Source organism: Arachis hypogaea, chromosome 17 (genome assembly GCF_003086295.3).
Source record: "Arachis hypogaea cultivar Tifrunner chromosome 17, arahy.Tifrunner.gnm2.J5K5, whole genome shotgun sequence".
Classification (NCBI taxonomy): Eukaryota; Viridiplantae; Streptophyta; class Magnoliopsida; order Fabales; family Fabaceae; genus Arachis; species Arachis hypogaea.
Window position 1 is genome coordinate 102,902,647 of NC_092052.1, and position 72,089 is coordinate 102,974,735.

Here is a 72,089-nt window from a genome sequence, read left to right on the forward strand (position 1 = left end):
TTGATAAGAATTAGCTTAGGGAACTAACACACGACAATGACAGAGAAGGGAGCTAGCGACGATGACGAAAGTTCGGCAGTGCAGAAACAACCCCTCCTTCCTTTGCTCGTTGCATTATCTCTCTCTCTCTCTCTCCCTCTCTCCCTCCCTCGTTCGTATCTCCCCTTTCCTTCGTCTCTCTCCTTCCTTCTTTAGCTCGACGATGGTGGGGACAACAATGGCTTTTTCTATCGTCTCCTTTTCTTTTCTCTTTTACCATGAGCTTAATCTCCTCTCTCCCCGTCTTTGCTTCTCTCTCAACCGAACTTACTCTCTCTCTCTCTCTCTCTCATGATTGTGACGACGATCATGATTGTGACGGCGGCAGGCCAGCAGCACCACGCCTCCCCGCCGTCGCTCCCCTCTTCTGTCTTTCCTTTCTTCTTCTTCTTCATAATTACCTTAACAATAATAAGAAACAGCATCATATTTAACCAAAACACACTAATACCACAAAATGACGTTGTTTCATCTCTGATGAGTTCTCACTTAATGCCACACGTGCAAAATCGTTAATGGAATATGTTAAATATTTGACGGAAGGACAAACGAGATTAATGTTAAATCTTTTAAGGACTAATTTGATTAAAAAAATTATTTGGAGACGAAAATGACGATCGCCAATCTTTCCAAGACCAAATTGACCATTAACATGTGAATTATCACTTGAAAAAAAAAATCTAAAGATAAAATTTTGTTCTGAATTTTTTTTTTATACTTTTTAAATATTTATTCAAATGATTTTATATCAAATGGATGTTTGTTGAATACAAAAGTGTTTTTGTCATTTACAGAAAATATAATAATTATTAATTATTTTTATCGTATTTTTAAATTATTTAAAAGTTATTTTGTTGATAATATTTTTTAAGGATTATTTTAGTAGCGATTAAATTTTTTGGTTAACAAATTGATGGTTAACTCTTATTTCTTAATAATATATAATAACACCTCTCTGTGTACATGCGTATTATAGAGGCAATTATATACGAAGGGATTTGGAGAATTATGTGCGATGTTGAAGTTGATGTCTTGCTTGATGCTTAGAGCTAATGAGTTTTAAAATATATAATTAACGTCCTTTCAAAAGAATTTGGTTGTTTGTTTGAGTTTGTAAGGCCAAAATATATATCAATTATTGAGTTAGCCTTTAATTAAAGAGTTTTATTTTTTATTTTTTTATTCTCTTAGTTGTTCACACATCAATACAATGAGTTGTTTATATTAATACTTGTCTTAAGCTAAACTAGTTTGGATGGTCTATACAATAAGAAATATTTGAAGTTGAACAACATAATATCCTAAATTTAGATTTAAAAAAAAAATTTATATCCTAAACTCTTCAAACTGTGATGTTAATAGTTTGATAAACTAAAAGAGATTAAGAGATGGAGAAAAATAAGTTATTCTCATTATTGAAGAGAATGAAAAATCTCCTTAAAAAATATTCGTTGAGTTATTACATTTTATATACTATGTACTTCTTATGTACTTCCACTAAAAAAATTATAACAAATAACTCTACATCTAAATTGATAAAAAAAATCTAGGTAACACCCTTCTGCAAGCTAGAAATGTATAAATCTAACAATCCTAACTTGGAAACATTAGTAAGAAAAGGACCCGGTGGCAGAGTTTTGGTAAGAAAATTGGCACTTTGAAACGAACTGGCATCAAATGAATGAAACCAGATAAATGCTTTTTACAAACAATGTGACAGTCCACTTCAATGTATTTGGTTCTTTCATGAAAGATGGGATTGTTGGCAATGTGAATGGCTAACTGGTTGTCACAGAATAAAGTGATAGACTTTTGACGCGGCAAACCAATAAAATCCATTAAGAAAGATAACCAACTAGTTTCACAAGTGGCAATAACAAGAAACCTATATTCAGCTTCTGCAAAGGACTTGGCAACTGTGGTTTGCTTCTTACTCTTCCAGCTAATGAGAGAATTCCTAAGCATGAAGCAATAACCGGAAACGGAACGACGAGTATCGGCACAGGTAGCCCAGTCAGCATCGGCAAATCCGGTGAGATGCAGATTAGAAGTAGAGGAGAAGAATAGACCAGTTGCAGGTCTGTCCTTTAAATATGCAAAAAGCAGCCTGTAGGTGAGAAGTGGTTGCATAGTCCAAAAACTGACTCAAACATCCCACAGCGTAAGAGATATCGGGTCTAGTATTTGTGAGGTAAAGAAGGCGGCCGATGAGCTGGTAAGTAGTGTTGTCCGTTAAAATGGTACCGGATTCTTTCGAGAGTTTTTTACTATAATCAAAAGGAGTGGAAAGAGACTTGCAATCTAGATAACCAAAATCCTTGAGAAGGTCCATGACGTACTTCCGCTGATAAATGTGAATTTCAGAGTTAGAGCGTGCTACCTCCATTCCCCAAAAGTACTTGAGATCACCAAGATCCTTTATTTTGAATTTGTCATCCAAAATTTATTTGATGGTATTGATTTTGCCAATGTCATTCCCGGTTAAAACTAAGTCATCAACCTATACTAGAATGACAGTGAAGCTTTCGGATTGTTTCTTGATGAAGAGTGAATGATCATAAAAAAAACTGCTTATAACTAGCATCCACAAGAGCTGAGTGAGTTTAATGTTCCATTACCTGTTTGCTTGCTTAAGCCCATATAGAGACTTTTGTAATTTACAAACCAAACTTGGTTGTGACACAGCTAAACCGGGTGGTATTTTCATATAAACTTCCTTGTTTAAATCTCCGTGAAAGAAAGCAGTATTGACGTCCAGTTGTTTCAAATGCCATTTCTTTGCCACTGCTAATGCTAACATTACTCGTAGGGTAGTCATTTTGACAACTGGACTAAAAGTATCGCCATAATCTACTCCTTATACTTGAGTGAATCATTTTGCAACTAGCCTCGCTTTGTGCCTCTCTATGGTGCCATCGGAATTGAATTTTACCCGAAAAATTATTTGCAACCCACAGCCTTCTTGCCTTTTGAGAGTTCAGTAAGACACCAAGTTCTGTTCTGATCTAGAGCTGTCGATTCATCTTATATTGCCTTTTTCCAACATTCATATGCAGTCGCTTCCTCATAAGTGCTAGGTTCTGGATTTGAGGTGATGGCTAGAGAAAGTGACTTATATTTTGGGGTTAGTTTATCATATAACAAAGTGTTGTGAGATAGGATATAAAGAGTTAGAGTTGGCAAAATTGCTAGAGTGAGCTGTGTGGGTTATCATACAATGATAGTCCTTCAAATAAGCAGGCGGTTTCTTGACTCTTTTAGATTTTCTAGTGATGCAGTCATGTGTGATGTCATAGTTTTGTGATGCAGGTGCAATGTTGGTGTGTGGTGTAGTAATGGGTGCAATGGTGTGTGAGAAAATTGGTGAATGCATTGAACTTGACAAATGTTCATTTGAATCTATGTGGTAGGTGTGGGTGATTGTAAATGATGTGTCAATGGTGTATCCTATTAAAAAAGATTAATGCATTGTGGAGTACGAGTGGGTACCGTATGAATGTCAATGCTAGTGGAATGTAAAAATGAAAAATAAGTTTCATAGAAAGTTATATTTCTAGATATAAAAATTTTCTTTGATTTTAAATTAATAAGTCGAAAACCCTTTGTTCCTAATTTAAACCGAGAAAATCTGTTTTCCTGGCTCTTGGGTCTAATTTTGTTCTTGAAATTGTTAATGTGGAGGCATATACAAGAGAACCAAACACTCTTAAATATGAAAGGTCAGGTAAATTACCATACAAAAGCTTATAAGGACTAGCATTATCCAGTTTAGTGTTGGGCAGCCTATTAATTAGGTGAATAGCATGAGCAACTGCGTATTGGCAAAAATAATGTGAAATTCCTGATTGAAATAACAGTGCTCTAGCAATACCTAAAATGTGCTAGTGCTTTCGCTCTACAATTCTATTTTACTCTGGTGTTTCTACACAAGAGATTTGGTGTAAAATGCTAATTGATGCAAAAAAGAATTTTAGAATGAATTATGTCCCATTGTCAGTCCTTATACACTTAACTTGTTTTTCAAATTGTACTCTGACAAAATTCACAAAATTAATAACCAATTGTGATGTCTCAGATTTGGTTTTTATAAAAAAAAAAATCCAAGTGAATCTATTCTTGCCATCCACCACAATAAAAAATACCTATGTCCTTCATTGGAAGGGACAGAAATAGGACTCCATATATCCATATAAACTAAATCAAAACAGTCTTTTATTTCAGTGGTACTAAGATCAAAAGATAATTTCTTTTGTTTTGTAAAATAACATGAGTCACAAGAAAATTTTGAAGCAATACAATCTATAAAAGGATAATACTTCTTCAGTAAAATCAATTTATGCATGGGTATGTGTCTTAATCTAAGATGCCAAATGTTGTTATGCTCACTGTGTGAAGGTATTGTGGGATGAGTAGTAGTCGTAGTTGCCGCCAATAAAACTTGCTTTGTTGGAGGAGGGGGAAAGTGAGAGAATTCTAGTTCTCTAGTCATTGTATATAACTTTTTTATACACTCAGCAATGTCAATCATTTTTTATGTGGATCGATCTTGTATCTCACAACACTTATCATTGATTAACAGTTGACAATATAAGTTTGAGGTTAATTTTGACATAGAGATCAGTTTAAAATCAAAAGAAGGAATGCATAAAATAGTTTTGAGAAAAAAATTTGTAGAGAATGTGATCGTACCAATGATGATGCTAATAGTTTTGGTCCCATTTGGCAATATTACATTGATTGGAGCAATATTTTGAAAGTTTGCAAAAATTTTTAAGTCAAAAGTCACATGATCTGTTGCACCGGAGTCAATGACCCATAGTACAAATTTTGGAGTGATAATACTCATAATTCTCGCATTAATGCAATGATTTTACCTGGAATGGAGGTCTGAATGGAATTGGTCAAAAATTGATTTACATTATGAGATTGTTGCTGCACACTTTTGTCTTTGATCAACTCTAACAGGCAAATCTTTGCTCTGGAGTGAATTCAGATCTTGATATTTCAGTGTTCTCTTGAAGACAATTGAATTGAAATTTTTTGTCACCGAGTATATCATCATGCCCCTCAGTGATCACGTGATTCATGGTGGTGTCATGTTGCTACTGTTGATAGAAATGGGAGGAGTACCCATACTTCTTATAGCACACATCTTCTGTGTGGCCTTACTTGTTACAATGAGAGCATGCCAATGTAGCTCCAAGACTTCTACCACTTAAATTTTCTCTAAGGAGAACAAAATCGGGGTTTGATTGATATTGAATCGGACTTGTGGTGTTCTTTAAAATTTGATATTGGAGATTTGTGAGTTGATGGAGGAGATTGCCATTGCTATTGTTGTCAAAATCATCACTCGAGGATCTGTTTATCATGTTCGCCATTTTGAGAAATCAATGAATCACACAGTAATAAGGATTCAGATCTTCTTCCTTTTAACTCGTTGATCGAAACAGCTATGTTCACCAAGAAAGAGTGTTGCGAAATAGCCTCTTATCAAACTGTATTGGCAACAATTGGATCTCAATTTACAACTTTTTCAATTTGATTCATAATTTTATTACTTTTCATGCTTATCGCACCATGAAAAAAATTTCCTGTTCTAAATCGTTTAAGTTGTGATGTTGATGGTTTGATAAACTAAAAAGAATTAAGAGAAAGAAAAAAATAAATTATTCATATTGTTGAAAAAGAATGAAAAATTTTCTTAAAAAATATCTGTTAAATTATTACACTTTATATACTATATATTTTTTATGTACTTTTATTAAAAAATTATAATAAATAACCCTACATCTAATATTAATAAACAAATAATCTAGATAACAGATCTAAACGTTGTCAATAAACATAAGTAGATTTTTACTTTTGTTCCTATATATATATATATATATATATATATATATGGACGTGATGGGCTTTAACAGAAATGAACAAAAATGATTTAAAATTTCTCAAAAAATACAAAATATACGTGTCTATCAGTCTACTTCTAAAATAATTAATTATAGTATTTTTTTCCCTGTCAGTCATAGTCGTTGTCTTACACAACTTGATATTAAATAAGCTTAAGCGAATAAGGGCCATAAAGAAAATAAATAAATAAAACCCGGAGAAATCTGTTTTGAAAAAGCTTAGACTTTAGACCAACAAATCAATAGTATAAGGATAAATAGATATAAATAGCAAAAACAATTGAATTGAAATTTCTTTTGATTTTAGAATTTCTAGTTCAACTTAATATTAAATAATTTTAAAAAACATAAGAAGCACAACAGCAATTCTACCCTTATGTGTATATATATATATATAGTGGCGGAGCTTGAAACAAAATTTTGAGGGGCTAAATAGAAAATAATTGTTAAGGTGCTTTTGATATGGACTCCATTAGAAATAAGTTTGTCTAACCTCATCTCTCTGATTTGGGTGATATTACCAAATTTAAAGCCGTTTTCCAGGGTCTCGTTTCAAAGAATTAAGGTCAAACTTATCGGATGCAACTCTTTAAACTTTTGAATGTTATATCTCGCTTTTTTTGTGATTCATTAAAGTAGAAGAACTATCTACAGATGTTGATATTGTAAAGTTATATGTTCTCCTTCTTGAATATTAGCCTTCCTCTTAAAAAATACATCAATTCTTTGATTTTTTACGATTATTTTATATAAAAATTTGAATATATATCCTATAAAATATGTAGAAAAGAAGTTAGAAACACAAATATTAAAATTTATAATATTTATTGATTTTTTATTAATTTATATAAATACAATAATATCAATACTTATTGAATATTCTAATTTTTTTTATCATATAAAAAATAAATTAAATAAATAGTCAAATATAAAATAATATTAAATTACATAAATAAAAAATACCTAATTTTTATATTTGAACTCGAAGGTAGAGGAAGTGTTGTTTATTGAATAGAGAGTTGTGAAATACAAATACACTCGGTTAAGTCCAAATCCAACATGTTTTAAATGTTTAAAACTAAAAACTATTGTGCAATAAAAGCAAGAGATGAAGATTAAACTTTGGTATTTTAAGTCATAGTAAAGTATTTGAGCCAATTGAACTATTTTTTATTTTTTGAAGAAGTACTACTAATTTTTTTAACAAAAATTTAGAGGGATCATGACCCTTCCTTGTCTCAACTAAGTTCCACCACTGTACATATACATATAACCAAAAAAAAACATAAAAATATATATATATAGGCGCCTAGACGGAGTCACATATAACAAAAGAGGACAAATGGACAATGACCCCACCCAAATTTTAAATTTTTTTATAAATTGTATACAAATTTTATTTTAGTCTCTTTAAAAAATTTATTTTATTTTATTTTTATTACAAGATTAATTTTTGACTCTTCCTCAACTTCAACTTAATATATATATATATATATATATATATATATATATATATATATATATATATATAATTCACTAAAAGCAAGAGAACTTAAAAATCAATATATATAATTCACTAAAAGCAAGAAAACTTAAAAATCAGAATTAGTAAACTATAGAAATAAAAGATTTATCTATTTTGTATTTTAAAGACACATTAAATTTATAAATTAAAATTTTTTATTAAAAATATAAAAAATTTTAATTTTTAATATATTTATTTTATATTTATTAAATAAAAATAATTAAAATTTTTACTAATAATAAATTTATTATATGTTCTTAGAACACATATTAACTAAATTCTAAAAATAAAAAACAAGTTAATACTTAAAATAGTATTAAAATATTAAATGTCAATTTAGTTTTTAGAAAATTAGGATTTTTTTTGTCTTTATTTTTATATATTTTGTTTCTAAAAGAGAAATTAATAAAAATAAAAAATCTGTTTTCCATTTTCATTTATTATTTATTATTTTTACAAAAAAAAAAAGAAAATAAAACACGAATAAACGCATTATAAACTTAAATTTTTCTCTAAATTAAATCAGATCTTTAATAAATTAGATGACACGGAGAGATATCATTATTTTCCAACACATCATTATTGTCTAAATATGAAAAAAAAATCTACTAATTGTTGTATGTTTTTATAGATCAAACTCACATGTTTAATTTTAAAATTAAATTAACAAATGATAAATGTTCGAATAATATTTTAATTTAAAAAATATTATGTGTACACAAAAAATCAACTATTAAATAAATTATTATATATTTATGTATAATTATATTTATTATTTAATTTATTTTTAATGTATATTTTAATATACAGGATTGTTACACGTCCAAGTATTTTTTCATCCAAATTTATTTAAATAGGTCCAACACCAACAAAAATCACTCTCATTAAAAGAGTATCATTACACGCGCTTTTTCTTCTTCTCCTCCTCCGCACTTCTTCTTCTTCTTTGAAATACACGTATACGTCATTTTCTTCTTCTTTCAAATTCACGCATACCACCCCCTCCTCCTCCTCCTCTTTCTTCTTCGCCCACACAGATTCTTCTCCTCCTCCTCCTCCTCCTCTTCTTTTTCTCCTCTTTTCTTATCGTCATCACCAACAACACTAACATTTTACTAATGGATTATTTTTTCAATCGAATTGAATGAAATGCAATTGCTAAATTGAATTGAATTGGATGGACGCTGGTGTTTTGAATTGAATTGATAATCTCTAAATTGTAGACACAAGGGTTTTGAATTTGATTTTATATAATGAATAATGTTCCGTTCATTTAGTACTATACAATTGTTTCACCTTAATAACATGTTCAGTTTATTATGCAGAAAATTGTTTTGAATTTGATTTTATATAATGGATAATGTTCCGTTCATTTAGTATTATACAATTATTTCACTTTAATAACATGTTCGGTTCATTATGAATTGAATTGAATGGACGCATGTATCCTAAATTGAATTAAATTGAATTGAATTGATCTCTAAATTGTAGATACATGTGTTTTGAATTTGATTTTATATAATGGATAATGTTCCGTTCGTTTAGTACTATACAATTATTTTACCTTAATAACGTGTTCGATTCGTTATGCAGAAAGCTGTTTTGAATTTGATTTTATATAATGGATAATGTTTCGTTCATTTAGTACTATACAATTCTTTCTTTCGTTCATTTAGTATTATACAATTGTTTCACCTTAATAACGTGTTCAGTTTATTATGCAGAGAGTTGTTTTGAATTTAATTTTATATAATGGATAAGGTTTCATTCATTTAGTACAATACAATTATTTCATCTTAATAATATGTTCGGTTCATTATGAATTGAATTGAATTGAATGGACACAGTTGTTTTGAATTGAATTGATAATCTCTAAGAGGATGAGAAGAAATAGGAGGAGAAGAAGGAAAGAAAAAAAATATGCGTATGTAAAATTGGATGAAGAAGAAAGAAGGAGGAGAAGAAGGGAAGAAGAATAACATGCGCAAATTTAGAAGAAAAAGAAATACGAGGAGAAGGAGAAGGAGAAGGAGAAGAAGAAGGAGAAGGAGAAAGAGACGGAAAAGGAGAAGTAAAAGGAGAAGAAACACGTGATTTGAAAAATTGTTATAATAACTTGGATAAACTTACATAAAAATTTTACTTGAATGTAAAAATTTATTCTTTAATATATACTTTATACGAATAATTAATTTGGTTGTTAATTTTCTTTTACATACGCAACATAATTATTTTTATTACAAATAATAATTGAAAATATTAATTAATTTTCCCGATTATCATTCTAAGACTTCAATGAAAACAAATTAAATATATATTGTTTTTAAGTTAATTTTATGATATTTTTTATTTGGTGTTTAATTTTTATTTAAATTACTTTTTATAATAATTTTAAAATATTTAAAATTTTTTAACTTTTATATTTTTAAATTTAAAATTTTTTTTGGGTGACTAAATTTAAAATTAATTATTTAATTTATTTTAATAATTAGACAACATTTTTTTAGTATAATAGCAAACACCTTGTTTTTAACACATTAAAGAAAAAGAAAGAGTTCAAAATTTTATTCATTAGCTAGGAATAATTAGTGAGTATTGACCATTATTTCATTTTGACTATTAAGGGTATATTTGGCAAACATATTAAAAAAAAAGAAGTGCGTTTGAATCTCTTAAATGCTTCATTTGTATGTTTGGCAATTTTTTATCGTCTGAACGCAGAAGTAAATTTACTCTTCAACTCACGATTACTAGAAGCTACAAATTTTTGCTTTTTCGTTCACTTTTTTATGTTAAACGGAAAAAAAAATTCTATATACCAACTTTGTCCTTATTATTCGTATATTTATTATTTGTTTTATAATGTTTTTGCTCTAATACTCTCTTACCTATATTATTATTTTTTATAAAATTCTTGTTATTTTTTTATTTATATGAATTTTTTAACTGTTATTGTTATTTTTTTATAGAATATTTTTTTATTTTATATTATAATTCTATTAATTCTATTAGAATAAAAAATATTAAAAGTACCAAAAAAATTAAAATTTATTTAGATATCTAAAATAAAATTATAAGATAACATAAATTTATTTCTTTTTTTATAATTTTTATTCAAAAGCAATTTTAAATAATGTAATTTAAATAATATTTAATTTATTATAATTTATTTTAAATAAAAATTACTAAATATAAATTACGCTAATTCCAATTTATTTTTAATTAAAATCAATTTTGCAAACTTAATTTTATACAAACCCCATTTACAAACAATAATCTAAACAGATAGGTATTAATAACGAGGTAAAGACTAAAGAGAGGGTAGAATATGGGAATGTGAACGCGGTAAAAGAAGTCAAACAGTGGTACGTAAGCTGCGCTGGAATGCGAGATGGTGGCAACGTCATGAGCTGGGGCGAGTAAGAGTAGCTACAGTTTAACTCTGCTCAGCACACTGTGTTTTTATAAATGCGGGTTTTTGACTCGCACGCTCTCTCACTCTCTTCCAAGTCCCACCCTTCCCGCAACAGCAAACGGTTTTTCTTTTCTTTTTCTTCTTTCTCTCTCTTCACACACACACACACAACCACCATTCCCCACTACTGCGCAAACACACAAACATCTCATTCCCTGCTCCAACCAATGGACCATCATCATCGTCTAGGGTTTCTCACCTCCTCCATACTCTCTCTCTTACAGGCAATGCCTCTCTCTTCTTCCACTTTTTACTCTTTCCTGTTTAGTTTCTGATTTCACCTTCATTCTTTCCGATTCCGCTCTTCTTTTGTGGAGCCGTGTTTCTAATTCAAAATCTATACTCGCTTTCGCCTCCTCTGCTCATCATTCTTCCTCAGATTCGGACGATACTTCTCAATTTTCTTTTTTTCTGTGAGAAAATGGATCCAGAGATGAACCACTGCTTCTTTTTTCTTCTTTTTTTTTTTTGTAATTATTATTGTTTGAATAAAAAGGATTATGGAAAGTTGCATTTGGTTTCGTTGTCAACGGAGGAAGTAAATGAGCCTGTGGTGGTGGACAACTGTGGAATTTCAATTTGAATTGGCGGAGTGTGAAACGGAGGAGAACATTCCGATGATTTCGGAATGCTTCAAGATTTCGGGAACGAATATGAAGCTTCCATAAGTAGAATAAATTATACTGAGGCGATGCTGTATCATAAGAAGTTTAATCCATTTTTTTCAGCAGTTTATGGTGTTCATTATGGCTGCGCAAACGTTATGAGCTTGCAAATTGTACGGACATTATGAATTTGCAACCTGTTATACGCTCAGAACACTACTGACGCAGAAAGAGGAAAATAAAAATTAAAAAAGAAAAGAAGAATGAAACAAAAAAAGAAAAGAAGAAGATAGATATTTTTTCTGGAAATTTGAATAAGCACTCTCATCACAAAAGTGGAGGTTATTTAGTATCTTTACAACTTCGATCCATCCTTTATGGATTAGACCTTTTTTCTTTTTTAACCTCCCTATTGAAGAAACAGGGGTGAGAGAGATTTTCGGCAGAGTATAATTTGTTCTATTTCATGAGCTCGGGCGGTGTTTCCTTGCTTGAATTGGATTTGATTGAATGCAACGGCATTGTGCACCTTACTTGGTCAGATTGCTAATTTCTCTCATTCATCTTTTGCAGGTTTATGTAATTTTATTTTTAGTAGCAGCAGACAATTTTTCGGCATCTGATGCTGCAGCAACTGGGTAAGCCACCTTCATACCTATACACAAGTACAGGCGTGGGTTTTTGTACCTGACAATGATTGGTTCATGAACAGCTGTGTTCCAGTTCTGGAATTTCCATTATGAATTTGAATGTGTGGAGGACAGAATTTGAATGTCCGTAATGATACAATATATTCAGTTCCATTTTCTTTTCTACAGGGAAAAACATGCCGAGAATCATTGTGCAATGTATGACATTTGTGGAAAGCGCATTGATGGTAAAGTGGTGAACTGTCCCTATGGTTCCCCAGCTGTGAAGGTATATATATTTATTTATTTCTACCTTTCTGTTTTCAAAATCAGAAGTTAAAAAACATAAACCTGTTTGGTCACACATTATATAATTATGAAGATTATTTCAGTTTGAACTTGAAAGCCTTAAAGTGTGGCTTGATCCTATGAATTATTGTATCTTTCAGCCAGATGATTTGCTTTCATCGAAGATCCAAAGTTTGTGTCCAACAATTACCGGGAATGTTTGTTGTACAGAGGCTCAGTTTGACACATTAAAGACTCAAGTCCAACAGGTAATCCTTTTAGCTAGATTTTAATTGTTGATGCATACTCATCATATACATACTATTTGAATTGATCAAACAAATGGGTTTCATCTTTCTTATTTTGTTGAAAGCAATTTTATGGATATATTATGGATTCCATACTAATACACTGGTTAGTGATAGTAATGCCTGTCCAGGTCATGGTGCTACATCTTTCTAGTTTATCTTTCTCATCAATCAATATTACTAGCATTTTAAATCCCAATGCTTATGCTTTCAATACTCTGGCAGGCTATTCCTTTTCTTGTCGGTTGTCCAGCATGCTTAAGAAACTTTTTGAATCTTTTCTGTGAGTTGACATGCTCTCCAAATCAGAGTTTATTTATCAATGTGACATCAATCGACAAGGTAAGGCTCTGTACATTCTTCTTTCCAATGCTAACTACTCTGAACAGAGATGTCACCAGTATTTGTGGTCGTATGCTTTTATGTTACCATTATCAGTAAATCAGATGCAAATCACAAATTGCTATGGCAATATTTTTAGAATGCAATTATTACTGAAGACTCCAATTGTTACAATTTTCAGGTAGGTGGTAATTTCACGGTGAGTGGGATTGACTATTACATTACTGATGCTTTTGGTGAAGGTTTATACGATTCCTGCAAGGATGTAAAATTTGGCACGACGAATTCTCGAGCTATGCAGTTCATTGGCGCTGGTGCTCAAAACTTCAAAGGTAATCTGAACTTTGAATCCTATAAATTGTGAGTGGGGCCATGGGTGTTTCTCTAATCGTATAAAATTATTCTTTTATTGTATGAAATTGTGATGCTTACATTGAGATTGCCTTTTGCAGAATGGTTTTCTTTTCTTGGTAGAAAAGCTGCCCTTTATAGTCTTGGTTCACCATATGCAATTACATTCCAGCCAAACCCAATCAAGTCATCTGGCATGAAGCCTATGAATGTTTCAACTTATTCATGTGGTGATATTTCTCTTGGATGTTCTTGTGGTGATTGTCCTTCATCATCAGTATGCTCTGATTCAGTTTCAACTACCACCCATAAGAGAGATTCCTGCACTGTGAAAGTCGGGTCTTTAGTGGTAAGGGAGCATATTATCAAGATTTTGATATTTCCCAACACATATGTATCTTGTTTGTACAAATAAAACATGGTTTAAGTTTAAATCTAATCAATGTCCTTCACTAATATGCTTTTACTGTTTGATATCTGTAGGTGAAATGTGTTGATTTGATTTTAGCAGTCCTATACATCATATTGATGGCTGTGTTCTTGGGTTGGGGATTTTATCATCGTATAAGGGAGAGAAAGCTGTCATATAGAACAAAACCAGAGTCTAATGTCATTAGTGGCAGTGTGGTGCACTCTCATAATAGGGAGAAGGATGAGAATCTCCCCATGCGGCAGGTTATAATATGTCATTTTTTTTTCATTATATGAAAGCTTGAGAACTGTTTTATCTTTATTTTAAAATTTTTAAACAAGGTTTTACTTCACTTTCTTCCTTGTGAATGCTTGTCATAAATCTGACTCTGTTTTGACTTTTTACTGATGATGATGAATAAGATGATTGAAGGGGCTCCAGAAAACAGAAGTGGAGTTCAGCTCTCCACTGTGCAAGGATACATGTCAAAGTTTTACAGGTCACTGCCCTTGCTATGGTTATGTGATATGTGAACTTATATATGGACAATATCTAACCTCTTTTTGCAAACATGATCAGGAAATACGGATTGTATGTAGCTAGAAATCCAATTACAGTCTTGTTATCATCTCTGGCTATAGTTCTTCTTCTCTGTCTGGGGCTAATCCGATTCAGGGTTGAGACACGGCCTCAGAAGGTAACTATCCCATGGTTGTTTCTCTGTTGTTTTAAATGCTCTGCTTCATTCTATTCTTTTTTCTGAAGAAGCTTGTATCCATCTCTGACAAAAGTTGTTTCGTTCTTTGTAGTTCAGCCATTCAATGTATTTGATTTCTCTACCAATAAATATATTTCTTATTTCAATTCCGAGAGCTTTTAAGTATTTGGCTTTAACTCTCCTCTCACTTGTCTTGTAATAGTATTAAAATACAATGAAAGATTGGCAATTTTGACTTCTAATGTACTGAAAAATGAATTGAATAGGGAATGAGGAAGTAGCTTTTTTGTTCTGTTATCGTGGCTTTCTGAACTTCCTCTATCGTCTTCTTTATATAATTCTTTGAATCAGCATTAATTTTTGAATATAACTACCTACATTTCAGCTTTGGGTAGGACCTGGCAGTAAAGCAGCACAAGAGAAACAGTTTTTTGACAGCCATCTTGCTCCATTTTACAGAATTGAACAGGTTCTTATGTTGGCTCCTTTTTCTTTTTTCTTGTTAGTCCCCAGAATAGATCAGCTTGTCAAGTTCATTATTGATGCATCATGCAAAATTCTGCCTTTAATGTTCTCCTAACTATTTTATTTATCAACTTTCTTTCACTTTCTTCCCTTTTCTCGTGGAAATTTATTCATATTTTTTTTTCATTGACTTCCAACACTTGCATTTAGGGAAGATTACTTCAGGACTTTTTGAAAAGCTACCATTCTTAAATAAAGCCTTAGACATTATACATTATGTGGCAGATGGCATAAAGGAGCACTCTTATCATTTCTCCTCTAATAGCTTAATTGATGTCAATATTGACTGGATTTGATTTTTCCCTTTTATTTAGATGAATGACACTTTTATTTTTCAGCTCATACTGGCAACAGTACCAGATAAAGTGAATACTACATCACCAAGAATTGTGTCCGAGGAAAACATTAAATTTCTCTTTGAAATACAAAAGAAAGTAAGTGTTCCATTTAGCAGTACTACATAAATATTCTGTTCATATTTTAGGATTGTGAAGGCATTCCTTTAATGCTGTCAGGTTGATGCAATTCGTGCTAATTATTCTGGCTTGATGGTATCTCTTCAAGACATCTGTATGAAGCCACTAGACAAAGATTGTGCCACTCAGAGTGTCCTGCAGGTATAGTTATTGATATTCAGCTAGCTACCTTTAATATTTCATCATCACATTCTAATAAATTTGCATGATTTGAACATCTTTTGATTAATGTTTTTTTCTTCCTGGTTGTAGTACTTCAAAATGGACCAAAAAAATTTCGATGATTATGGCGGAGTTGACCATCTCAATTACTGTTTTGAGGTACCAAATTTTATCTTTGCATCTTGAAGTTGATTATACTAGTAGATGTTAATTTTGGATATTTGCAAGTTTGCATATGAAACAATAACAAAGATCTCCTGCCAGAATATGGCTTATATTCAACTATAATAAATTCCTTTATGTGAGATTTTTACTTTTGTATAATTGCAGGATGCAACTGACCTGATTATTTTCTAATGTTTCTTTCAGCATTATTCCTCAGCAGACAAATGTATGAGTGCATTTAAAGGTCCTCTTGATCCAAGCACCGTCTTAGGGGGTTACTCTGGGAATGATTACTCTGAGGTACTTTCTCTACTCTTCTACTTTTTAATAAGTTGAATTTTGTGGAGCATATGATAACTATATTATGATCTATCAAGACAGGCATCTGCGTTTATCATAACTTATCCTGTGAATAATGCTGTTGATGGAGAAGGTAATCAAACCGCCAAGGCAATTGCATGGGAGAAGACTTTTATTCAGTTGGTGAAGGTAATATCCTGTACTTATTTTTTTCTCCCTTCCTTTTGCTCATCGGTATTTTCATCATCCCTTTATAAGAACCACAAGTCCCCACATATCCTTATCCTGCATTGGCCAATTCTGTTCCGCAGAAAGGAACCTTATCAAGAGTGCTCCATTGTCATTCATCCCTAGGAAGTACTTATGTTGTGTTCGATTCTCATTGAGTCTTAACATTCACATTTAGCTTATTTTAGCCATCCAATAACTAGTCCTTCTGGCCTATCTAACAGAGATTGAATACATTTTCTAGTAGGTTACTTGGTCGTCTTGTGATGTGAAAGAGTCATGGACTCATGGAACTATTGCCATTCCCATCATTTCTCTTTTTTTTGATTTCCCATTTTTACTATGTCCTTTGATATAGGATGAGCTATTACCGATGGTGCAATCAAGGAATTTGACACTTGCTTTTTCGTCTGAAAGCTCCATCGAGGAAGAGTTAAAAAGAGAAAGTACTGCTGATGCTATTACTATAGTGGTATCACCCTCTTTCTGATTCACGCTGTTTGCTTGTCCTGAATAATATTTAAGAACAATTTTTAATCTGAGGCATGATTATGGGAACTATGTGAATTGAGTTATATGCCTTGTATTTCTAAAATCGTTTTTATTTGTTGATACCAGTTGTTTAATCCCTCATTTTATTGCAGGTTAGTTATCTCGTGATGTTTGCATATATATCTCTTACTCTAGGAGATACACCACATCCTTCTTCTTTCTATATTTCATCGAAGGTGCAGTCAAACAGCTGTGCCAAACCATCTTTCTTTTTATTCTCTTTTTTCTTTATCTTGGTTCCTCCATGTTGCTCCACTTTATTAATGTACATGATGACAACAGGGTGCATCAAACACTTCTCTCACCAAGTAGGAGATTTTTAAGGTACTTAAATATATAATTCTGTAATTCTGGATTACAGGTATTGCTTGGTCTTTCAGGAGTACTGCTTGTTATGCTTTCTGTCCTTGGATCAGTTGGATTTTTCAGTGCCCTTGGTGTTAAATCAACACTGATCATCATGGAAGTTATCCCATTTCTTGTTCTAGCTGTAAGTCATTGTTTGCCTGATCTTTCTGAAATCTTGGTTACAATTTAAAATCAGAAAAAATGTGCAAGCTAATAGTTAGAAAGAAAAGCTGAGAACTAAATGAAATTTGGATAAAAAACTGAAGTTACTATAAAATACCATTTTCCTTTTTTATTTAAAAAAAAAAAAAGTGTTTAATGCCATTTGTATACAATATCGTTTCTGAGCTTTTGAGACAAACTAAGCATATTGAGTGCTACAAAGAATTATCTTTGGTAGTCTAAAGCATCCCATTCTTAATATAGGATTGTTCCGTTCAAGCCAGATGAACATCAATGGTGATTAGGTCCATAGAGATAAAGTGTGCCTACCTGTCCCAACTTCTAATTAGTTGCAAGTTTGTTTAATCAAAGTTTCTGTAGAAATGGATAATAAAATATCTACAATTGTATAGTAGTAGAACATCATAGTCAAATTCAGCCATTGTATTGCCAATAACCAACTCTTTTTTATTTTTCAATCTTTTTTGGTTAGGTTGGTGTGGATAACATGTGTATACTAGTTCACTCAGTGAAAAGGCAAAAACTTGAGCTACCTTTAGAAGAACGAATGAGCAAGGCTCTTGTGGAAGTTGGACCATCAATAACATTGGCTAGTTTATCAGAGGTTTTAGCATTTGCAGTTGGATGCATTATTTCGATGCCTGCATGCCGCGTGTTCTCCATGTTTGCAGGTAAGTAATTCCTTTTGGAATTTTATGACTTTGCTAGTCTCAGTTTCTTTTCCTGTTGTGTAAAATTCTAATCCTTAAATTTCCTTCATGATTTCTTTCACAGCATTGGCTGTTCTTTTGGATTTTCTCCTCCAAGTTACAGCTTTTGTTGCTCTGATAGTTCTAGACTCCCTGCGAACAGAGGATATGAGAGTCGACTGTTTTCCATGCATAAAAGTCCATTCATCACATGCTGACCCTGATAAAAGTATGAACAAAATATTACTTCATGGAACTACAATATCTTGCTATATCTTGTCTCAATTTGATTATGAGCTTTCCCCAATTCCTCTATAACTAGAATGAGACCCGCGTTACGTGCGGAGAGGTAAATTAATTATACTATATAGTATATTCTAATATTATTTAGAGAGTGATTAGATAATATGCATATTAATGTTAAATTTGAAGTGTTTTATATTAAAAATATTTTATAAAATATTTATTTGATAATTTGCATATAATTCCATATAATTATTCAATTAAAATATAATACAAATTGGATTATAGATTATTTTTTTTAGGAATTTGAATTCATTTATTTTAAAAAATATATAATTTTTTTTATATTAGTGCTGTACAAACCTACATATTTATTGTTTTCATTGTTTGTAAATAATTAAAGGAAAAATTTAGAAAAAAATAAATTCGAATAAAAATACCAAAAATATAGTATAAAATTATGAATTAATTTTATAATCATGATATAGTTGAATATACCTAGTAAGGAGATGTTGTGCCAAATTTGAACTTACTTGAAAGAGTTTTTGACAATTTGTATGAGAGATTAACAAATAAAGTAATAGTAATAAGAGTTGTATGTAACATGATTAGTAAATAGACCAAATTGTGTAGTAGTAAGAGTCTTATATAACATGTATAAGTAAATCCAATAGTGTGGGATTTCAATATTTGTAACTGAAATTTTATAATTATGATTATTATGACATTTTATTTGTATATATTTATTGTATTTAATTAATAATTTATGTATCAATTGAATAATAATAATAATAGGTAAGTTTTTTTTTAATTTTTTTTTTCTAAAATGATTAGTTGATTAGTTGATTCTCATATGTTGCTATGTATTTAGAAGTGCTGATGTGGCATCATTAGAAAAAATTAATATGGCTAAAACTCATTGCATAAAAAATTAGTATCAACTTTTATAAATTATAGATAGATAGATAGATAAGTTGTATATTTGGAGGACCAAAATGGTCATTTATTGAAGTTTGTTTTTTCTTAACTTGTCAGGAATCGGAAGGAGAAAGCGTGGTTTATTGGCACGTTATATGAAGGTAAAACAACATCTGTATTACCAATTCAATAACTTATTACTGGTACTTCTAAAATATATGACCAAATTACTAAGAATTTAGGGCAATGTTACCTTTGTATGTGCTGCTTTAATGTTGTCATAAATTTAATTTTTCTACGATCTTCTACTAATGGAGGCTATGACTTTGTGTCAAGCCTGGTCAGCAGGCATTTATCCCCAATATTTAGGTTACAATTCATGGTTCTGTCAACCTTTTGAGTTTCTTTTTTTCATTTTTGTATGGATTTTAAATTAATTAACATTGTCTTTTTCTCCAACAATTTTTTACTTCAGTATATAGTGTTGCTTACTACCTTGTTCTTATCCCATTGATTGTTCCTTACCTTTTTTCAGGAGGTTCATGCTCCCATTCTGAGCATATGGGGAGTAAAAATTGTTGTCATTGCTATATTTGTAGCATTTGCATTTGCTAGCATTGTAAGTCTTCATTTTTCTTTGCACTCTTGTAGTTGTTGTGACATTAATCAAATCATACATGTAATTCTATTTCACTATACCCCATTCCTATCTTAATTTGTCTTCATCTGAACCTTATAGGCACTGAGTACTAGAATTGAACCTGGTCTGGAGCAGCAGATTGTTCTTCCACGAGACTCGTATCTTCAGGTTTAATACTTTTGTTTGCTCCCTACTACATTCATGTTTCTTTTTCATGTGTAATTTGTTATCTTCAAGCTCGTATATGTCTTCCTGCAGGGATATTTCACTAATGTGTCAGAATATCTCAGAATTGGACCACCTTTGTATTTCGTTGTGAAGAATTATAACTACAGGTACTAAATGTTTGGTTCATCTCATCCTCTATTATGCTTAATGTGATAAATTTTTCGGACTCTGTTAAAGTTAAAGTGATGCATTCCAGTGTTACTGGTTACTGCTGTGTTTTTGTAATATTTCCTTCTTGAATAATATTTATTGTAACTTGTGGTTCACAAAGTTTATCCACTTACGCTAAAAGGTAGCATTGATCATAAGTTGTTTCACCCAACCAAAGCTTTATGAAGTTAATTGTTAATTCTTCACTGAGTCTTCTTCAGTTATGATATATTAGTATTTCAGCAGGGTAAGTTTCAAAGTATTCATGATTCATATGTTTCTGACTAGGACATACTTAATCTTGCCTTAGTACTATAATAGTCAAGAATGATTAATTCTAATGTTATTTCCTCACTTCAGCTCAGAATCAACACAAACAAATCAGCTTTGCTCCATTAGCCAATGCAATTCAGACTCTCTTTTAAATGAGGTAAGTCATTAGCTGTTAACTGACTTTACTTGATTCTATATGATGTAGCCATACCTCATTTTGGTTTTTCCTGGGACATTCAATGTTACAAATTCTTGTTTATTTTATTTTTACTATTATTATTGATGGGCCATTGGGTTTTCTTTTTATAGTTGTTTTGTTTGCACTCTGCCAGCAGTCCAAGATTATCTATCAACTTGGACACTTATTATGGGTGCTGTCTTTTACCATGTAGATTTCTAGGGCAGCCCTTGTGCCGGAGACTAGTTATATTGCCAAGCCAGCTGCCTCTTGGCTTGATGATTATCTTGTGTGGGTGTCTCCAGAAGCATTTGGGTGCTGCAGGAAGTTCACAAACGGGAGTTATTGTCCTCCTGATGATCAGGTCTGGTGTACATGATATTTTTTGAACTTTTCTCGGATCCCAATTTTGTCATAAAGACGTGCTTATTACATTCTGTTAGGGGACTCTCGATCATAGTTTTTACAGTAATTTCACTATACAGAAATTTTCATGACCTGGGGAAATGTATTCGTTGTAGCCAGAAGATTAATGAACATTGCTAGGATTTTACTCAATATAGTAGACCTAAACTTTCATTTTGATTACTTTATTTCTTCTATTTTTAGTGTGTTAAATAGGAATATTTTAGCAGAATAATTGTTTAGTAGCCAAAAAAAAAAAATTTGGATCACTACCTGGAAGATGAGATTTTGCTTTAATTGAGAGGGAAAAGGTGTTGATGAAGGATAAGATTTCAATGTAGTACTCCAAGTTTATCATGATTTTGCTTTAACTGACTAAGGTTTTTCCTTATTAATCCAGCCTCCTTGCTGCTCTGCTGGTGAAGGATCTTGTGTTTCAAATGGAGCATGCAAAGATTGCACAACGGTCTGCTATTTTATTTTATTTTTTGTTTTATTTATTTTGGATATTTTGTAAAGTAAACTATGATGATTTCTTGTTTTGTTCTGAGGCCTTAATCAAACAATATTTGGATTGCGCAGTGTTTTCGTCATGCAGATTTGCGGAATGATCGTCCCTCTACAACACAATTTAAGGATAAACTTCCATGGTTTCTTAGTTCTCTGCCTTCTGCTGATTGTGCAAAAGGTGGTCATGGGGCTTACACCAGCAGTGTAGATCTGAAAGGTTCCGGTCGAATTCATTCTTTCAAGTCCTTTTTTTCTTGTTTAATTCAACATAGGGATGGGTTGGGGTATCCTGGAAGCCTAACCAGTTTAAGTTCCTGTGTGAGTACTATCTGACTTTGGGATGAACTATTTGGGTTGCGTTTTCAGGCTATGACAGTGGTATTATCCAGGCATCATCATTCCGTACTTATCATACTCCACTCAACAAGCAGGTAGGATTTCTTATTGTTTGTTCTATGATTACTGTAGCATCAAACAGTCCAAAGTTTAACAGTAAAAATTTTTTAGATTGACTATGTTAATTCCATGAGGGCTGCTCGAGAGTTTGCTTCAAGAGTTTCTGATTCTTTAAAGGTGATGTTTCATTCATTTCTACTTGGTGAATCATGTTAATTTTTGTCCTTTTAGATATATAATGTTGAAATAACATCAGCATGTAACACTGTATCTGGAAATCCAGACATACTCTTTTGTTGTGCTACATTTACTATGTCCAAGCTGAAATTCCTTTTCTGATACAGATTGAGATCTTCCCATATTCGGTGTTTTATATGTTTTTCGAGCAATACCTTAATATATGGAGGACTGCACTGGTCAATCTTGCAATAGCTATTGGTTAGTATTTTGAGAAACCCCTATGCATTTTCTCATGCCATCATAAGCCTTTTCTGGTCAGAATTCTGTGCAAGTAAAGTGTTCTTTTCAAGAAAATATATGGATGTTCATATGGAAGAGACTGAAGGGGATTGATCCTTACGGAAATAATCTTCAATTTATTTATTAAGCATGTGTGTTGATTTTGAGCTTGTAAGATATTAACAAAATCTTATAATGGATGTAACAGGTGCAGTATTTATTGTGTGCTTGGTTATCACATGCAGGTGGGCATCAACTTATTTTGGGAATGATTTTCAAGCTATAATTTTTATTTCTCTTCCAATTTCCACAATTTTGTTAAAGCATTTGATGAATCAATTGTCTTGGTCTAATAATCTTTTTGATTTAAAACTCTGTAGTTTATGGAGCTCAGCAATCATTTTGTTGGTGTTGGTGATGATTGTTGTAGATCTCATGGTATTTTTTTTCTTAAGCTGTACTTGATTTTTCACTTCCCGTTTATTGAACCAAGTCATACAGCACCTAGTTGATATTTTTGAATTCTGCATCACCTAGTTAATTTGTTTAAAATTATGCTTTGTAGGGTGTGATGGCCATTCTGAATATCCAGTTGAATGCTGTTTCAGTGGTCAACCTTGTTATGTCAGTGGGCATTGCGGTCGAGTTTTGTGTACATATGACTCATTCTTTTGCTGTTAGTATCACTCTGCTTTCCAGTATTTTTCAATTTGAATAATCCATATGCATAATTGTATCATTTTGAAATTCTTTCATGTAAGAGCTATCAAAGTTATTAACTCTTTAATACTTGATATTTTCTCACAAAATGGTTTTTGTCAGTTGCTCATAATTTTTCTCTACAAACTGGTTTCTGTCAGTTGCTCATGACCAGTTTTACTGCAGGTAACTAGTGGAGACAAAGATCAACGTGTTAAGGAGGCTTTGGGTACAATGGGGGCTTCAGTTTTCAGGTGATTTGTCCTGGCAGCAATTTAATTTTTAGTTTGAATCAATCAGCATCTGCATCCAACCTAGTGAGGCGGTCCCAAATTTTTACCCCGCATTTTTACCCCGCTCTGCCTAACGGTGGATTGGCAGGTTAACGGGCTAATCCTGCCAATTCTCTCTTTTTTTTTTTTGAAAAAGTTATTAAATTATTAAATATTAAAAAATATATATAATTTTACCAAAGTTTCAATAAACTTATAATTTCTAAAGACATAAAAAAATTATAATGTCTAAATTCACAAACACTAAAGTTTTTATAATTTTAAATATCTAATAAACAAAATCATCAACCAAGTTTATTTGAAACAAAATACTAAAACTAACATTGTTCAAAGCAAAACAAACATTGTCCAAAACATATAATTAAACATTGTTCAAGTTTCTAATCAATCAAACATAGTCCAAATTATAACTTAAAGTAAAATGAACAAACATTCCAAATACAAGCACAAAAGTAACATTCTAAATTTAATTATGATCTTTAAAGCCAAAAGCCCGCCCCGCCCCGCCAAAACCCGTGGATTAGGCAGTGTGGGTTAGGCGGGCTTTTTTTATTATAATGGTCTCAAATTTATAGCACGGCCCGCCTTTTTTGGCGAGTTATGCAAGCTTGCTCAGCGGGTTTCGGCCCGTTTGCTACCCCTAAACCCAAGAACCATCTTATTTTCTTTAATTTATGATATCATTTCTGAAATAGATTTACTTATACGCTGATTGCAGTGGCATTACACTAACAAAGCTTGTTGGAGTTATTGTTCTTTGCTTCTCAAGGACAGAAGTTTTTGTGGTATTATGAGTTCATCTTTAGTTTATCCTCTTAATTATGGACAGAAGTATGTGTGTATATATATTTCTATACTAACTTTTGCATTTTGCAGGTATATTACTTTCAGATGTACTTGTCATTAGTACTTCTTGGTTTCTTGCATGGACTTGTTTTCTTGCCGGTCAGTGTTGTTTTTGTTTTTGCTTTTGTTTTTCATGAAAATACATTGAATGAAAGGGTAGAGCGCCAGGAATACTACAACATACTAAGGATGATCACGTTCGAACTTTCAACTGTCTTCGATACTGAACATATTTTGTTTTTATTGTTTTTGGCTGCAGGTTGTATTAAGCATCTTTGGTCCTCCTTCAAGATGTATTGACCAAGGGGAGAATCATTCATCAACTTCTTCATAGAACATACAGTTGTGATTGGATTATGCGTCGTCGGCAACTAGTTAAGAAGCATCTGTGAAGTACAGAATGTTAATAGGCGAAAAGGCAGATAGGAAAATACACCAATTTTGACTTGGCCGCCACTGAACTAGTGTATATGATGACTCATTGGTACCCAGTTAAGCACCTCTTGTATGTAAGGTTACTGTGAAAGTAATGAAAAGAAAAAACATTAAAATGATATAAGGTTCATAGAAGAAAATGAAGTTTTTTAGTAACTATATCTGATGAAATTACTAGATTCTGAAGACGAAGTGTGTTTATCCGTAGCGTGCAATAGCTGACTGAAATCGTGTTAGAACTAGGATTAGGACAAAGGAGGAGCTCAAACCAATGTAGCTACCTAAGTAACATTTAAGAAAAGTTTCATTTTTTTTCTGATTGTATGTAATGATAACCAACTGTATGTGCACACTAATACCTAATAAGTGACGTTGGCAATCACTTTTTTTCGTCGATACTAAATTACAATGGGTCCTTTATTTTTAAAATGCTGAGTGTTGGTCCTGAGAATGCGTTCAGGTGGTGTAAGCTCTTGACAAGTTGAGTAGTTGACATAAAGAAATGAGGCAAAATCCAGAGTCATTTGCACCCTTTAGAAATGGAAAAACGCACACGGGAGTCTATGACGCAAGAACAAATAGAACATATGAGATGACTTAATCGTTAATATATAGTTATATAATGACAACACTCTACATCCTGACAAGTGACAACGCTGGCTGGTAGGGTTCTCAGCAACCATGAATGTGCAAGTGATGTATGCAATTTGCATACGTTCATAAAAATTTTAATTCAATAGCGATTTTTCTTACTTTTATGACGCATTATGGCATTAAAGTTAATGAATATATTGAAATGCTTAGCTAAAGTCGTTCTGGCATTACGAATTTACGACTACAAGGAGCAAAGACCCAAGAGTAGAAATATATTTATAATATATAAAAAAATATTAAGTGAATAAATTATTTTTTAATTAAGTCTAACTAAGTCTTTATTTTTTTTCTTATATCTCTTTTTTTCTTCCTTTTTCTTCAACTAAAATTTTTAAATATTAATACTTAAATTATTAGATTAATTTAGTTAAACTTAATTATTAAAATAATTTGGTCGTACAATATCACTATAAAAAAATTGAGAAAAGGACAAATAGGTCCTTAATCTTTTGGTATGCGGATATTTAAATCCCTAACGATTTGAAAATATATTTAAATCCCAAACCTTCTCAAAATTTGGACACATCGATCCTTCTGTTTACTTGGGTTTGGCAGACCCAACGAAAAAATCAAACATAACTTTTGTTCTACTGACTTAGCCGATATATGAATGCACACGTGGGAAAATTTTTAAAATAGGACAAATTAGACCCAGTGATCGATATGTCCACTGGTCACCTTGTGCTGTTCGTTGCTTGAATCTTATTCTAAAAGATATAAGCAGCATACCAGTATATTTCTAACTTTGCAACACGTACTTCGAAGATTACAGTGTTTGTGTATAATTATACGGTGTTTTTGTCTTGGCTAAGACAAAGAACTACTCGAAAGGAGATTGTTTGTCCATGTGCAACTCATTTTGCCACTGTTTTCATCACATTGAAGAGTATCTTTGAGCGCAAGGCGGATTTATAAGCATTGGTTGTTAATACACACTTTACCGGACACAAATTAGGAACGAGTACTAATGATAGAGCTACGAGTGCAATTATCCTAGACAACAAATTTTGGGATGATTGTTTTACTGTATGCAAACTTGTGAGTTCAGTGATTAAATTGATGAGGTTGGTAGATGCTGATGATAAATCATCATTGGGATATGTCTATGAAGGTATGTTGAGGTCAGAAAATGGAATCAAAGAAATGTTCAAGCATAGTAAGACTGCACATCAACCTTACACAAAGATTATCAACTCAAGATGGGACAAACATTTGAAAAAAAAATCTTCATGCAGCGGCTTATTTCTTGAATCCTGCTTGCTTTTTTGATGAAAATTATAAAAAAGTACCTGACGTCATATGAGGTTTACTTAATCTTGTTACATTGCATTGCAAGGTTAATAATTTAGATTCAGTTGAGGCAATGAAAGAAATACACTTATATAGAGATCAAAAGGAAAGCTTTGATAGGCCTGAAACTTTTTGAGCTGCAAAAAATTTCAACCTGGTAAGAATATCTATTTGACAATAACTTATTTAGTTATTTTATGTTTTCATTTCCTTAATTTGATAACTAATACTCGAGCTATGAGATTGTAACTTGTAGATGAATGGTGGAGGTTGTTTAGTGGTTCTGCTCCATGTTTACAAAATATGGCAGTTCGCATTCTTAACCAAGCATCTGCTTTTTCGGGGTGTGAAAGGAATTGGAGTCTTGTTTTTTTTATTAAATTCATACAAAAAGAAGGAATAGATTGGAGCATGATAGGCTAAGTGATATTGAGTATGTTACATATAATTTACGTCTTAAATCCAAGTAATATATGTCATCCTTTCATTTCATATAATTAGATTTTGTGGAGTTAATATACTAGGCTTATCATATATTGTATTTAATTTGTTAGGACGGAAAGATAAAAAAGAAAGCAAAAGGTTCAATATGATCCAATTGATATTGACAGTATTGATTTGGTTGACTTTTGGGTGACAAAAGAGGTTGTTAAAAAAGAGTCTAATCTTTTAAGTAATATTGAAGACTTACTTTGTGAGTATTATAGTTTATTGTCTGATCATTTATTACAATAGTTTTAATATTTAATTTATTGATAACGTGTTATATATTTTGTTAAATGAGATTGATGCTGATTTAGATTAAAGTAGTGGTGGTGGTGGTAGTAGTAGTATATTTTATGCTGCACAACTTCATTTTTTTGGTCCAAGTAGTGGAAATGAAGGTGATGATATCAATAAAGCAAATCTGCAGCAAGTTATGGCGGATTTTGATGATTGATGAAAAACTTGGATGAGTTAGATGTTGACATTTTATGTTTGATTGATTGTTTTTGTTATTTGACTTTTGAGTTTGTATTTGAATGAGATCATAACATTCTGGTTTATGTAGTACTTTTCATTTGGATGATATTTTAAAGTTTATATTAGACTATAATTATGTTTTAATGTGTTTATTTATATTTTATTTATTATTTAATTATAAAACAATTTTTTTGGTTTAACTACGGTCAAATCGATTAAACCTATAAACTAATGAACCAGTAGTTAGAATAGTTCGATGATTGATTCGATTTTCAGAACCTTAGTCTAGATTTTAAGAAAGTCAAGAATTTAAATGTATTTTTAAATTATGAAGAATATAAATGTATGCGGATCAAAAGTTTAAGGAGCTATTTATTTTTTTTTTTTAAAGTTAAAATAGTACTTACTATATTTTTAAAAGTTAAAATAGTACTTTTTTTTATTAAGTTAAAATAGTACTTACTATATTAAAAGCTCAACGTGATGTAGCTGGGCCAAGGGATGACGAGTTAGCTATTGGGTCATGGGTTGGAGTAAATGCTGCTGCTGGTCCGGGTCGGTACATAATGCAAGGCGAGTTAACTCGTTCCTTGGAACAGGTAGTAGCGACAATGGTCCGCTTGGTAGGAGTGGGGTCGTGCACCACTGGAAGACGCCGGTGCGACTAGGCCGATGAAGCAAGAAGCGATCCAGTGGCACATGTTACGAACTTACGGTATGGTTTGCGGCACCTCGACGGAAAAGGGGAGATCCATACGGTAGTGAGATACATATCGGTGGTCGTGGCACATAGTAGTGTCAATTAAGCCTTCAGCCTTAGAACTAGCCCTAAACACTTTAATATTTTTTGCCTTTGGCCAAAAACTTTAAAAGAAAATTTTTACTGGCCCTAACCCCAGAAGGCTCAAAAACCAAGGTTAGAATAGGGTAAGTCCACTGAGCCCTAACACCTCCCCTCCCCCCTCCCAAAACAAACACAAATCCTGTAACCTGTACTCTTCTCTCGTTTGTGTAGCCCTAATTCACACGATGTGCTCTTTACTCTTTTTACAGGAATTCCTAACCTCTATTTTGCTCTGGTCTCTGTCGTCGCTGTCAATTTCAGCAACTGCTGTCGTCGTTCTTAGTCTCTCTTCTAGCATTATTCTTAGAGCATCTCCAGTAGAGAATTCATCACAGTCTGTATTTATGGCTCACCTGTCATAAAAAATAACTCCACATCAGTTTTTGCATCATAAATAGTAAATAGAAACTCAAAACATCTCTCTCTTTTTCATTAAAAAAAACTAATTTTAGTTTCTGTTGTGGTCCCACTTAATTAATTAATTAATTAAAATACTTAAAATTAATGTAATTATTTTTTTAATAATATTATTTAGATTTATAAATTTAAAAATAATTCACTATTAAAAGATATTAATATTAATAAAATTCATATATAATTATAATACACAATATATAATTTGGGATTACACTAATTTTTGTAAAATTACTTAATGTAAAGAAAAACATAATTAAACTCTATAGTTGACGACAAGCATTGTGAAATTATCATATGTGTTCAATCAAGTCTTCTTTCAATTGTCTATGCTGCTGCCTATTTTGAAGTTGGACATTTCTTTGGAGAAATTGATGGTATGGTGCAAAATCTTCCTCCCCCAGCTGAGGTTGTGATAAGCCATTTTCGACATCATCATACTCTAAGTCTTGAGCAAAATTTCCTGCGTAAGTGTCTCTTTCATCATCAACAATCATATTATGCAATATAATACAAGCTCTCATTATGTTGGCAAGTTTCTTCTTTTTCCAAATGTGAGCTGGACCACGTATAATTGCAAAGCGTGCTTGCAACACTCCGAATGCTCGCTCCACATCTTTTCTTTGCCCTTCTTGGTATTGTGCAAATAACTTGCGTTTCTCCCCTTGTGGCTTTGAGATTGATTTGACAAATGTGGCCCATTCATGATAAATACTATCTGCTAAATAGTATCTCATAGTATAATTTTTACTATTAATAGTATAATTTACCTCTGGAGCATGGTCATTTAGAATATCATCGAACACCGGAGAACGATCTAACACGTTGATATCGTTATTTGAACCAGAAACTCTAAAGAACGCATGCCATATCCAAAGGTCTGAAGATGCTACAACCTCAAGTACTATGGTTGCAACCCCACGATAACCACTCATGTACACATCTTTCCACGCCTTTGGACAATTTTTTCATTGCCAATGCATGCAGTCAATGCTACCCAACATGCTAGGAAAGCCACGACCCTCTGCCATTCGTAGCAGGCGTCGTACATCATTTGGATTTGGTTTTCTCAAGTATTCATCCTCAAACACCGAAATGACACATTTAACAAATTTTTTCAAGCATTCAATTGTAGTGCTGTTGCCTATACGCACATAATTATCAACAGCATCAGTTGCTATACCATATGCTAACATCCATATCACAGTGATACATTTTTGGAGTGATGACAAGCCTCTTCTTCCAGTTGCATCAAACCTTTGTTGGAAATACGGATAGACGTTTGAGAGAGCGTCTACTATTCGAAGGAACACATGTCTTCTCATTTGAAATCTCTGTCGAAAAATGTCAGTATTATACACCGGTTCATCTGCAAAATAATCTTGGAAAAGGTGATCATGCCCTGCTTCTCGATCTCTGTTGATCCATCTACGAAGAGTTAGGATAGAGCTTCTATCGATATCTTTTTCTTCTGAATCTTTGAGTAAACACTCATCGATCCAATGATCTATGAGTGTGTTATCTTGCCGTCTTCTTTTGCCATACAAAGCCTCATTAAACATATCATTAAAATTTCTAGCCATATCTTGAAATGTAATTTTTAGTACTCTTTCGAGATGAGAAACAAGAGTTGAAATGGAGTTGCAGAGTCATTGATAGTTGATATTTATAAGTGTGTCTGCAATAAGTACCTACTTCTCAACGGCTAGTTTTACAACGGCTACTTAACGGGTAGTTTTGCAACGGCTACTTAACAGCAAGTTTTTTCTTGTCTAAATTTAAAACGGCTAGTTTTGCAACGGTCACGTTCATGAACAATAACGGTGCAATAATATTGACTAATTTAAAAAGTTACATCAGAAATAAATAAAACAAACTATTCACATACCAGTAATACGCAATAAAAATAAGAACATACTACATAACTCCACGAATACAAGAAACCATTAGGTAAACCACTTAGCTATTATTTTCTCACATGCAATCTCATGAAGAGCTCGTCGTTTTTCACTCATTGTAGACGTGTCAACATTAAGTATTTGCATATCTATTTCCCTTTTCCTTTCCTTAGCCATCCTTTCCATTTCTCTTTCTTTTGCATTTATCTCCATTTCTTTAGTATACCTCTGAGTTTGTAATTCTTGTTCTTTCATTGCTGCTTGAATTTGTAACTCCTTCTCTTTGATTGCCATAATCTTTGCTCTATGTTCCATCTCCTCTTCTCTTTCTTTTTTTCTATCCATTAGTTCATTTTCTCTAACATTCTTAATATCTTTCATGAGAGATACTTTTTTTAACAACCGATGATTTTTTTTTTGCTAAAATCTTCAGACATTTGTGCTTTTTCCTTATCTTTTCACTTGCTTTTTTTGATCTTTGTGGACGAACGGAAGAGTCCACACCAGGTTCGTCAGCCAACGGTGTTTCTGGATTTGATGAGGATGAGTATGCTCCAGTTGCATTAACCTTGGTTTTCTTTGAACCGCCACTCTGTGTAGGTAGTTGGCTTCTCCATTTTGCTCCAAACGAAGCATGTTCCAATGCCTCTCAAAAGTAAATTTTTGACCATAATTTGTGGAATAAATTTTATAGGCCAACTCCTTTATATCATAAGCGTTCGAACCACTCCTTATGTTTCAACTAACTTGATCGTAGCAACCAGCAAATTGTACAACAGCCTTGTTGATCTTATACCATCGTTTCTTACATGCAACTACCCCCTTTTCATGTCGGAGCAAAATTCTACACAGTAGCTATGAATTCGACTCCAAAATGATTCCCCCTTTTGATCGGTACCAACTATAGGGTCAGTTGAAACATTTACCCATGCACTGATCAGCATCTCATCCTCTTTCTAATGCCAGTGTTGAATACTATCTTGCCTCCGATCTTCAATATCATCATCATTGAGGTCGATAGCATCTAATCCACGAGGGTTGGCAAAATTTGAATATTGCGAATTTGGACTAGATTGTATAGGAGTCTGAGAGAATGGGTTAGAAGAGTCACCAACACCAGATGAGTTATGTCTTGATGCACTGAATTGAGTTGGAAACGGCAAGGAAATTGGAGTAACATTTCCGATAGAGGGGTTAAATATGGATAAAAATGGAAAATGTGGTGTTTGTCAATTTTGATTTTGTGGTTGGAATATAAGAAATTGATTATTATAAGGAGCTTGAAAATTAAAATTAGCAAGATTTTGAGGATTTGGATTTTGAAATGTATTTGGTAGTGTGAAGTTTTGATTTGGAACTTGAGAGTTTGAGGTTTGAGATTTTTGGGTATTTGGAATTTGAGAAAAGTTTTGTAAGTAATTGAAAAAAGAGTTGAGTTGGTTTGGATCCATTTTTTCGAACAAAAAATAATATCAGCAGAACCTTGATTTCATAAACTTGGAACAAGATGAAGAAGAGTAGTAGAAAGTGTGAGAATAGAAGTGTATCTAAGTGGTATATATAGAGTAATAAAATATTAATTTATTAATAATAACGGTAACATAGTAACAGCTAGTTTCCAACGGCTAATTTTGCAACGGCTACTTTTGCAATGGCTAATTTTAATAATGTGATTAGCATTTTAAATTTTAAAAATAAAAATAACTAACCCAACCAACAATTATTTTATAAAAGTGTAAACATTAAATTTATTTTTTAATGTAAATAAATTTAATTAATTATAATTAATATAATAATATAAATAATATTCAATATTAATTATGACATAAATAATTAATATAAATCATTAATTAAATAAAAATATAATTATTTAATATAATTAATTATTATAATTATTATTAAATTAATTATGATTTAATTATTTAATATAATTGTTTAGTATAATATAATTAATTAAAATTTTATATAATTTTTTTATAATAACTTGCCATTTGGCAAGTTATTATTGGTTGCCACAAGACTCCATTTAAAGGGACTCATTTCTCTAAAAAACTGTGGGGACCCTTCTCCACTTTCCTTCAATGATTGGGAACTCTGTTTGTCAGAAAAAGTGGTATTAGAACTGAAGCATTGGAGTTGCTCTTAGACCATCTCTAGTAGGGAACTCATCTCAGTCTCTATTTGTGGCTCACCTGTCATAAAAAATAACTTCACATCAGTTTTTGCGTCATAAACCGTAAATAGAAACTCTAAACATCTTTCTCTTCTCCATTAGAAGGAACTAACTTTAGTCCCTATTGTGGTCCCACCTAATTAATTAATTAAAATAATTAAAATTAATATAATTACTATTTTTTTACAATAATATTATTTACATTTATAAATTCAAAAATAATTCATTGTTAAAAAATATTAATATTAAAAAAATTATATATAAAAATAATTCACAATATATAATTTATAATTCGAGATGACACTAATTTGTAAAATTATTTAATATAGAAAAAACATAATTAAGTTTCATAATTAACGATAAATATTATGAAATTACCATATGTGTTCAATTAATAAATTTAATTAATTATGATTTAATATAACAATATAAATAATATTTGATATTGATTAAATATAATTATTTATATTAATTATAATTTATTATAACTAATTATTAAATGATTAATATAAATAATTAATTAAATAATTATATTAAATAATTAAATTATAATTAATTATTTTAAAGATAACTTGCCATGTGACAAGTTATCATTGGCATTCACAAGTTTCTCCGAGGAGGGACTCTTTCTCCTCGTAACATGAGCAGGAACTTAATTTTCCTTCTCTCTAACAGTTGATCTTGTGTTATGTCAGAAAAAGAGAAAATGGAACCTCGAAAAGCTCTTCCATTGGAGTTGCTCTTAGTCTCTCTTTCTCTTCGTGTCATTCATTCTCAGCATCTCTCTTCGCGTCATTCATTAATAATTTGATATGATTGTATAAATCCTTACATAAATGACTTACCATATCATTATTGACTTTAAGATTGACCATGCCCCAGAGATATAAATTGAGTTATTACTACCATTTTCCTAAAAAAAGCACGTGGAGTGGTTACATGTCAAATTATTCTAAACTTCTTATTCTCTTTAAAAAAAAATAACAATTATTCAATTTTATTAATACATACAGTAACATGAGGGCCAAATATATTGCTGGTTAATCTGTTAGGGAGGTTTTTTTTCAATAACATCTTCATGATTATAAATTTTCTATATAGTATAGACTTAATCACACTAGTTGATGTTTCCAGACTTCATATTAATTTTAAAGAACAATTTCCTATCAAGTATGTTATCCAAAGTAGGAGGATATTCATCTTCATCAATGCCTTAAAAGAAATTGAAAGGTTTCAATCTAAAAATAAAGATAATGGCGAACATTTTTCAGTGTGTGTTGTAATACAATTAAACATACAAATAATTATATCACCTCTTCATCTATTAATTTATCAGCCTATTCTTCATATAGTTGAACCATCTCCCTGTCCCACAAGAGCAAAGTGATATCTTCCAGTATCATCAAAAGATACTACCTCAACCTTGAACCTAAAAAATTGCAAACTGAATTAAATTGATTGCCTAAACAGGCCTTGTAAAACCATTATTTAAGAGAATATTTGATAAAAAATGATATAGCTTAGCTAATTGCAGCACTTCTATGTGTATATTCACATTTTGTACACTCATATCGATTTTCAATAAGGGTTTCAACCTTCTTTGGATTTTTATATGCTTTATAAAATCAATCATTGCTACCTGCGTTAATTGACACAATAATCTCAAATATCCATAATGGACCCTTCTGATAACGCAGTCAAAGTGGTTACGAAATATCCACATTAGACCTAACATATTCAAATTTACTAAATAACATAAGTTACCTTTGTAGTGTGTAAAACTTCTACAATTGTTCTGACCACTGCATCCCCACATTTAAGTTCATTGGCGCCAGACCATGTGCTTTGTGATAAAACTTATGTAATCCAAACAAAACGTGACAGTTCCCCCTCTATAAACGTGCTTTAGTATTCAACCATCTCCTTCAAGGCGGGATCAACGTAGACCTTTGAAACATCAAAGTGGCTCTATATAGAGATTTTTTCTGCCGCATGAAATTCATGAGTGAATATCTAATTAATCATGTACCATATTATGCATTCAAACAGTATGGACTCAAAGCTTGATAAGGATGTATTACGCTCATCATTCTATCTAAAGTCCCAGAAGTAATGTAGTACAACGATGAGGGATTCAACCCTTTCTTCTTCAAGGTGTGGAGAATGATGCGAGGGTCTCCGTCGGTTTAGAATTGCTTCTCAATAAAAGAAATCTCTTTGTTGCAATTATAGTTCCAAACTGATAAATAACCTTCTATCAAAATTTTATTTTATTTGTCACAAGTACAAATCAATAAAAATACCAAGAGTATTAGATCTTGAGTCATCTCTCAAACGAATTGCAGTGAGGTATGTGTGTTATCGGTTATGAGGTCCAAATGGGTGGTTTGCAATTAAGAGGACAAGAATTTAAATGACAATAAAGTAAAGAAAACAATTAAAGATAACAAATACTAAAAAGAGGAATTCATGGCAAGGATTGATAATCAAAGTTTTTTATCCTAGTCTTTAATCATAACACAATAATTATCAAGAGATAAAGTCTATTACGTTATCTTCAATATCGGAAGAAAGTCAAATATGTCTAGTTAATCCCAATCCATAAGTAATGTCAATGGAAACAAGATTAACTAACAACTCTAGATCACTAATCTAAATTGGGTATTAATGACTCAAGATCACCTAATTTCTCTTTCCAAGCCAAGAATGCTCAAAATCTACTTTAAAACTAACTCAAGCATTTTATCAAACACTTGGTGTGCATAAAAATAAATCATATTAAATTACATGAATAGTAAAATCTACTACTAGCATATGCACGAAAATAACAATAACAACTCAATTAAACAATAAGAAACATAAAAAGACATCAATTGCATTAAAGAAAATGGAAATTAACAAGAGTTCAACAACATAAAAAGTAACCAAAATGAGAAATTAACAAGAAGAAATAAGAAAATTAAAGCAATTGAACAAGGAAAAGTAAAAGAAACTAGATGAAAACAAGAATTAAAACCTAAATTTAAGATGAAATTAAACTAAGAACCCTAATTTCTAGAGAGAAGAAGGAGCTTCTCTCTCCAGAACTAACCCAAAGCATGTTTCCTACACTACTCTAATTGCTCCCCCTTGTTTTCTTTTGAATTCTGCATCAAATAGCTTCAGAAATGAGTTGGATTTGGGCCTGGATGAGCTCAGAAATCGCCCCCAGTGTGTTCCTTTAATGAGGTCACGTGAGAAGTGTCACGCGTACGCATGGATCACGCATACACGTGGCCTGGCAAGTTCCTCTATCACGTGTACGCGTTGTCATGAATTCACCAATTCCGTATTTCTTCATGAATTCTCCATCTTGCATGCTTTTTCTTCACTTCTTTGATCCAATCCTTGCCTCCTAAACCTGAAATCACTAAACAAACACATCAAGACATCGAATAGAATTAAAGTGAATTAAATTTAGCAATTTAAAGGCCTAAAAAATATGTTTTTACTCTTGAGCACAATTTATGAGAGATTCACAAAACTATGCTATTTCATTGAAAAAATGTGGGATAAGTTGATAAAATCTTCTAAATTCAACACAAGATAAACCACAAAATTAGGGTTTATTAGAGAACATTATCTAGAAGAGTGGGCCAACTTAAGGTTCCAAAGGTGTCTTGGTATGTTTGGAGTATAACATGGGCTGCTGGGCGCTTGCACTAGCAAGGATGCATGAGAGCATGAGGGGCGAGCGTTGGGACATGCTCCAGGAACGAGCGCCAGGCCCTTGGATGCTTAAGTATTTTTGGGGCTTTAAAGATGCCTATTGTTTGTATTCTAATTTTATGTCCACTATAGACTATTATAAATCGTTGGAAAGCTCTAAATGTCATCTTTCTAACGCAACTGGAAGCACATCATTTGGATCTCTTTAGCTCAAGTTATGTTCTTTTGAAGATGACAAGGTCATGCTGGCAGGATTGCTGGCACTGGGCAGTGAGCGTGGTCGAGAGTGCTGGCAAGAGCACCAGGCCTGCTCCAGGTTCCATTTCAATGCCAACTTTTGAAGCTCTAATTGAATGTCCACCCCATACTTATTATATATTGTTGGAAGGTTATGGATGTCTACATTCCAATGCCTTTGTAAGAACATCATTTGGAGCTCTACAGATCAAGTTATGCTTCTTTGAAGAGGGTAGGGTCATGCTGGCAGGATCGCTGGCGCTGGGTAGTGGGCGTGGTTGAGAGCGCTGGCAAGAGCGCCAGGCCTGCTCCAGGTTCCATTTCAACTCCAGCTTTTGAAGCTCTAATTAAATGTCCACCCCATACTATTATATATTGTTGGAAAGGTCTGGATGTCTACTTTCTAATGCTTTTAAATGCACATCATTTGGAGCTTTACAACTCAAGTTATGCTCCTTTGAAGAGGACAAGGTCATGCTGACAGAATCGCTGGCGCTGGGCAGTGAGCGTGGTTGAGAGCGTGGGTGAGAGCGCTGCGCTCTCACAAGAGCGCCAGACAAGAGCGCCAGGGCATTCTTGGTGCTTGGCTTCCTTTTATGGGTCACGGGCCACACTTTTAAAAGGGTGGCCTAAGGTTCAAAGTGTGTTCAAAATTCCTTTTTTCTTTTTTGAGCTTGTTTTGTGCTTTTTGCTTCTTTTTCTACCATTTCCTACAAAATTACTCAATTCAAAGAGATAAAAGCAATATATGACTTAAGCATAAAAATATTCAATAATTAAGCATTATGAACTAGTTTTTGATATGAAAAATGATAGAAAAACATAACATGATGCCCATGCATCAACTTTCATATAGATATCACGATCTAATGATCCATATAAGTAGGTGGTTACCACATCCATTAAATGCATATGTAGTTTATGGTATGCGGATAAACTGACTAAATAACGCAATGTTATTGCATTCACTAAAGGGAAATATGTTTCTTTATAATCTATACCGGGCCTTTGTGAAAAACCTTGTGCCACAAGTCGAGCATTGTAGCGTACAACTTCATTTTTATCATTTCGTTTTCTCACAAATACCCATATGTATCCAACAGGTTTTATATCTTCTGGTGTACGGACTACAGGTCGAAAGACTTCACGTTTTGCAAGTGAGTCTAACTCAGCCTTTATAGCTTCTTCCCATTTTGGCCAATTATTCCTTTGTCGACATTCTTCGACTGTTCGTGGCTCAAGATCCTCACTTTCATGCATGATATTTAATGCCACATTATATGCAAATATTTCATTGACAATTGTCTTATTCTGGTCCAATTTTTCTCCTGTAAAGACATAATTTATCGAGATCTCATCATTCTCACAATTTTCAAGTACCTGAACGTCTTTTAGCATTAAAACTATAGCAGAATTTTGGACAACTGCAGGTGTCTTTACTAAATCTTTTTTAACAGAAATAGTATTTAACTCTTTTCTTTTTCGAGGATTTTTGTCTTTGGAACCGACAGGTCTACCATGCTTTTGGCGCGAATTTGTTTCAGTAGCCACTTGTCCAACTGGGACATCAATTCGACTTGGGGGCATTTTTAGCTGGTATATAAGATTTGGTTATCCTCTTTGTATCAGAAAATGGATCAGAAAATTCATTTGCTATTATTTGTAAATGTATAATCTTTTGATGAACTTCTAGTTCACATTGCCCTGATCGAGGATCTAAATGCATCAAGGATGATGCATTCCAATTAAGTTTCTTTTTAAGAATCTTATTCTCTATCCCTAATATTGGAAATTTTGATTCATCAAAATGACAATCCGCAAATCGAACTTTAAATACATCTCCAGTTTTTACCTCAAGATACCTCACTATAGAGGGATAATCATATCCAACATATATACTAAATTTTTTTTGGGGTCCCATTTTGGTGCAAGAAGGTGGTGCAATGGGAATATATATCGCACACCCGAATATCTTTAAATAGGAAATATTTGCCTGCTAGCCAAAAGCTAATTGCATAGGAGAGAACTAATGGTAACTTGTTGGTCTCAAACGAATAAGTGTTGCGGCATGTAAAATAGCATGCCCCCAATTCGAGGTTGGGAGATTTGTTCTCATAAGTAAGGGTCTAGCAATTAATTGGAAACGTTTAATAAGTGTTTCTTCTAACCCATTTTGTGTGTGATCTACTGGATGTTCAACGCTTATTCTGTTAGCCATACAATAAGCATCAAAGGCTTGGGAAGTAAATTCACTAGCATTATCAAGGCAAATTGCTAGGATTGGGTTTTATGGAAACTGTGCTTTTAATTGAATAATTTGAGCAAGTAATCTCGCAAACGCTAGGTTGCGAGAAGACAATAAGCACACATGTGACCATCTCGAAGATGCGTCTATTAGGGCCATAAAATATCTAAAAGATCCACATGGGGGATGAATAGGTCCACATATATCGCGTTGAATCCTTTCTAGAAATTCAGGAGACTCAAATCCAATCTTTACAGGTGATGGTCTTAAAATTAACTTTCCCTGAGAACATGCAGCACAACAAAATTCACTAGATTTAAAAATCTTTTGGTTCTTTAGTGAATGTCCATGGAAGTTTTCAATAATTTTTCGCATCATGGTTGTTCACAGATGACCTAATCGATCATGCCAAGTTATGAATTCATTTGGGCTAGTAAACTTCTGGTTTACAATGGCATATGATTCAATTGTACTAATTTTTGTATAATATAACTCAGATGAAAGTGAGGGTAACTTTTCTAATATAACCTTTTTATTTAAATCATAAGTTGTAATACATAAGTACTCATGATTTCTCTCATTCATTATTTATTATGAATCTTGAAAAATGAGCTCAAAATAATTCTTAAAACAAAACCTCTCCTTACAAAATTGGATTTAAAACATTATGTTTTTCTTAATAAATCGAGTTTAAAATAAAGTACACCTTTTCTCAACTAAATAAATCTTGCGTAATTTAATTTTCAAAACCAAATCTTTTAAAATAATTTTTCAAATAAAACCTCAAATTTTATAAAATTTCGGCAGCATTTTCTCTAAAATTCGGACTAAACCACCCTTACGGGTTCCCTATTCCTCAACCATTCACCAGCCTTTTTCTCAACAATTCTCAAATCAGCGAAATTTTTAATAATCAGAAAACAGTCACAAATAAACCGTCATCACAATAAATCCAAACCGAACACAGGCCTAAATCAATTAAACGCTCAACACAATATCATCCAATCAAATTAACATATGCAGTAACCAATAATTTCTCAAACAAGCTTGCAACAATATCCACAATCATTACGTAATTCTCAATTCCGCAACAATCACATTTTCACAATCTCAATCTAAGCTTCATTCCACCAATTAATCTCTGATAACAACCAAACCAGTCATATTCACAGCAATAATCCATACTCAATAACATTACTATTATATATATATTGCAATTATCCAATTAACTTTGTAGGCATTCTAAATTAAAAACGTTTAACTTTAAAAATAATTTTCCTACCTCCGTACGAAATTAAAGTCAATAAAAATTTTGGAGAAACTTTTTGACAGAGCTGCTGAAGAAGAAATAGTCAGAAATCATCTGTGCCTCCTAGAACTCTAATTGGCCAAATTCAAGGAGAATGGGAGCTACGTCATCGTCAATTTTTATCGGACAAAAATAACGCCAACACGTAAAAAAAGAAGATATAAACACTTTTATCGAATTAGATTTTTGATTGAAGTTATGGATCACAAAAAATCGAGACTAAAACTTTACGGTGCCATTGTTCTCTCATTCTCTCTCACTCACGACATTCTCTTCATTTTCCCAAAGAAAATGATTCAGTATTGCTTGGAGAAGGATTGGTTAATGAAAGAAGAATGGATAATTAGTGTTAAGGTGACACATGAAAGACTTATGTGTCATTGATTTTATATATATATACTCATGCGTATAAAGCTTAGCAAGTAACACATTCCATTTTTTATTCTTTCATTCCCTTAAAGGCTTTCGGCCGATGGGAATAATAATAATAATAATAATAATAATAGGATAATTTACGCATCTAAATTGTTTGATCCTCAATATTACGCAAATATATTATTTCCAAATTTAATACGCAAATGCATTGTTTCACTATTTTATGTAAACCGCTACTGGCAGTAGCGGTTTATGTGTGTGAGTGTGTGAGTGTAAACCGCTGCTGCCAGCAGCGGTTTACGTGCGTGTGTGTGAGTGTAAACCGCTACTGCCAGTAGCGGTTTACGTGTATGTGTGTATATTATTTAAATAATATTATAAATAAAAAATTTAATTTATCATTTCACAATATAATTTAAAAAATATAAATATGCATGTAATAAATTTTTTATTTGTATTTATTATTAAAATGAGATTAAATAGCAAATCAAAGAGTGAGTACTCACAGAGTACTAAAATATATAAACTCAGACTAAATTTTTTTTTTATCTTCATCCCTTCTAAAACTCATGAATGATAAAATAATTTATTTTTAGTAAAAAATTCACTAAAGCATACACTTTTTCTTTAAAAATTATTTCATTTTTTATCCATATAAATCATATGATTGCAAAAAATATATACTCCGTTTTCTTTCTCTCAATTTTTTTTGTAACTTAATTTAGCATAAACAAACATTTTTTCTAATCAACGTAAATCGCTAGAGGAATACATAAACCGCTGAATTAAGTTACAAAAAAATTGAGAGAAAGAAAACGGAGTATATATTTTTTGCAATCATATGATTTATATGGATAAAAAATGAAGTAATTTTTAAAGAAAAAGTGTATGCTTTAGTAAATTTTTTACTAAAAATAAATTATTTTATCATTCATGAGTTTTAGAAGGGATGAAGATAAAAAAAATTTAGTCTTAGTTTATATATTTTAGTACTCTGTGAGTACTCACTCTTTGATTTGCTATTTAATCTCATTTTAATAATAAATACAAATAAAAAATTATTACATGCATATTTATATTTTTTATTTTATTCATCAAAATTATGATGCTATCACTATTATTTATCTAATTAATCAACTGTAAAATACAAATAATTTTTATTTTTTGGTATAAGACAACAAAGTTGCACAAATAAAAAAAATCATTTAGTTAGAACCTCAAATGCAAATCAGCAGCAAAGAACACAACCTATTTTCCAAACTCTCCAATCTCCTTTGTATGGTTGATATAAATAAAAGAGAATGAAGTGATTTTTAAAGAGTAAAATATATAATTTAGTAAACTTTTGGCGAAAAATAAATTATTTTATTATTTATAAATTTTAAAAGAGATGAGAATAAAAAAAATTAGTCTTGCTTTATATAATTCAATACTTTGAAGACTGTATTTTTTTTATTTGTAATTTGGTCTCACTTCTAATAATAAATACAAATAAAAAATTTATTACATGCATATTTATATTTTTTAAATTATATTGTGAAATGATAAATTAAATTTTTTATTTATAATATTATTTAAATAGTATACACACATACACGTAAATCGCTACTGGCAATAGCGGTTTACACTCACACACACGCACGTAAACCGCTACTGCCAGTAGCGGTTTACACTCACATACACATGCACGTAAACCGCTGCTGGCAGCAGCGGTTTATACTCACACACTCACACATAAACCGTGGCTGCCAGTAGCGGTTTACATAAAATAGTGAAACAATGCATTTGCGTATTAAATTTGGAAACAATGTATTTGCGTAATATTGGGGGTCAAACAATTTAGATGTGTAAATTGCCCATAATAATAATAACAATAATAATGATAATAATTTAATATTAATAATAATAATAACGATAGTAATAATAATAATTATAACAATGATAATAATAATAATAATAGTAATAATAAGAACTATAAAAATTAATTTAATTTTTGTATTATCAAATTATTTTTTGATAAATAATTAAATTTAATAAAAAAATAATAATTAAATTAAACTTCAATAATTATAAAATTTTATTTAATTATTTTTGTTAAAAAATAGTTTTCTTAAAAACTATATCTCAATATAATATATTAGTTCATAAATAGCTAATTATTTAATTTTAAAAAAATTCTGGGACTTACTTTCTACCCCACTTATAAAAATTTTCGTCCTCAAAAATTGCTCTAAAATAAGAGAGGTTCATATGGCATACAGGTATAAGGAAAAAGAACGATTACAAAGTTGAAATTACAAGGCAAGTTTGATGCAAAAGATGATATGGTCCAAACATGCGATGGTAGAACAAGGTGGCGAAAAATTATAAAACAGGCATGGGGCTAAAATGACACGCTTAACATCCGCACATTGATCTCATACCAACTTCAGAGTTCCAACTTCCCAAACATCAACTTGACGTATATTCACCACTCCAAAATGTACTTTAACAAATAGACTATTCGTGAAGTTCTCAATCTCATCAAACACTTCGCAACCCAATATTGGTCAAAAATCTAACTTTCGCAAACTTCTTCATGAGACTCAAAAACCCCAAAACATCCTGTAACGTCGCACGCTTACAAACTCCACCTTTCGTGTTCACGAAATGCATCATAAAGAACTAACGCACCACTTGCTATGTATAACGGTCGCTCGTGACACCAAAACAAATCTCAAATTACTCAAAAAGATATAAGGCCTCAGAGAAAGGACAAGCAACTTGGACAAGGTTCACAAAGATTTCAAGGATTCACTTTGATGCATTAAACAAATCTAAAATTACATCAGAGAATACATGATCCAAGAAAAGGAATTTAAACAGCACAAGGAGGAATCACACGTTACTCTAAAACAAGATTGAGTTACCTAAAAGGATATCAAACTTAGGAAGAGAAGAACAAAGTTTATGGACGGGGTTCACAGGAATTCAAGAGAATGTTGAAGAACACTATCAGGCAAGGAATAATTCAGAATGTAGGGTTCGAAACAAGAACTTCAAAAGAACCAAATTCAATCAGAATGAGATATACATAAGATGCAAGACATGAAGCAAAAGAACCAAATCGCATCTTAAGAAAAGCAGATATCTCAAGAAGTTTAAGTAAACGTACGCAGTTAAGATCAAATGAAAATAGCATCTGAACAAGGAATAAGATTGGGGAATAATTAGTTCACTTTCCAAGAAAGAAACCCCAAACAAAACTTCAAGATAAACCATGAAAGAACAAGATACGTGACCGAGCAACCCCGAGATGCAATTTCTAACGTTCCCAAAACCCATAATTCACATCACCTATTAATTCTATTTCGTCTATGACAATCCATTAGTGTTTCCGTATGCACAAATCATCAGTATTAAGTTGGCCAGACCTAATACCATGAGAGATGCAACGGTCGACTAACAACATTAATCAATAGACAATCATGCATTTAAAGCTCAAACTCTTGTCATTAGGACAAGTCCTATTGTATGACAGACACTCAGAGTATGCAGTGAAGCATAGTCAGTCCATTCCCAAGGCTCTAATAGGAACGAACTGCTCTGATACCATAATGTAACACCCTAACTTATAGCACGTCATAATCATACCAAAAGCAAGGAGTTACTAACCTGTTTTCTTTTATTATCTATTTAATATTGAGCCTTTACGTCGGTATCACGTTTCAGTTTTTAAGAAAATTTCAGAAAATAGATTTTAGTAATTAAAATCACATAACAAAAGATCTTCAGATAATAATAATCACATAATTATTAATAATAATAGATGCTATACAATTAAATTCAATGTAAAACTCAAATACAATACCTATCCCTCTGGATAAAATAAAAATCCTGAAGCAACAAGGGCGAGGGAACTCTATAAAAACAACAGGAATCACAAGTAAATCTACTAATCGTCTGCAGCTTCTTACTGAATCTCCGAACCTGTGTCACTGAAAGGGTGGAAGATTTAGGGTGAGAACAAACCACACGTTCTCAGTAGGGAATAGGAATGCCGTAAAAGTAATGAAATAAAGTGCAAATAATTAACTTTACCCAAGAAAATTTTATTTTTATCGGACCCTTTGAAAATACTCTTGGTTTTAATTTAGCTAACTAATTATCTCTTTTTAAAATCTCTAAACTCAAAACAAATTTTGAATATAAAACTAGTCGCATTACCCGTCTCTCAGCCACATAGTTAATCTTCAGTCAAATGCCAATTCGTAATCACTTTAATACATTCACAACAAATAGTACAAGCAAGAGATTCAATTCAATGTGCAAGCAAGTCGCAACAAGGCAAACAGCACGATCACAAAGTAATAAGACAAGCAAGCGCAATCAAATGCAAATGTGCAAACAACATGATGCATGTCTATACCTAATACAGGCCATGAGCTCATGTGTCGGTTGCCTACCCGCTCCCGACATTACCTGGGCACGAGTCTTAGATATGGTTTTCCAGATGCATACAGTGTGCATATAAGTCGTACGGCTAGGCCGCATACAGTGTGACTTTCCAAATCAATAACCGTACATCTGAAAAACAGTTCTCAGTGTGTGGACGTCCTCACTATACATTTGGCACTAAGGCCCAAATAAGGTCGCATCTGCTCTCCTGTGGCAGACAGACTTTTAAAGCATCCTTTTCTTTGTCTTTGTTCTCTACTTTCCTGTGGCAGAGATTCCTTTAAGTTAATATATTCTTTAAATCCTTGTTCTCTGCTCTCCTGTGATAGAGATTCCTTTTCTTAAAAAACGAGCTCAAAACAATTCTTAAAACAAAACCCCTCCTTACAAAATTGGATTTAAAACATTATGTTTTTCTTAATAAATCGAGTTTAAAATAAAGTACACCTTTTCTCAACTAAATAAATCTTAAGTAATTTAATTTTTCAAAACCAAATCTTTTAAAATAATTTTTTAAATAAAACCTCAAATTTTATAAAATTTCGGCATTTCCTCTAAAATTCGAACTAAACCACCCTTACGGGTTTCCTATTACTCAACCATTCACCAGCCTTTTTCTCAAAAATTCTCAAATAAGCGAAATTCTTAATAATTAAAAAGCAGTCACAAATAAACCGTCATCACAATAAATCCAAACCGAGCACAAGCCTAAATCAATTCAACGCTCAACGTAATATCATCCAATCAAATTAACATATCCAGTAATCAATAATTTCTCAAACAAGCTTACAACAATATCTACCATCATTAAGTAATTCGCAATTCCACAACAATCACATTTTCACAGCCTCAATCCAAGCTTCATTCCACCAATTAATCTCTCATAACAATCAAACCAGTCACATTTACAGCAATAATCCATACTCAATAATATTACTTTTATTAATATATATATATATCCAATTAACTTTGTAGGCATTCTAAATTAAAAATGTTTAACTTTAAAAATAAATTTCCTACCTCCGTACGAAATCAAAGTCAATGAAAATTTCGAAGAAACTTTTTGACCGAGCTGCTGAAGAAGAAAATGTCAGAAATCATCTGTGTCTCTTAGAACTCTAATTGGCCGAACTCAAGGAAAAGCGGAGTTACATCACCATCAATTTCTATCAGACAAAAATAACGCCAACACGTAGAAAAAGAAGATATAAATACTTTTATCGGATTAAATTTTTTATTGAAGTTACGAATTACAAGAAATCGAGACTGAAAGTTCACGGTGCCATTATTCTCTCGTTCTCTCTCACTCACGACATTCTCTTCATTTTCCCAAAGAAAATGATTCAGTATTGCTTGGAGAAGGAATGTTTAATGAAAGAAGAATGGATAATTAGTGTTAAGATGACACAGAGAAGATTTATGTGTCATTATATATAAATATAAAGCTTAGCAAGTAACACATTCCATTTTTTATTCTTTCATTCCCTTAAAGGCTTTCGGCCGATAATAATAATAATAATAATAATAATAATAATAATAATAATAATAATAATAATAATAATAATAATTGTAATAATAAGAACTATAAAAATTAATTTAATTTTTGTTTTGTCAAATTATTTTTTGACAAATAATTAAATTTAATAGAAAAAGTAATAATTAAATTAAATTTTAATAATTATAAAATTTTATTTAATTATTTTTGTTAAAAAATAATTTTCTTAAAAATTATATCTCAATATAATATATTAGCTCATAAATAACTAATTATTTAATTTTAAAAAAATTCGGGGATTTACAGGTACGCAATCAATGACCCTTTTCACCACAACGAAAATATTTATCCTTTATTGATTTATTTTGCCTATTGTTTTTTTCTTTATCCCACTTCTAGTGAGATCATTTCCTGTGAACACAATTCTTCTTTCTTCCATAATTTTTCTTGTTACTAAAATCTTGCCATTTACCTCTTTTGGAGTAATGATTTGCCGCATTTGCTTCAGGAAATGGGAAGTCACCAACTGGGCGCGCTTTATGATTTTTTAAAAGCAACTCATTGTTGTGTTCAGCAACAAGAAGGCAAGAAATTAACTTAGAATATTTTTTAAATCTTTTTTCTCGATACTGCTGCTGCAGCCTGCAGGAGTACATTCGAGGCATGGAAGGTCGAGAAGTTTTTCTCTAACATGTCATTATCAGTTATCTTTTTTCCACATAATTTCATTCGTGAGGTGATTCGAAACATTGCTGAATTATATTCATTTATGGATTTCAAATTCTGTAGACACAAGTGTGTCCATTCATATTGGGCTTGAGGAAGTATCACTGTCTTTTGATAATTATACCTTTCTACAAGGTCTTTCCATAGATCTGCAGGATCTTTGAATGTGAGATATTCATTTTTCAATCCTTCGTCAAGATGACGACGAAAGAAGATCATCAGGGGCGGAGCCAGAAATTTTTTTGGGAGGGGCGAACATAAAAAATATAAGTTAAGAGAGAAAAATTAATAATTAAAAGAGAGTTAAACTAAAAAATTAGAAGCTTGGGAAGGGCCATTGCCCCTTTTCCATCAACGTGGCTCCGCCACTGAAGATCATGGATTTGACTTTATTCTTTTGGGATGCATCATTTTCAGCCGTAATGGTATTTCCAAAATCTATTATTGAATTAAGATGAATTTCAACATCTAGAATCCATGATAAATAGTTGTTTCCAGATATATCAAGAGCATTAAATTCAAGATAAGAGAGTTTCGATATAATGAAAATTTATTACTTGAGTCTTTCTAAAATTTGATCAGAGTCTTGTGCTGATAACGTGTTGTGAAATAAATAACTAAAAAAGATATAATAAATACAAAATAAAAAAGTGTAAATAGAAGACACTAATATTAATATTCACCAATATAATTATCTCTGTATAATATAAGTAATTTATATATTTACTAATATATTGCAACTTAAAAACTCACAGAAAAAATGAAGAAAAATAAAAAGAGAAAATTTTTATATATTATTGTAGTAATTTTGTCATAAATTTAAACCTCTATTTATAAACGTACATGAAATTATATTTTCAAACTTCATAAAATTCATTCTCTCTTGAGAATATTGAACCGTCTATCATAAATAGACATCCACCTAAGCATACTTATCACAACAATGTTAAGAAAAATTCATAGTAGTTAGTGCTTCATTAAGATCACGTTATATGTATCCAGTGGAAATGGAGATAAGCTTTAAAGTAGTCCCTGAAGTTGCACTCGAGTCTCAAAATAATCTCTAAAGTTAATAATTCCTCAAATTCGTCCCTGAAATTGCACTCCGAAACTCATAATAGTCCTTAAAGAATTTTCCATTCGTCGGAATCTTAAAACGACATCATTTTGAGAAGTAAAAAAAAAATATTGAAAACAACGTAGTTTTATGTTTATTAAAAAAAAAAAGAAAAAAATAAAAACAAGTTAAACACCCCCTCCCTTTCCCTTTCCCTTTCCCTTCCCAAACTCTTCCCCTTCTCCAACCTATCCTTTTCCCTTTCCCTTCTCTCACTCATAAGCAAGCTTTCCTCAACCCTCTTTGTCGCCTGCCTCTATTTCGGTGCCGTGCCGATCCCCCTCCCTAACCTACCCTTTCCCCTTCCCCTTCTCTCACGCTTCCAATCTGCTTCTTCGCGCCACCACGAGATCCAAGTGCTCTTCGATCTCGCCGTTCAGATTTCACACTTTTCCACTATTTTCAAGCGCTCTGTCAACCACCCCCAACCCTCCGTCGCCACCGTCATTGCTCTCGAACCTGCTGCACTTTCCGGCGACTCCAAAACCTACCAACAACTCCACAACGAGGCAGGCGCTCCAGGCCACAAACAGAATGTCTCTCACGGTCAGCTCCAGGCGCTCTCCATTGTCCCGACTGACAGCCCCTCCCTAATTGTCGCCGTCTGCTCTCTGTTCTCCTCTTTGTCTCCCTCTGCATTTTTCTTCTTTTCTCTGCGGTAAAGGTGAATTTTTTTTAGCTATTTAATCATTATTGTTTAATATTTTGGATGATTATTGCTGCTGGTGATTGTGTTTTAATGTAGTTGCCAAGGTTAATTTTTTGTTATTTTTGATTCTGTAATTGTTGCTGTTTTTTTTGTGATTGTTGCTATTTAGGTTGATTGATGCTTGTTATATAGGTTAATTGATCTTTTTTAATTGTTGTTGATTTTTTTGTGATTTTTTGTAATTGTTAGTTTTCTTAACTCTAATTTTTGTTGGTTCTGATGATGTTGTTCTTGTTGTTACTATGACATTGAAGAAGAAGAACAATGAAGATAAGGATTAATTTTTTTTTTTATAAATATAAAACGACGTCGTATTGGAGATTAGGTTTTTTTTTTTAATAAATACAAAACGACCGTTTTAGTCCAGCTCAATTTTTCGGTAGCGATGAACGGAAATTATTTCAAGGACTACTATGAGTCGTGGAGTGCAATTTCAAGGACTAATTTTAAAAATTATTAATTTTAGAAATTACTTCGATGCTCGAGTTCAACTTCAAGAACTATTTTGAGGCTTATCTAGTGGAAATGCGATGCAAACAAGAGCGGTGCCATGATTGTGTCGCGCTGGAAACAACAACTAACGAATATGATTAATTTTAATTAATTATCTCATTTCTGTATATCAAAATCCCTAGGTGTCCTTTGCCTCTAAATTATTTATTAATTATCATCGAGAAACAATCAAAAACTTAAGCACGATAACCCTTAACATGCTTTCATTTAAATGATAATAAATCACATCCAGAACTTTCGTTCTTTAAGTAAAGTATTAAAAAAAAAAATTAAAAGATACTAAGAAAATTCGTTAGTCAAACTCTAATTAGATAGACTAAGAGGTAAGGAAAGTTGAACTTGATTATTGCTTCAAGCAATATGGATATATGTACATCTTTGTCCTTATAATCTGCCAAAACAAAGTCTTCAAAGAAGAATTGTTGAACCTTTAAACTACAAACTTTCTAAGATTGATTCACACAACATGACAAACAATCTTATAATTTACAAGTGAAAAAAAAGGTTCACTTCTATTATTGCTATCTAAATTCTAAAGGGTTTCGCATACTATGATTAGTATTAGAGAATTGAAGACAAAGCTTGATGGTGGTGCTCTCAGATGATTGACAAACTTCAATGCATTCTTCTAAATCATCATCACAGGTTAGTAGCACCCATTCATAATCATCATCCAAATATTTGAGATCAAATTTGTTCATGTCACTTATGCAGAATCTCCTACCAACTTCTTGCACAAGATCTTCATATCCCCAATTCTTTGGCATCTTGAACCTTGCTTTCTCATCCCCATATGTTACTTTCACTCTATAAGGTGCATCCTCCTTTTGAGTCCCTTTGCTTTTGGTTCTTGACAATGATCCATGGTGCCCATTTTTAAGGTTATGTTGACCAAGTGTTTCTTGACTTTGCGATCTTGGCATGACTACTTTTGCTCTATCTTCATTCAAGCTTTTCAATTCTGCTTCACTTCTTATCCTCTTCAACAAGCCATCGCCGCTAGAATTCTCTCCAACCAATAACACCATTTGATCTTTGCTACTATCAAAATTATTATTTGTGTGATGATGATTCTGTTGCTCAGCCATGCTGGAACATGGATGGCTAGAAATCGAGCTCTGGCTGCAAGAAGAGGACGGCGATTTTGATGCGCCTTCCGGACTCAGCGAACCAGGATCCGGCTGTATGCTTAGTGAGTTTGGATTATTATCACATTGCTTGAGATTTGAGAACAGGCTTGTTCCTGATAGATTTGGAGAAGCAGCTAAGTCTGGGAATTTTGAATAGAAGGAATCTATTTGGAATGCACCAGAAGCACCTTGGACTGAGTCAATCACAAGTTGAAGCTTCTGCAAGGAATGACCAACCTTCTTGATCTTCCTTGAAGGCCAACGTTTTATCCCATGTTGCCGGCAGATCCTTTTTAAGGTTGTAGTACAAACTGCAAAGTAATGATTCCATAAGGACAAAGTACCATAAGATTTGTATTAACTAGAACAAAGCTGTAACACAATAATGTTCTTTGAGTACAAAAAATGAGTCGCACAAACATTTTTCCATATGAATACAACACTTACCACCAATGTTCTTTGCTGCATCTTTTAGGCTTCCGGCGAAGTGTTGGCGAAGAACTTGCAGAGTGATAGTCTTATCTACTTTGCTCTTCTTCTTGTCTCCGGTTTTACTTGACAAGTTTCCGACATTATAAGTAGAACACTCCCCATTAGAGTCAAGGTTCCCTTTCAAAACAGAACTCTCTTGCTGTTGTTGCCTTTGGTCGGAGAAACTCGTCCCCATAGTTTCACTTGATTTTTCTTGAGCACCCAATGAAGCAACAATTTGACTCTGCAGTGGTTCTGGCCACGCTGCAGCACTAGCAAAAGTGCCACTATCTTCATGAGCTATCACTTCAGCTGAAAAATCAGTTTCCTCCTCCACTTCCTTATCTGATATAACCCTCAAGCTATGGCAAACCCTTTGTATGATCAAGGACAATGAAGTGAGCATCTTCTTCTGTTCATCATTGTCAATGCATTCCAAAGGCAAGAAGAACTCAAGAACAAAGTCATCTGAACTATTATAGATGCTTCGCAAGCGTATGGCGACTGCAGCGCGCAATCCAAACATCCTTGCATGATGAGAAAGTGGATAGTCTGTCTTGCTTAACAAAGTTATGTCGGGTGCGAAGCAAGGCTGATTCGTCATGAATGCTCCGCCGGCAACACCTTGGCCTTTTAACAAGTGATGCTCAGAGCATGCCTCATGAAAGACCTGGATTGAAGGGTCACCAACATAGCAAGCATGCTCCACTGGAGATATGCAGTGTGGATAGTTGTCTTCCGAGTGCCGGCATCCTTCTTTGCCTTGTTTGATGCATGGAATCCATGTCTGTGCCAATGGCAATTTGTGAATTTCACATGCAGATCTTAATACTTCTTGAATCTCAGGCAATGCAGTTTCATAGGACTTTTCACATGATGTACGCTGAAAATTAAAAAAAATGGAACAGTTCAGTTATCATAAGGAAATTGAGAAGTTCAAGTTCATTAAAAATCTTTACTCTCAGATGATTTTTTTTTTCCCATTTTTACCTTCACATTCTGAATAGTTGGAAGTTTTGAGCTTGTAAGATTAACAGCCTGCAAAATAACAAATTTCCTCCAATAGTTAAAACTAACAAATGAATCTTATATTTGAATAGCTAAAATAGAAAAATTCAATCACAAGTAAACAACATCATATTTGTCATAAAAGTATCAGTTTGAAAAGGATGATATTGAAAGAAGAGTTTCATAAAAATTAATTATATCTCCAGAAATAGCAATAGCACGATGAAAGGAAAAAGCTAGCAAACACAAGTTTCAAGTTTTCTTAGGATATTACAAATAACATATAAGTAATTACACAATAGAAGTTCATTATGCAAATAAAAGATAACACATAAGGAAAGTTGAGGAGGAAAATTAAACCTCAAGTGCTTGGCAAACACTTTCAAGTTCAGGGCGATAGTTGATTTTCTGTTGAGTCATGACAACTTCAACAACACCTAAGCAATTCTTGCTACCTTGCTCAAAGATTGGAAGTGCCAATGATCCTCTCACATCATAGACTTGAGCATGGTCAACTCTTGGATATTCATAGCTCCTGAAGAATCTAACATCAGGAGTCCACTCAGGAACCTTCTCCTTGTAAACTCTCCCTGGCAATCCGGGCACCAACTCCTTCGAATCCTCCTCGGCGGAGAACTGGTACACCTCCGAAATTTCCCTGTACTTTGCAAGGTTCACAGAGCTTGATTCAAGTGAGAATGGAAGCCCATTGGTTCTGAGAATCTGAGTGCCTCCTCTGTTTATAACTGGAATCCATATTTGTATAAGCATGTCTTTGTTTCTGTTCACATCTTTGATACACATGAGTGCCTTCAATAGCTTCTCAACTACATAAGATCCAGGTCCCGGATTAGAACTTGGTGCAATCCACCACCTTCTGAAAAACTCAGAAGGATTATTAGGATTTGGATTATTGTTTTCCACTGACTGATTCTCATAGTGATGATACTGTTGTTGCTGATTCTGGCTACAATTATTAGCAGCAACAACTAAGTCATGGCTAAAAGGTGGTTGTTCTTGTTGTTGTTCATGTTCCTGTTCTCGTTCTTGGGATTCAATTTGTTCAGTATCCAAGGAAGGCCAAGAGAAAGGATCAAATATGGGGTTTGAAAAAGAAGGACTTGACACATAGAAATCAGCAGATCCATCGGCAGCAGCAGCAGCAGAAGAAGAAGAAGCTGCTAACCAGCAACCATCTACAAAGAGTTCATTGATGTAATCAAAGTCCATTAATATTGATGTTGTTGTTGTTGTTGCTACCTCTGAAGGAGGTGGTGGCGGTGGTGGTAGTGGTGAAGGAGGAGGAGGAGGAGGAGTAGGTTCCAGCATGGTACCTGAAGATAACACTCCACCATCTCTCATGTTGGTGCTCCCAAAACAGATCTAACAAAACAATCTTTCTTGTCTTAAACAAAAAAAAAAAAAAGGTAAGAGGATTCGGATTCGGCTTCTTCAGTCTTCAAACAGTTTCTTTCTGCCAAAAAAGTAGTCAAATAATGTCAGCAAATGAAAAAAAGAAAAGTTGATGAATGAATCATGATTGTTTCTACTTTTTTCCTACTAAAAATCTGATGCAAGCTAAGGTCAAAGCAGCACATACATATATACAATTATATAAGTTTTGATTTTATCAGAATGAAAACCAAAAAATGAAGAACAGAATAGATTCGAGGTTTGAAAAGAAAAACCTAGATGCAAAGTCTTAATCGACGAAGCAAAAGGGTAAACAAAAAGAAGAAAGTTGGAGGCGAAACATGGTGGACATGCTCACCAAAAAAGAAAAGATTCTCCTCTATAACACTCAGAATATAACACTTTATGTGCAAGATTCCAAACTCTAGCTATAGTGAGTGAATTGAAGGAATCTTTTTTTCTATGCGGTTCCTTTGTATCAAGACGAAGAAAGGAGGGTCCTCCGGCAAGCTAAAAGCGAAGATAGAAGAAGGGAATAACTTACCATGTAAAGATTCTTGAAGATACTCCAAGTTCTGGTTTTTATTATTTTATTTGATATTTGGTGCTGTGCACTCTTTTATAATTGTCAAGTTCATGCTGATGTCAATAATAATAATAATTAATAAATGGAGGTGAGGAGTAAGAAAGCAACAAACAAGAAATGCAAGAAATTTATTTAATAAAATAAAATAGGAGATGGTGGGTTGATGATGAATATTGATGGATTCTTAGGAGGGACCCACCGTGACACAAGAATGAACCTTGTCCTGTGTGTGTCTAAAAATGATATAAATAATTAGTTTAGTTTAGTTTAATTTAATTTTAGGGATACAAAATAACAATTCAAATAAGATTGAAGTGTAATGGTAATAAATAGAAGATAGATGTTGACATGTATGAGTGAAACGAAGGAGGGGGCATTGGAAAGTATGTGAGGGAGAAAGAAATCATGGAATGCTGATGATTCCAACCAACTGAGAAGAAGAATGAAGATACTGATAACCGATGCCACAAATGGTGGGTCCCACTCATTGGAACTCTCGCTCTCTTTTGAGGTAAAGTCAAACTCAAACCTCCCCCATCAGCACACAAACATCCCTTAACTTTGTTCTTCCTTTTTTCTCCCAGTAGTTCTATCATTTGAACGTACTCTAATTTGATTCTTTGACTTATCTATAATAATATATAAAGGAAAGGTGAAAATTTGGTGTTTAATTTTATCTTTTTATTTATCTTTATTATTATAATCTAAAAATATTGTTCAGTTCTTTTCTAAATTTATTTAAAAGTCACGTTTTATAATTACTAAAATTTATATATGAATTTTTATTTATTTTGTTAATATTTTAATTTATTATTCTAAAAATGTTGAATATTTTTTATTTTATTTAATATCTAATAAATTTAAATTTTGAATTTTTTATTATTTTTATCGTGATTGACTTGATATAATCGCATTGTATAATTGGTAATTTTAAATTTTATCATAATAATTATTTTATGTTACTGTAATACTGAGTATTGAATATTTCTTATTTTATTTATATTGAACGTAACATTTTATTTTGTTTAATCTATAACAATATATAAAGAGGATTTTCTATAATAATATATGAAGAGAATATGAAAGTTTGATGTCCAATTCTTTCTTTCCATTTTACACATGCGTGATGCTAGGTAATCAAAAAATAATTATAATATAGAAATGTCATGTAAAAATTTCTATTCTCTTGATAAGCAAGTGATATACACCTCCTTATCACTTATTCTCCTTATCACCTACCATTTTACTGCATATTTGGAGTCATTAATATTTTTTCTAAAATCAGTTTCAGTTTCTCTTAAATCAAATTCTCAACATCTCTCAATCACATTATTATCCATTAAATGGAATAATTCTCTACAAAAATTATGGAAGTTAAATTAAAAATTTTTAACAATTTCTACTATACAACTTATATTTTACACATAAACTATTAAAAAATAAAAAATAAAATATTACAAAAATTTAAAAATAATTTTTTAAAAATAATTATTAACTCGTTATATTAAAATTAACAAATAAACATACATATGAATATTAAACAAAAATATTAAAATAATTAAAATCATAACCTACTAGTGCACATATGAGATAATTTAAAGAATACAATAAGACGTATAGTTTAAAATTTGATAATATTAATTATAAAAATTTATTAATTATAGACATCATAGGTATGAAATTATGAATATTATGAGTATAAATTATGGATGTTATTAATATGAAATTATGGATGTTATGTGTATAAATTTATGGATGTTATGAGTAAATTTATCAATTGAATAAATTAAGTTAAGAATTTGACATTTTTTTAAATTCAATTATGATAAAATTTAAAAATATTTGTATTAACTTTATAGTTACTTATGCAATAACTAAAAAATGATACGTGTATGGATGTAATATCTAATAAACATGAATTTAATTTTTAAATGTTAGTTGTACGTAATTATGGATGTTATGTATATGAACGTATGAATGTTATGTGTATGAACATGCATAGTAGTACAATATAATTATAAATACACATAAAAACATAAAAAAGAAATAAATCGGTTCATTACCATACCTCATCAAAACTAGTGTGATTTTTCATATTCTCAAAAATTGGTTGACTGACAACAACCTCGTTGGGTGAGTCCGTCTGTTGTTCAAATTCTTCATCAGCACCTTCTACCATAATTACCGTATTAAGGTCGAATTCAATTGCCATACTATTTGCAATGATAAAAATGACTTCTTGTAAAATTCCTCGGCCTATTCTAAATTTCTAAGTGTGCTTGCAATGGTATTAGAATTGTGAATTTTGAATGAAAATAATTGAATTAATGGAAACAAAACCATATTAGGGTAGCTTTCAAGTTTTGTATCTCCATTGAATGATGATAAATGACTTAACAAAAATAAAAAAATCAATTACAATTAAATCATTTAATACAAATTATCATTACCGTTCTTTATAGTTATTATTAGTTTTTATTGTATTCTTAAATATAAAAATTAAATCATAAAAAAAAATATTAAGTATTGATTACAAGAATGTTTAATAGTAAGGAATATAATATTATAATTAATGTCATTAATAAATGGAGCTGATAAAAATATGATAAGTGTATTGATAGGAGAGTGAGATAAAAAATAAAATTGTTATTAAATTATATAAATGAAGTAAATTATAGAAAGTTTTAGCTAATTATGACTGAAAATTTTTTGTTACCAAACTTTTTCCTTTACACATATGCACTATAGCCCAAAATCATGTGTCTCTTATCATGGGGCAGTTTCTATTATCATGGAGTCAATTTGTATGTACAGTTATTGTTATTTTTACTATTCCATATATATTATTCGCACTCTCTTATATCATTATTATCATTATCCTTTCTCTTTGTATTTTTATTTTCACTCTTTTCTAATTCTTTGTTCTATTTATATAAATTTAGACGTTTCACTACAAAATTCTGCATGTACAACTACAATGAACAAAAAATATGAACAGCAAACTTCTTTCTTTCAAAAAACAAAAAAATGAGCGAAGAGAGAGCACACATGAGGGGGTAAGGGGAAACACGGGGAGGAGAGTGTGGATGGGTGTGCTTCCAGTGACAAGGAGGGTCTTTCTCGGGATGATTTTCAGAAGGTTCCTAAGGTCTCTTTTCGAGATAAGGTTATTGGTACAGCAAGGTCGAAGGCCTTTGTACTTGTCGGATCATTATCAGGGGATGGTATTGCGACAGCAGTAGACAAGCAGGGTGATTCCCAGCCACAATGTGTAAGTTTTAGGATAGAGGCGAAGACCTGTTTGACCGAATCTCATAGAGAAGCCTTGGTGATTAAGGTCCTGAACAAGAAGTATAGTTACACAGCTCTTTCTCATAAGCTGAGGGTAGTATGGCGCATCAAAGGAGGTTTCACTTTACTAGATGTGGGATTTAGGTACTTCCTAATTAAATTCGATGTTGTTGAGGATCGTGAGAAGGTCATGCTTGATAGGCCTTGGTTGATCGAGGGTCACTACGTCGCGGTAAAACTATGGGATGTTGATTTTCAACTTAGTGAATAATCTTTTGGTTCTACGTTAGTTTGGATTCGGGTCTCCGGTCTCCCAATCTGGTGTCATCAGGAGCAGGCAATGCTACGTATTGCAGCTGCAATAGAAGTTCTGGTAAAATTTGATTTGGCCACCAAACTGGCAGAGAGGGGGAGATATGCATGTGCTTGTGTTCAAATAAATTTAGAGGTGTCGGTGATCAAGAATATCATAGTTGAGAGTGTCTTTTACGATGTGGAGTATGAAAATCTAACTTTACTTTGTGAATTTTGTGCAAGATATGGCTATGATAAATCTCAATGCTTAGGTAGGGTTCCAGGTAAGAGAAGAGGGTTGAATCTATTCAGGGGGAGGGGCAGGGCGGCGACAAGTTAGATTCGAAAATTCAAAATTCAGGTAGAACGGAAACTGTTGATCCAGCCGATAATTTAGGCAAGGATAATGATGCTAATTTGCGTACAAAATCTGGAGATAATTACGTGTATGGGAATAAGGCCAATGGCAAGGAGGCATGTGGAGAGGGAAAAATGGACTGGCATAAGGTGCTGAAGAAAGAAAAATTTAAACTGGGTCACAATTTAACAATGAAGGCCGAAGGTTTCAATCAAATCTATTTTGGCTCCGGTGGCCACCAGAGGTCTAAACCTCAGCTTTCACGAGGATCCAGAGAGCAGAGAGTCTGGTTCGGACATGAGGCAACCCAGCAACGTATGCCATCGTCTACCCATACGCCAACAACGAGAAGGCCCTCCATCAAGAAATGTCTGCATCTGGCATCATTGCAAAACTCGCCGGTTGGAGGCGTGGCAGGGGATGCTCCGGTCCTTGAGAGTCTAGCCATGATTCATTTTGAGAAGGGAGTAGCGCCACCGCTAGTTCCTGTGAGTGGGGCCCAGAATTTTGGCGTTGCATCAACGTCTGAAAAGGAGGGGTGCAAGGAGGTACGGAGAGCGCTACGCCACCGCTAATCTCATTGATTGTGGCTCGGGATAAATATGCATTATAATGAAGTAGAAGGTAGTGGTGCATGGAGGCCCGAGTTGTTCCGTTCTAGGGGACATGTCTTCTACTGAGGTTGGTGGTGCAAGTTAATTTCACATTTTCTTGGTATTCTCTTATTAATTTTATTTAATCGATAGTTTAAATATCCTAGTTTGGAATATTAGGGGTGCTTCTAATAAGTTAACCCAGGTGAATTGTAAGAAACTTGTTAGAAAATTTAGACTTATTTATTTTTATTGAGATTGAGACCCAGTCTCTCTTTCAACATTTAAAACTGCTCTGAAAAAAGGCTCGGTTACTATCCTGTGGGTATAGAAGAGGTAGTTGGGCATAAAGGTGGTATCTGATTCCTTTCTTCAATGCAAGGTACTTACTGCAAATTGGTTGATGCTTGCGATCAATGTGTCACAATCGAAGTTCAACTTCAAAATGTGGTTTAGAGGTGTAGTGGTATCTATGGTAGTTTTCAGCATAATACTATATGTCTTTTTTGGGATTACCTGGTAGCTCAGTCTTCGTCTTTTCAAGGGTCTAGGATTGTCCTCAGTAATTTTAATGAGGTTTTTTTCTCTTGTGAAACTAAGGGTTATCATTTTTTTAGTAGATGTGCTGATCAGTTTGCCAATTCTTAAGGGGATAGTGCTCTGTTTGACTTAAAGACTATTGAAAGATGTTTTTCTTGGTAGAGGAGGGTGAAAAACAATACTGAGGTGGCGAAAAGGCTTGATCGGGTTTGTATTAATAGTGGATGGTTATCTCTTTTTTCTGAGGCCTATGCAGAAATACTGAATAGACTGCAGTCTAATCACGATCTTATCTTAGTGCACTGTAAAGGGCGACCGCAGTCGAAAAGAAATAGACCCTTCCATTTTATGGCGGCTTGGGTTACTCACCCTGGTTACAGAGATATTGTGAAATAATCTTGGTGGTCTGGCTTTAGAGGGGTGCAAAGCAAGCTTTCAGAGGTGCAGAAGAATTCTCTTGAGTTTAATTCTACAGTGTTTGGTAACATCTTTGTTAGAAAATATGAATTAGAATGTAAAATTAATTATCTTCAGAAGCGTTTGGAAGAGAGGGAAGATTCTTTCATGCGTCAAAAGGAACAACAATTGATTGAGGATTATAGTAACACTCTTGTGTAAGAGGAACTTCTTTGGTTTAAAAAATTCAAAGAATAGTGGGTGAAGTTCGGGGACAGAAATACTAACTTATTCTATGTTCAGACACTTGTGCAATGGAAGATAAATAAGATTCACTGTCTCTTTCTCAAGGATGGTGTGTGAGAGACGGATCCATAGGCTTTTAGATGGGAAGCTGAATCTTTCTTCAAGAGCTTATTCTGTCAGTTAAAGGATGTTGACTTCCTTTAAGGCTTCGGGTTCGGATAGTTTCCATGCTTACTTCTTCAAGAAATACTGGGAGATTATTGGTTTGGATGTTTGGAATATGGTTAGAGAAGCTTTTTCTGGGAGTACTTTAAGGATGATGGAGACTCTTCTAGTTCTAATTCCCAAGGTGGATTCACCGATATTGATGAAGGCATTTAGACATATTAGTCTTTGTAATGTGGTCTACAAGGTCATCATTAAAGTTTTAGTCCACAGACTCCGCCCTCATCTCACGGATATTGTTGGCCCTCTCTTAGGGGATTTATTTCTTTAAAGAGAGTACCAGACAACATTATTATAGCACAAGAGATTCTTCATTTCATGAAAAGGACTAAGTCAAAGAAAGGAACTCTGGCGTTTAAGATTAATTTAAAGAAAGCATATAACAGAGTTGATTGGAGGTTTCTAAAGTAGACCCTCATGAAATTTGATTTTTCTATTCCTATAGTCAACCTGGTTATGAGCTGTGTCACTTTATCCTCTTTGTCTATTCTTTGGAATGGCAATAGATTGCAAAGTTTTACTCCTAGACGGGGTTTTCGGCAAGGAGATTCTATGTCACCATATCTTTATGTGTTGTGTATGAAGAGACTATCCTACTTGATTAACCATCAAGTTGTTATGGGGAGGTGGAAGCCGGTTGCTATTTCTAGAGGGAGTTCGAGAATTTTTCATTTAATGTTCGTTGATGATTTGCTTCTCTTTTGTAAAGCGGAGAAACTACAAGTTCAAAATATAATAGCAGCATTGGAGAGTTTATGTAAAGTTTCTGGGATAAAGATTAATGTGAAAAAGTCTAAAGCGTTGTGTTCCCATAATGTTTCAGCAACTAGAAAAGAAATCTTTACTGGGGTGTTCTCATTTGTTTCCTCCAGAATTTGGGCAAATATCTTGGGATTACTCTTAGTCATTCTCGGGTGACCCGAGCATCTTTTAATGAGGTTCTGCATAAAATCTGAGGATGGCTAGCCAACTGGAAAGGACATTTACTCAACAGGGTGGGAAGGCCCTGTTTGATCAATTCGGTTGTGGCAGCTATTCCTACTTACCGTATGTAAGTCTCTCTCTTTCCCAAAAGGATAACAAATTCTATAGCATATATGATGAGGAATTTTTTCTAGAAAGGTTAAGTCAATAGTCAGGGGCTAAATCTTATTAGTCGGAAGGTGTTGATCACTCCAAAGAAGTTTGGTGGCCTAGGAATACGGGATCCATTTTGTGCTAATGTTGCTCTTCTTGGAAAACTAGTTTGGTAACTCTTTCATCGTCCCTACAAGCTTTGGGTTCAACTGTTGGTAGTTAAATACCGTTTTTCTCTAGATGAAGCTTTCAGCCATTCTATGGATAATGGATCTTATGTTTAGAGAAGTTTGTGAAAAATTTGGGATATTTTAAAGGATGGTTTTGATTGGTGCATCGGGGATTTTGACCAGAATTTTTGGTTCTCTAAATGGAGAAAAGTGGGGGTAACTATGTAATAAGATGGATTATGTTCACATTTTTTATTCGGATCTCCAAATTTTAGATCTATGATTGATTGGGAATGGCACCTTGAGAAGGTTTATTTTCCTCCTCACCATATTTTGCATGAAAGCATTCAGTGATAGGCACAGGTAAGGTTTATAATGCCTGTAATGACTACTTATGGCTCTGCAAGAAGATGTTTGGATGGGAGGAGAGAGGGAACTGGTTCGGCGTTGGCGTCAGCTTATTCCAGAAAAGATCAAATTCTTAGCTTCGCTTTGTCTGTGAGAGGCACTGCCCACTGCTGTTTTTCATCTCAGGAGAGGCCTTTCACCTACAAATAGTTGCCCCAGTTGCTTGATTTGCCAGGAAACAGTTTCTCACTGTATTCGGGATTGCTCGAAAGCTCAGTTTGTTTGGAAGACTCTAGAGATTTCTAGTCATCCTCTGGATTTGAAGAACTGGTTCTTGTCCCATAGCAAAGACGATCTTTTTATATTCTTTTCTGGTCTTTGGTAGATTTGGAGAGCTAGGAACAATGAGATTTTTAACTATCATGAGCCTTGGCCTCCTTTTAAAGTGGCTTGTATGGCTTTAGCCTTCAAGAAGGAGCTTTGAAATATCTTTGAATTGCAACGAGTTTCTATTCATTCTATGATTAGTTGCTCTTGGGTTCCTCCTTCGATTGGTACTTATAAGATCAATTGTGATGCTAGTTACTCTAGTTCTGGGGATCGAATTAGTTTTGCCTGTGTTAACAGAGACTGAAACGAAAATTGGCAACGAGACTGTTTGGGAACAATAGAGAGCTGCAATATTCTTCAAGGAAAGTTGTTTGCTATTTGGAGAGTGATGGTAATCAGTGGCTAAGAGAAGGGGGTTGAATCTTAGCACCTTTTTACTGAATAATACTTTCTGCCTTTTAGAATATCTTCAGGAGATTTTTCTGCTTTTTGTCTCATAACTAGTCAAGAGACATTTTCTTTTTGTCTCATAACCAGTCAGGAGATATTTTTCAATTTTCTCTCCTACACAACAGAAATAGAGATGGAGTAGAAGAGAAAGAGAGAATCACACCAAAAAGTATCCTGGTTCAGCTGCTAAGTGCAATGCAGCCTACATCCAGTCTCCATCACAACTGGGATGGAATTTTACTATAATCATCTGATTATAGACACCAATTCTTCCCTAGGAACTACCCATTCCTATCCGGGACAAGTCCAGAATCTATCCCCAAAACTGAACTTGACTTGGTCACCTACCAAACTTTCAACTGCTAAGTGCTAACCTAACTTGCAAGGGGATTCTCACAGAATCATGATACACAACATATAGATGTAAAAAGGACCTCTAAGACATCTATGGCTTTTTCTTTAATTTTGTACACTCTGTCTTTTTTCACTCACTGGCTTTTTCTTACAAACCTCACTCTCTTTGCCTTTTTCACTATGAGACTCAGGCAGACAAAACTAAAGAAAAGAATACAAAATAGAATACATTGAAGGAGAAGAACTTCTGTTAGCTTTGGATAGCTATGAGAACTTTGTGATTTCTCTCCTTGATCCCAACCCTTGGCCATTCACCCTTATTTAGAAGGGGAAGCTTCCAAGGTTAAAACCGGTTCAACCAAACCACCAATCTTTTTCTCCAACACTTGACCGGTTCGGACAGAGAGAAGAGATAGGGAAAACCGAAATCATAACAACATGCATGTACCTCTCTCTCATCCCTTGTCATCAAGCTTCATCAATCTGAACCTTCTATCTTGACTTTGTCCCCAAGAAATATTTCTAACCCTTAATGAACTCTTGATCCTTCACAGCTTCATCTGTTCTATTTTTGCTTCTTCCTCCACGTAGCTACAGTAGCTAATTTCTGTGATGGATGAAAAAAAACTAGAAATGAGCTTTACCTCAGAGATCTTCTTCTCTGACCGAAACAGATTGCTACCACTTTTAGGCATGGAGATCTTGAAGCTTCATCTCCACATCTTGCCTTTAGTGGCAAAAATCCTAGCCACGCCATACTGTAGATATTCTTTTTGCAAAGGCCATCATCACCTTGGCTGCTTGCTTCTTCTTAGCTTTTCTGCTTCTATCTCTGATAGCTTCTTCCATCTTCTTTCCCTGATAGAAGTGACATTCGAAAACTAGAGAGAGAAGAGAGAGAAGAAAGAGAAAACTTTGGAAGTAATGAGTGGAATTAAAATCAATTAAAACCCACTTTCCATCCCTTATGCATAGTAACGTGTGAGGAAATAAAAGCAATCAAATCAATTTCAACTTTCTCTTTCCTGTTACCAATGCAATTAAACTAAGTTAATTAATTTTTGAATTCCATCAAAGAGGGGAAGGGTTAACCGAACCGAACATGCTCCACTCCATTCTTCTTTCTTTCAAATTCGGACTAACCAATTGTTAGGGCAAATGGAAGCCTTGTTTTGGACTTTGCTGAATAATTTCTTGGCCCAATTATCTTGCTAACCAAATAAATATTTCAGCCACTTATCAAATAGAATTTTGTACAAGGCTGAATACATTTTCAATATATTGGGCTTTATGATGCTTATGCCCAATGATCAAAATTCTGCACCCAAAAATAGAAATTATTAAACAAATAATTTGAAGCAAAAAATCAAATTAATCATTTCTAATTAATATTTTTAACAATGTTTGATCATCACAATAATTTGAAGTTTTCCAAACTCAACAATCTCCCCCTTGATGACAAACATTATTAAAAAAATGAATTTGAAAAAGGTTAAAGATTAAGAGAATTTCCTTGAAAATTTTGAATCATCCCCCTTTCCATTTGTCACATAGCTCCCCTTAATGTATGCATCTTTTCCAGTGGAATTCATACCTATAACAGCATGCTTTAAACAGTTCCGAAAAAAATAATGTATTCAAGTCATGGAACCTTTCAGATATGTTTAAACAAAAGAGCTTGATTTTTTAGCAAAAGAATTTTTTATAAAATTAATCAAGACTCAAGTTTCAAATAACATGCTGCTTAAAAAACTTCTTGTTAAAACAGAGTATGATTGAGTACTTTTAGAGTACATAACAAAATATCACAAACTCATCATACTTTATACAACAATATATTCAAAGCCAGTAACCCCTGCTATAAAAAATATTTCCTGCCAAACAGTGTAATCAGGCAAAAATAAAAATATCCAGCAATAAAATGTTCAGCCAATCATATCAGAGCTTAAAAATTTGCATAAAGCAATAATCATCACTAAAAATTAGAGAAACAGTGCACATGAATTGGATTGGCAGTTCCAATTTTTTATCAATAGATCAACCCCTTTTTCTTTTCTTTTTAATTTCTCCCCCTTTTGTCATCAAGGAGGGACCTGCAAAATAGATTATAAACATCATGCTAATAATGCAGAATATTTGATTAAGATTCAAAGGAAAATACTTAGTACAGTCATCCAACTACAAACAGTTCAAAAGACACTAAATCAAAAGAGCAGTGAAATAGGAATTGTTCAGAGTTATAGGCAGCAACAAACACATCAGTCAAGCATCAGAAAGATTTATATCCGAGCCAAGGTCATCATCATCTTCATCCGAATGAGCCATGTCTTTTTCTAAGCTTTTTTGATCAGCAGATTGACTATTTCATTGCACTTGGTCCAGGCCTTTTCGTTTTCATATGCGTGTTTTCTAGCCTCTTTGTAAGATTTGACCATCAGATTAGACATATGAGAAAACTAATTCAACACATCTTTGACAGATTCTAAAAGTTTAAAAGATTAAGAAGGAATGCTGTCATTTTCACTATCAGAGAGCATGGATGTTTTTGAACTTTTTCCTTTTTTATGGACTCAGGAAATCTGCCTCCCTTTATGGTAGAAACCCTGTTCTCTACAGGCTCATTAATCAAATTAACTTCAATGTACTCAAAAATGCATGTCAGAAAAATTTCATAAGGCAAATTTGCGTTTTTATCGCTGCGAACACAATCCCACATGTGTCGCACCATGAGATATGAAAAAGAAATGGATGCAGAGTTAAGAACAGCAAATAAAACAAGAGTATCACAGACAGTTACTCGCTGATATAAACCATTTTGGGGCATTAGAATGTGATTGATGATGCGATGAAGTAGCCCTCTCACAGGACTGAGAGCCTTGTGAGTCAAGATAGTTCCATCAAGAGCCAAAAAGTTCTCACAGACCCGAGATAGAGCAACCTGAAGGGAAATTCCAACATGGGAGTCCCATTTGCCAGACATGTACCCCTTTGCTCCTTTATCTTAGTATCCTAGAGCAGCGCTCACTGTATCTCTGTTCAGAGTTAGATGCACCCTCTTGACATAAGAGTGTAAAGCACCATCATGATACATCATATTCGCATAGAACTCACGCATCAGATTCGGATAAACTAGTTTGCAAATCTTAAAAAGAGGAGTCCATTTGAGCTTATCAAGGAGTGTAGTAAAGTATATACCCTTTTCAGACAGATTTTCCAGATTCACAACAGATGTAGCACACAAATGGCGGTTCACTAAAACTTGAGAATGAAATTCGTATGCAACGCATGATACAAAACGAGCAGGATCAAAATGAAAATGATTTTTACCAAATTTATTTTTAAATTCCAGAGAGTCCAAGTTTGGTGGTTCACGAGTGTTGTGAAGAATGTAAGCCTTTGAACGCTGGGACGATGCAGTTTGGCCAGAAGGATGGGGTGTTGAGCGTCGTGGCGGTGAGGGTGGTGGTGAGGACTGAGACGCTTCTTCTTCTTCAGACATTGGCCCCTTGTCTTTTGCATCTTTCTTGCGTGAAGAGGTCCGTGGATGAATCACATTCTTTCTCATTGAATCGGTAGAGTGTGAAGAGGGGGATGAAGATTAGAGAGAGTGAATATGAACATGAGTGTGTGTTTGTGGAGCAAAGGATGATGGAGGTTTTTTTGGTGGAGGGGATTCCGTTACTTCTTCTAGTGGCTAACTTCTTTTTCATGATGAAAGATGAAGTAGATATAGAGAAGGTGAAGAGTGGCCGAAGAGGGTGGAGAGTGGAGAGAGGTGATACTGTATTAAATGCTGAGTGGAGAGAGCATATTGATCATCAAATGAAACGATTTTCAATCAAAGAAATATAAAATAAAATAAGTAACTGAAAGTTCTTTTCCTTGAAAGGTGGGAGAGAAAAGATATTGATTTGACATGGACTCTCTTTGTAAAGATATGATGTGACACTCTTCCAAAAAATTTTAATGAAAATAAAAAATGGGAACGGGCCAGAATCATGGAGTGGGTCCACAAGAGTTTAGTTGGGCTCAAGTTTACTGATACCAAGGATCAGTCTCGCCCTGTTTCAAAGCTTTTTCAATATATGCCCAGTTTTGTCTCCCTGCTGCCTACGAGACAAAAACACACAAAATCAATAAAATCACAATTTTTCAACAAAGCTCAAATCTAACATTCCCAAACTGTTCCTTAAAGAACAGAACCTATCTTCACACAAAGGTTTAGTGAATATGTCAGCCAGTTGTTCTTCGGATTTCACAAATTGAATATCAATAGTACCTTTTTGCACATGTTCTCTAATAAAATGATATCTAACTTCAATGTGCTTAGTTCTAGAGTGCAGAACAGAATTTTTAGAAATGTTTATTGCACTCATATTATCACAAAATAAAGGTATGCTATTGATTTTCAATTTATAATCCTCTAATTGAGTTTTTAACCAAATTAATTGAGAACAACAAGTAGAGGCAGATATATATTCAGCTTCAGTCGTGGATAGAGCAACAGTGGCTTGTTTCTTGCTTGACCACATATTGAGTGAGCTTCCAAGGAAGCAACACATTCCAGATGTACTTCTTCTATCCACTCGGTCACCCGCATAATCTGCATCACAAAATCCTACTGCACAAAAATCATTAGATATAGGATACCATAAGCCAAAGTCACATGTGCCCTTAATGTATCTAATGATTCTTTTGACGACTGAAAGATGAGATTCTTTTGGGTGAGATTGAAACCTTGAACATACACCCACACTTTGAACAATATCCGGCCTAGAGGATGTAAGATACATGAGTGAGCCTATCATTCCTCTATACCGTGTTTCATCCACATCTTTGCTATTTTCATCCTTTTCAAGTTTAGTATTTGGATGCATAGGTGTTCCCATTGGTTTGGAATTTTCAAGGCCAAATTTCTTGATTAATTCTTTTGCATATTTACCTTGGTGAATAAAAATACCACTAGGAGTTTGTTTAATTTGGAGGCCAAGAAAGAAGGTTAATTCTCCCATTAAACTCATTTCAAACTCACTAGTCATAAGTTTTCCAAACTCTTCACACAAGATTTTATTGGCCGAACCAAACAGTATGTCATCCACATAAACTTGAATAAGTAAAATATCATAATTAGATTCTTTTATAAACAAAGTAGTATCGGTGGTACCCCTTTGAAATTTATTTTCCAACAAGAAGGCACTAAGCCTTTCATACCAAGCTCTTGGAGCTTGCCTAAGGCCATAAGGAGCCTTTGAAAGTTTAAAAACATGATTTGGAAATTCTTTACTTTCAAAACCGGGGGGTTGAGCCACAAATACTTTTCTATCTATAAAGTCATTAAGGAAAGCACATTTAACATCCATTTGAAACATCTTAAAACCCTTATGGGCAGCATAGGAAAGAAGCAATCTAATTGCTTTCATTCTAGCTACCGGGGTAAAAGACTCATCAAAATCAATTCCTTCCTCTTGATCGTAACCTTGGGCCGCTAATCTAGCCCTGTTACGAACAACACTACCATCCTCACCCAATTTATTTTTAAAGATCCACTTTGTACCGGTTACCTTCTTACCATTTGGATTTAGTACAAGTGTCAAAACCTCATTCTTTTCAAATTGAGCTAGATTCTCTTCCATGGCTTTAATCCAAGAAGGATCTTCAAGAGCTTGCTTCATGTTGAGAGGTTCCAATTGGGACAAGAAGGGAACATTGTTTGATTCCAATTACTTCTTGCTTGAAGATCTAGTGGTTACGCCTTGGGAAGGATCACCAATGATAAAATCATTTAAAAAACTTCCATTCTCTTGGCCTTTGAGGTAAGGTTCTGCCTTGATGAGATTCAGTAGATTATTCTGTTCCGGATTCTCTGGCTTGTTTAGGAGACAAAACTGAAATGCCTCCTCCATCCTGATGAGACATTTCTGGATGGACATGTTCTTCACTTGGGACAGTTTTGGAATTTTCTTGACTTGGTTGATGGTTCATATTAGCTTCACTTCCTGCATCATCATCTAAAAGGGCACTGGGAATTGAATTAGTATCACAAAAGGACACATGTATGGATTCCTCTATGGTTCTATGTTCCTTGAGGTAGATCCTAAATGCTTTGCTAGTGGTGGAGTATCCAACAAACATTCCTTCATAGGATTTTGGATCAAATTTTTCAAGAATTTCTTTATTGTTAAGTACAAAACATTTGCATCCAAAAATATGGAAATACTTAAGATTAGATGGGGTTCCTTTCCATAACTCATAAGGAGTTTTCTTTAATCCTTTCGAATGATAGTCCTATTCAAAATATAACAAGCTGTATTTACAGCTTTAGACCACAAAAATTTTGGTACCTCATTTTCACAAAGCATTGCCCTAGTCATTTTTTGAAGGCTTCTATTCCTTCTTTCAACTACTCCATTTTGTTGAGGAGTTCTAGGACATGAGAAGTTATGTGCAATACCAAAATCATCACAGAATTTTTCAAAATCTTAATTTTCAAACTCTTTCCTATGATCACTTCTCAAGTGGGTAATTTTCAAATCTTTTTCATTTTGAATCCTTTTACAAATAGTTGAAAAGGCATGAAAAGCATCATTCTTATGAGCTAAGAAGAGAACCCAACCGAATCTAGAATAGTCATCCACCACCACCAAACTATAGTGTTTACCTCCTAAACTTTGAGTTCTAGTTGGACTAAAAAGATCAATATGCAACATTTTCAATGGCCTCTTGGTGGAAATTCCATCTTTAGGTTTGAAAGAGGATTTTACTTGTTTGCCTAGTTGCAAGCATCACAAGTAATATCCTTTTCAAATTTAATGTTAGGAATTCCTCTCACCAAGTTTTTCTTAACAAGTTTAGAAATCTGGTACATGCTTGCATGACCCAGTTTCTTATGCCAAAGCTATTTTTCAGATTCAAGTGAAGTAAAACATGTCACTTTTTGATCTTTTAAATCCTCAAGAGTCAATCTATACACATTATTACACCTTTTAGCTTCAAACAAGATTTCACCAGATTTTTCACCAAAAACTAAGCAATCCAATTTTCTAAAAATAACTTCATAGCCAATATCACATAATTGGCTAATGCTTAGTAACTTGTGTTTCAAACCATCAACAAGTAAAACATCATTTATGAAGGAAGAAAAACTCTTACCAACTTTACCTATGGCCACTATCTTTCCTTTTCCATTATCACCAAAAGTGACAAACCCTCCATCATACTCATCAAGCTTGATGAAGAAAGTTGTCTTTCCGGTCATATGCCTAGAGCACCCACTATCCATATACCACATGTTGTCTTTTCGCTTGGATGCTAGGCAAACCTGTTCCACGTGATCTACCATAAGGCAGGTTTGAGACTTGGTTTCTGATTCTTCATCTTCATCAGAGTCATTTTCCAAGTCTTCCCAAGAAGCCATGAGACCTTTCTTCTTTCCCTTTTTCGGCTTATCCTCCTTCTTCAGTTTAAGGCAATCAAATTTGAAGTGTCCAGCCTCTTTGCAGTTGTAGCAGATCACTTTACTGAGATCCTTCTTTGGTTTTCTTGAGCTACTTCTTCTGTTTCTTTCCTTCAGCTTCACCATTTTCCTGAATTTCTTAGCAAACAAAACAAAATTATTTTCAGATGAGTTATCACTGGATTCATCATCCAGAGGGTTAGTAACATATTTGAAAGCTATTCCTTTTTTTTTATCTTTTTTAAATATGTGTTTTCAAAAGCAAGTAAATTTCCTCTCAAATAATCATAAGTCATAGAATCAATGCCACTACTCTCAGCTACAACTATTGCCTTGGTTTCCCACTCTTTTGTGAGACTTCTCAATATTCTCCTCACAATTGCACATATTTAGAATATGTAATCCCCATAGCATCCAAGCCATTGATGATGACGTTGAATCTTTCAAATAGTTCATCTATCGATTCTCCTTCCCTCATTGAGAACATTTCATATTCTCTGTTTAGCATGTCTATTCTGGTCTTCTTTACTAGAGTTGTGCCTTCATGAGTGATTTAAAATTTGTCCCAGATTTTCTTTTCCGTTGTGCATCTTGATACTCATCGGTATTCCTCGAAGATGACTGCACAGTTGAGCAAGTTGACAGCTTTGGCGTTGAGCTCTACATTCTTTCTGTCTTCCTCAGTACAATCGGCTTCACCCTTGAGAGTAACCACATGTAACAACCACCCCTTCTAGAAACAAAATTAAATTCGAAATTTGAAAATCAGTTATGAGATAAGCTTAGAATTTTGAATTTATGGATAGGAACCTAGTAACCACCCTCCGTTTGAAATTTAAAATATCCCAACCACCCTATCTCCAAATGTATATAAATAGGAGAGCACCCATAGGTAGAAAATCACTCCTCTCAAATATCAATCCTCTCACTTCTCTCTCTACAAAGAAATAATATTCTGTGTGCAAACACAAGAGGCAAGCTCGAAGAAGCGTTAGGAAAAAGAGTAGGGAATTATGCCTTTCTCACTTTATGTTGGCATGTAGTATGCTCTAGTTATTTTTCTTCCATCCATGCATGGTTACTATCTTTCATATGTCTCATGGCATTAAGTACCTTTTTCTCATCCCTTATCCATATTGACCATGTCTATCTATTTTTGTCATTCATAATCTCTTGACTCATGAGTACATACCTTCTACCATGTTTTATTTAATTATTTAGTATATCCTAATTTTATCCGATGCATTTACATGACTTTTCATTATATCATTAATGTTTCTTTAATGTTGAGAGTACATACCTTTCTACCATGTTTTATTTAATTATTTAGTATATCCTAATTTT

General features: G+C 33.1%; 2 protein-coding genes across 7 annotated transcripts; one reads left to right on the forward strand and one right to left on the reverse strand.

Annotated features, from left to right (window-relative positions):
- The first annotated feature begins 10,909 nt into the window (after positions 1-10,909).
- LOC112764197 (uncharacterized) lies at positions 10,910-25,308 on the forward strand. The gene is made up of 39 exons (XM_025809739.3): positions 10,910-11,175; positions 12,130-12,194; positions 12,375-12,474; positions 12,635-12,742; positions 13,007-13,123; positions 13,305-13,455; positions 13,576-13,823; positions 13,958-14,149; positions 14,309-14,385; positions 14,466-14,583; positions 14,990-15,073; positions 15,468-15,563; positions 15,645-15,746; positions 15,858-15,926; positions 16,137-16,232; positions 16,314-16,421; positions 16,819-16,932; positions 17,105-17,188; positions 17,374-17,502; positions 18,016-18,214; positions 18,318-18,461; positions 19,511-19,554; positions 19,929-20,012; positions 20,133-20,201; positions 20,292-20,368; positions 20,772-20,841; positions 21,077-21,226; positions 21,668-21,733; positions 21,850-21,994; positions 22,144-22,208; positions 22,285-22,350; positions 22,518-22,611; positions 22,841-22,877; positions 23,013-23,070; positions 23,198-23,308; positions 23,518-23,585; positions 24,343-24,409; positions 24,501-24,569; positions 24,730-25,308. The coding sequence occupies exons 1-39, from the start codon at positions 10,945-10,947 to the stop codon at positions 24,802-24,804; spliced, it is 4,047 nt and encodes a 1,348-aa protein (XP_025665524.2). The 5' UTR covers positions 10,910-10,944; the 3' UTR covers positions 24,805-25,308.
- Positions 25,309-50,336: 25,028 nt separating this feature from the next.
- Positions 50,337-54,757, reverse strand: LOC112764791 (protein NLP4). Of its 6 annotated transcripts, none has more exons than XM_029294564.2 (6): positions 54,579-54,711; positions 53,956-54,095; positions 52,982-53,817; positions 52,604-52,651; positions 51,590-52,496; positions 50,337-51,453 (listed from the first exon to the last, which is right to left on the reverse strand). In XM_029294564.2, the coding sequence occupies exons 2-6, from the start codon at positions 53,981-53,983 to the stop codon at positions 50,534-50,536; spliced, it is 2,739 nt and encodes a 912-aa protein (XP_029150397.1). In that variant the 5' UTR covers positions 53,984-54,095; positions 54,579-54,711; the 3' UTR covers positions 50,337-50,533. The 6 variants fall into 6 exon arrangements, with proteins under 6 accessions (XP_029150397.1, XP_072079176.1, XP_072079177.1 ...); XM_072223075.1 differs by having other exon boundaries at positions 54,393-54,589; XM_072223076.1 differs by lacking the exon at positions 54,579-54,711 and adding an exon at positions 54,310-54,412.
- Positions 54,758-72,089: the final 17,332 nt, after the last annotated feature.

Coding starts and splice junctions, on each gene's coding strand:
- LOC112764197 (XM_025809739.3), top strand. CDS start 10,945: ATGCGGGTTTTTGACTCGCACGCTCTCTCACTCTCTTCCAAGTCCCAC. Junction 13,824..13,957: donor TGAAAGTCGGGTCTTTAGTG/GTAAGGGAGCAT, acceptor TGATATCTGTAG/GTGAAATGTGTTGATTTGAT. Junction 23,071..23,197: donor TGATTGTTGTAGATCTCATG/GTATTTTTTTTC, acceptor TATGCTTTGTAG/GGTGTGATGGCCATTCTGAA.
- LOC112764791 (XM_025810573.3), bottom strand. CDS start 53,983: ATGAGAGATGGTGGAGTGTTATCTTCAGGTACCATGCTGGAACCTACT. Junction 52,652..52,981: donor GTGTTTGCCAAGCACTTGAG/GTTTAATTTTCC, acceptor GTTATTTTGCAG/GCTGTTAATCTTACAAGCTC. Junction 51,454..51,589: donor TGCAGCAAAGAACATTGGTG/GTAAGTGTTGTA, acceptor ATTACTTTGCAG/TTTGTACTACAACCTTAAAA.